The sequence below is a fragment of the Scyliorhinus canicula genome, chromosome 14 (genome assembly GCF_902713615.1).
Source record: "Scyliorhinus canicula chromosome 14, sScyCan1.1, whole genome shotgun sequence".
Taxonomy (NCBI): Eukaryota; Metazoa; Chordata; class Chondrichthyes; order Carcharhiniformes; family Scyliorhinidae; genus Scyliorhinus; species Scyliorhinus canicula.
In genome coordinates, this window is record NC_052159.1 from 80,645,783 (window position 1) to 80,717,871 (window position 72,089).

The window sequence follows — 72,089 nt, forward strand, 5'->3', positions numbered from 1 at the left end:
TGCGTACGTGGAGTATCCCGACGGTCGGCAGGATATGGTCTCGCTTCGGGACCTGGCACCCACCGGCGTGCGGCCTTCTCCCCTTCCATCAACACCCCCCCCAACCCCAATTCCCCCCAGCGCCCCCTGCGCCCCCACGACCCAGCGCACGACCCCCCCCCCTTCCCCAGTCACAGCGTCTCCACCACCGGCTCGGGGTACGGAGACACATCTACGACCGACGCTCCCGGAGGCAAGGACAACCATCGGCCCAACGTCACCGGCTCCACTGCGACGGTCCACCAGAACACCATGGGCACCCGACAGGCTGATCGTGTCCATCTGATGCAACCAAGGGACTTTATTGGACTCTATTGTAATTTTTTTTACATCCTACTGTATTTAGTTTTGTTCATTTTGCCACGAGCCAGTGGGCAGCTCCCATCTTCTTGATTGTCTCTACACAAGTCCTCGCCCCCCCTCTCTCTCTCCTCCCCTTACAGCCCCCCCTCCCCCCCCCGCTTTCTTTCTCTACAAGGGGTGAATGTGGTGGTATGAATGGGAGCACTGCCATTGGTGCAGAGCATTGGTTTCCCATTGGCTCTGGCTGGTCATGTGCCTCTTGTCTGATTGGCTGGGACTAGTCATGTGACTGCTCACCAATTGGTCGAGAGGCAAGTAGACCCCGCCTCCGAGGCGGGGTATAAGTACCCAGAGTTCCCGGCGGTCGGCCTTTCTCTGTAGTCGACCACCGGGCTAACAACTAACTGATTAAAGTTTTGACCTTCATCGTGCCTCGCGTCCAATTGATGGTACATCAGGCCTCATTGCACTTCATGAATTCATTTTTCTCGCTAACTTTTGCTGTCCCGTTAATGAATAACCTGAAGGATGTAGGCCTATAACAGTGCTATTTTCTTCTTCAGCCTCTGAATGTTTAAGATGGGGAAGTGGTAGAGGCCCAAGATCTGTAATGAGGGTTTTTTGAGGCTTTTGTCAATGCCCTCACTCTGTCTCCTTAGGGATCTTTTGTCAGACCTGTGACACCCTTACCTCCCTGGCTCCAAGAATCTTGTGCCACGCCAGCTCCTCCAAATAACCCTGTGGCTAACTAGATTCATAATCGTGGACTTGGAAATATAGCGCCATTCCTTCACTGCCGCTGGGGAAAAATCCTGGAACTCTCTCTCTCTACCAGCACTGTGGATATACCTACACCTCAGGACTGCAGCGATTCAAGAAGGCAACTTACCCCCACCTTCTGAAGGGCAACTAGGGTTGGGAAATAAATGCTGGCCTAACCAGTGACACCCATATCCCATAAATGAATTTTTAAAAAATTGGTGCCATTGTTAGATTCCTCCTCTGATTTTCATCCTTCCAAGTCATCTTCCTCCAATTCCTCACCCCAGGAAATAACAAGAAAATACAACAGCTATCAGTGAACCAGTGGATGCTGCAGAGAGTCTGCAGACTGGTCTAGGCACCAGAATTCACCTTAAGCAGACCAACCATCCTTTCAATGGTGCCTCTCTCCTCAGCAGGGGATTGAGGATACCTAACTGTTCCTCAAATTACATCTGACAACATTGTGTCCCAACCATGCAGTGCATGCACTGACTGTAAAAGCACAGGGCTGCGTAAAATTGCTGCAAACTGCCTGGGTATCCCCATGGGCCTTGTGGAGGTTATTACAGTAAGCCACAAAGGGATATAGACCTGTCAAAAGTAGGTGAAAAGTTCAAGGGTCCAGACTACATAAAGCAACCAACAGAGGACGGCGGCAATACAACGGACATTTTATATACATGGCCTACCTTTCAGTGAACCTATGCACAATTTAGATTGTGTGCCATTAAAAAGTGTTGTTTTAATTATTTTAATCATGGATTGCATAGCTTTCATGTGAGAAATAGAAATGTGATCTAGCATGCAATTCAGCAGACAAAAGTCTGCTTTTGGGCGCATTTGACGGGACTTTTCTCGGTGGCTGAAATGTCGAGAGTCACCCCGTTATTCAAGGGCACTTTGCCGGTTCTTTTGTCCTCGGGGAGTTTCTTGCAGCTCAGAACACAGACCCTTGAAGAGGAAGGGTTCCTCACAGATCAAGGTGCCATTTTAGACTACAGCCGCGATCACCCCCCTCTCCTCAGCTTAATTGACTGCCTCTTTTTACCCCCAACCTTGTCAAGGCCCCTGTGAACCCCCCTCACCCCCCTCCAATGTGCAAGGCTCCCCCGGGCCTGAACACTGGCACTGCCAGCCTGGTACGCTGGCAGTGTCCCTCACACCCTGGCAGTGCTCTTGGCAACCTGGCAGCATCTCCCTAGTGTCCGGGTGACAATGGCAGGGTGTCAAACTGGCAATGCCAAGGTGCCCAGGTTCCAGTCAGAGTGCCAGAAGGGTACTACCCTTCCCTGTACCGACCACCGGGGGAGGGAGGGGTGTTTCCTATTGACATGAGAGATCTCCCGAGATGCGGTCAGCCTGGTCCATGTTTGTGTAGACCAGTACTAAATGGTGCCCTGGCGAGGTCCCGCAGGCATGGCCGTTGACACCTGGACACCAATGAATATGGTGTATGGGTATTTAAATGAGTCAAATGGCTCAGATAAAAATGCAGATCGGGATCTCATCCAGCAAGAGAAAGATCCAGATCGCGGCTGGCGCAGTGAGTCCACACCCAGCACAGAGCCCGATTTGGGGCTATTGTGCGATTCACCCGTTGCGCCCACATCTACGCCAGGCCACTGAATCACACCCCTCAGCTTTAAAATTTGAGTTTTAAAGTTGCTCAAATCCAATGACCTGGATCAAGGAATTTAATGTTCCTGGCTATGACATATTCAGGACAGTAAGATGTCTTACAACACCAGGTTAAAGTCCAACAGGTTTGTTTCAAACACGAGCTTTCGGAGCACTGCTCCTTCCTCAGTTTGATTCACCTGAGGAACCAGTGCTCTGAAAGCTCGTGTTTGAAACAAACCTGTTGGACTTTAACCTGGTGTTGTAAGACTTATTACTGTGCTCAATCCAGTCCAACGTCGGCATCTCCACATCATATTCAGGACAGGTAAGGAAAGAAGGAAGAATAGGATGGCATAGCAATATTGATCAAATACTCTGTTATAGTACTGAAAAGGAATGATACGCTGAAGGTTCAAAGACAGATTGATTAGAATTAAGGAATAATAGAGGAGCTATTTCATTACTCAGTGTACAATAAAATCCAGCAAAGAGGGAGACGCTGAAAAAGGAGAAAATTTATAGGTAATTTGGCTCATGTGTAACAAGCATCTGAGGGGATTTGATGAGAAACCTTCAAAATTGTATTGCATAGCATCTGTCACTTGGTGGGTCTGACCATTCCATCTCGTGGCTCACATGGTGTGCTCATTGAGAATATTAGAGTCTAAGATATATTTTGTAACGTGTTATCCTTAGAAATCTGTATATATATATGTAAAAGTGTTGTTGGGGTGAAGGAGTAGAGTATTATCGTTAATCTTTTTATGTTCAATAAATGTTTATTTCTTTTGCTATAAGTTATTTGACAGCCCTGTGATTCTGTTCATCCACGTCCTTAAAGAAAAAGGAAAATTAGGATCTATCGAGGAAAGTTCCACTCTGAGACCTGACTTGGCACTCTCCCTGAAACCTGGGCACCAATAGTGACATCAGCTGGGATTGCAATAGGCCCACTTACGAGGTTGCCGATGAGGGTAATACCGAAAGATGTGCTGTTAGGTGAATTGGATATTCTGAATTCTCCCTCGGTATACCCGAACAGGCGCCGGAATGTGGCGACTGGGGGATTTTCACAGTAACCTCATTGCAGTGTTAATTTAAGCCTACTTGTGACACTAATAAAGATTATTATTATAATTTTACATCACATGGAACTACAGGAATCCTGACGTGCATATTAACCAGTGAAGGTAACTTGCAGTGGGCAGTCGTAGAGAATCCACTGGCAAATGTCTCAATTAATATCTGCTCAGATTTAGTTGTTGCAACTCGTCCAACTATTTAACCAATTCAAGCTGTGCAGAACTAATCATAAATAAGATATGGTGTAAAGGGATATAACTTTTGTGCATCTTGGACAGCCCATTCATACAAGGATGCATCTTACCATATATATTGAAAGTCACCATAGTCCCAGAGGACCATAGGCTGCTCTCCCCTTTGAGAGGGAGCTGACTGCTACTGATTTAACCTGAGGAACACCACACCTCAGGTGATGTACAATGTTGAGAAGGTGGGGCATTCATTGTAACCTCTGCCGGTACAGGAATTGAACCCGCACTGTTGGCATCATCTGCATCACAAACTAATCATCCATCCAACTGAGATAACTGACCTCCCATATATATCACCCTGCAGGTCATTATTCTTTCACAAGTCAAACTTATCATAAAAAGTTGCTCCTGCTTATAGATGAAAAAACATTGATCCATATATGATATAGCCTCGGTTATTGAAAGAAGTAAGGGTGGAAATTGTGAACAGTCACGCCAGTTCTCATGGATATGGGACTGGTGCAATCATTAACAGCTCAATTCTTACTGCTAGCTAAGTGCATAAATCATGATAATGAGCAGGCAACACATAAAAGCTGGGGACGCCCTGTGGTGCAGGGGGTAGCATTCCCAACTCTGTCTGGAAGCTCCAGGTTCAAGTTCCCATCAAGGCTTGTTCACCATGGAAGGAGTGTGCATGGCATGGTTCAATGGACTGATAATCAGCCCAATCCTTTGATCATTTCTCCATTCTTCCCCAGAAGGGAAAAAATGCTATGTGTGAAGATATGATTTAAAAAGATCCCCCTCTCGCCATAGTCGTACGGGGTTAATTGGATGGGAGCAGAGAGTTTGTAAGGGATATTATAAAGAGTTAGAAGCCATGCTGTTTGAAATACATTTAATAGACATAGTGTAATCCCATATTACCATCCATATTTTTGAGGGATATCCAATCTAGCCCCCATTAATTCAGGACAATATTTAGTGGCATTTGGAAACAAAAACTTGATTAAATCATTTGATGATGTAACAGAGAGGTAGTACAGTTGATGATATACCTGGATTCTCACCTGGCCTGGGACAACTTGCAAAAGGGCAGGACGATCACCCCTGAGGTCTCAAATTACACTCTTAACGTAGTATCACTTTATTAACCTTTGTTGTCCCCCATGAAATTTAGGTATATTCTTCCAAAACTGTACAAACTATTCCAGGTGTGGTCTCAGCAAAGTCCGAAATAATTGCAACTTCCATAAGCATATTCCAACTCCTTTTAATAAAGGCTAACATAGCGTTTTCTTTCCAAATTGCTTGCTGTTCATGCACATTAACTTTCAGTTATTAGTGTTGAATGTCCCCCAAATAACTCTGAATACCATTTAGTTTGACCTTTTAAAAGACATTCTGTTCTTTTGTTCTTCCTCCCAAAGTGGTAATTTTATATTTTCACATATTATACTCCAATTGACACTTTCTCACCCAATCTTCGACAATTTATATTCCTTTGCAATTTCTTTGCATTCTCCTGACAGCTTAATTTCCCAAACACTTTTCTATTGTCAGCAAACCTGCCCTCATCTAAGTCATTGATACAGGCTGTTACTGGTGAGGGTCAAGCATTGACTCTTCTGGCATTTATAATCCAAAAAATTACCTGTTTGTTCTCACTCTTTCACCCGCAAATTCCTGGCTCCTCAGTGTCGGATTTGGGAGGTATCCCAATGAAGTGCTGGGGAATCCCTCTCAGAGGTTCCCAGGTAAGGGTTCACATGGCAATTGTCCAGAAGCACTAACTTGCCCTGGACAATTGTGTTGTGCTGGGAACCATCCGACAAAATTATTTAATAGCTTTAAATTGAGGGGTGGTAGATATAGGACAGATGTCAGAGGCAGTTTCTTCACTCAGAGAGTAGTAGGGGTGTAGAACGCCCTGCCTGCAACAGTAATAGACTCGCCAAATTTAAGGGCATTTAAGTGGTCACTGGATAGACATATGGATGAAAATGGAATAGTGTAGGTCAGATAGGCTTCAGATGGTTTCACGGGTCGGCGCAACATCGAGGGCCGAAGGGCCCGTACTGCGCTGAAATGTTCTATGTTCTATGTTCTATCAGATGGTTCTTCTGGTTTTACCCTCATAGTTACTGTGCAAGAATTATTTTTTAAAAAGCACTTCTAACATCAGAGTAACTGCTTTAAAGACCCTGACAATATCTCGCGCAGGACATCCCTCCACATCCCTGTCTCCGCAAGGGACCTCAAATCCCCCTCCCCCAACTAAGTACTCCACCCCACAAAGAATTCCCCACCCGCATGGGATTCCATAAACCAGCCCCCTCGACCTTACCTGACCAGGGCCGATCCCACATTGGACCGACCACCTCCCTGACAGGAATGACAAGCCCCGCCCCTGATTGGACTCCCTCCATGACCCAACCTGGCCCCATGCCCCTCAGTCACACCACCCGAAGTCGGCTAACTCCCACTATAGTCTGACTCACTTCCGAGATGTGCAACTCTCCATCCCTAATGTTTGAATCCCCCCCCCCCAGATATTCAAATCCCCAGCACCCACGTGCCCAAACCTTCAACCTCCTTGATGTCTGTACCCCTAACCCTGAGGTACAAAGTGCCTACCCACCCCCCCATGTTTGAACCCCCCGACCACCCCGATGCCCAACTCCTCAAACTGCAATGTTCAAATACCCTGCACTCGGAAGTCTGAACCCCTCACCCCTCGATGTACAACCCCTCATGACCCCACCGACATCCAGCTTCACCCCATGTTCGACACCCGCAATCTCCAAACCATCCAGGTTCCCCAAATATCTTAAATTCCCAGCCTCATGGCTCAATCCCTACCCTCACCTGCCGATATCTGAATCCCCAACCCCGACATCCCATTCACTTAGCTTTGAAACACACCTTCGAAACTTGTCTTCTCCCTTTCAATGGGATCTTTGAACTCACCTGTTTTACAGTAGCTGCTGCTGTAAAAAGGTGTGTCCTCCTTCACTTTGCTCCTTTTATACTTGGCTGCTGGAGCCAAGGACATGGTTCACTGCCTATCTCACTCAGCCTGAGTCAGGAAGGTCGGGCGAGACAAGCACTTTGTAATTTAAGTGCAGGTAAGTCAGTATGTAGTGGCAGTCTGTCGCTGATTCCCATTCCAAGGATGTTATGGCCCTTTAATTTCTGTGATTAACCCAAACCTCAATCCATGAGAGTAAATAACCCCAAGAGCTGGATTCTCTGGACACCCAGCAGCATATTTCCCGGTGGCGTGCCATTCGCTGGCGGTGGGATTCTCTGTTCACGATGCTGACAATGGGATTTCCCATTGAAGCCTCCCCACGTTGCCGGGAACCCCGCATAAAAGATCCAGATCTCAATATTTAAATTAATCATATTGTTCTTTAAAGTCCCCGGAAGTCGGATTTATGTGGCGCCCAGGACACATCAGCTGTGCCTGGGAGACTTTGCCGGGGCACTGTAAAGTACTGGTCCAGAAAAATGTTGATAAGTCGTAACGTTACCTGGAGAGGGAGGGTCTCCCAGGTCATTGGAGACCCCTGGGTTGTCGGGACAGGACTGCGTGGTATCCTAGCACTCCCTGGCAGCTAGGCATCTTGGCACTGCCGTGGCTTTGTCAAGGTCCCAGGATGACAGTGCTTGGATGCCTGATTGCCAGGTTGGCACTGCCAGGCTGTGGACCCAAGGGGGCCTTGCCAGGTAGATTGGGGTTCCAAGGGACCTCCCCAAAGTTGGGGGTTGAGGGCGGGTCACAAAATGGGGGGAACCCTCAAGGAGCTGGGAGGGTGGAATCAGGGCTGCCTTCCAAAGTGGAGGCCAATTTCTGAGGAGCCTTTCCTTTAACTTGAGTCTTCAGAATCTCCCCCCCACCACTCCAACCCATTTTTTTTTCATAAACCATAATTACTTTACCTATTCATTTTGACCCACGTTTCCTGGTCAGCGGTGAAGCAGAGACAAATGCTACTGACCATGTTTGAAGATGCGTTTTTACCTTTTTTGTGCTAGAGTAGCCAGTATTTCCTTTCCCAGCTGCAGCACAGAGCAATTGACAAAGGAACTCTGCAAGAGATACTGATGTGGCAAGGCCATACCCTCTTTGTTGTTCTTGGTGAAATCTGCGTCCATTGAGTTCTAGCATTGTTCCAGTATTCTGGTTCGGAGTGTTTACAAGCGTTTCAGTGTTTTAAATGTTTACAGGGGAAGTGTTCTCATGTGTTCACAAGTGCCATTAAGGGAGTTAAGTGCTTTCCAATTTTGTTAAAATGTTTAAAACCTTTTCAGGGATTTTCAGTGTACTCAGCTGAGAACAAATGCTATTAAGGATTTTGAAGTGCTTTCATTATTTCCTTTTTCACTTGTAATTCTCACACCCTTGGCCCTGCTCAACCTGTTACCCTTCTCCATCCCTGTACACCAGTTTCTCAAAGGAAAAATCCAGCCCAACTATTTGTTGAATGTCTTGCCCGTTACCTTATTTTCCAATATAATTTCTCCTGTATCTGCATTCAAGGGACCCCCATTTACCTTCACTAATGTCTTTTATTTTACATGCTTATAAAATCTAACACAATCTATTTCTTCTGAGCTTACACATATGTTCTACTTTCTCTCTCTTTAATAATAACCTTTATTGTCACAAGTAGGCTTACATTAGCACTGCAATGAAGTTACTGTGAAAAGCCCCTATTCGCCACATTGCGGAACCTGTTTGGGTACACGGAGGGAGAATTCAGAATGTCCAAATTACCTAACAAGCACGTCTTTTGGGACTTGTGGGAGGAAACCGGAGCACCCGGAGGAAACCCACGCAGACACGGAGAGAACGCGCAGATTCCGCACTCAGAGTGACCCAAGCTGGGAATCGAACCTGGGACCCTGTCGCTGTGAAGCAACAGTACTAACCACTGTGCTCCCATGCCGCCCGACCTTTATCAATTCCTCAGCCATCTTTTGCTGATTTTTAAAAAAGCTTTAGATCCTCACTAGTCTTACACATTGTAAACTTTCTTCAATCTAATACTGATTAGGTTATCATTAACTGCTCTCATTTGCTGTAGCTGTACCAATTCATGCCTTTGCAATTAGCTTTGTTCAAATTTAAAACTCTAGTTTCAGATTAACCACATCACTCTTAAACTGAACATTAAATGCTTGTTAGTGTATGATGCTCATTCCTGTGCAGCGGTTTCTTTTTAACTATGTTTAACAATTGACAGTGTCTAATTACATAATGCTAGATTGGAAATAATGCGTTTCCTTGTTAGTTCTTTGAAATATTGGGCGAAATTCTTAGCCCCACGACGCTGCAAACACAAACTGTGATCAGGTGGAGAATTGGGCGTCTGGCCAAAATCGAGCTTGGCAACCAGTGCCAATTTGGGCACCCTGCTCCGGTCAATCGCTGGTGGTGATAACAAAGTTTATGCCCCGTGTCAGCAGTGACAGGCAAAACCGGCATTTGCATGTATTTAAATACGATGAGTGGGTTAGACGCAGTATGCTCCGCCCTTCCATGAAGCTCCACTCCTCGCAGGCGGAATTCAAACAGGCGTGAATTACTACAAGTATTTACAAATGTGGACTGGGCACCATGAAATGAAATGAAATGAAATGAAAATCGCTTATTGTCACGAGTAGGCTTCAATGAAGTTACTGTTAAAAGCCCCTAGCCGCCACGTTCCGGCGCCTGTTTGGGGAGACTGGTATAGGAATTGAACCGTGCTGCTGGTCTGCCTTGGTCTGCTTTAAAAGCCAGCAATTTAGCCTAGTGTGCTAAACCAGCCCATGGCTGGACATGGGGAGCGGGAGGCTAAAAGAACACTGAAAAGCCATCAAAAACATTTGGGCCTGCTAGGGGATGGCGGCCCAGGTCAGGGGCAGCAGTGGGTACTGATTTGGTGCTAAGTACATCGACTTAAGGTGTCCCCTTGTGCTTAGGGTGGCCTGGCTCAGACTGACATTGCTGCAGTCTTTCTTTTAAATACATCCTTTTGGTACAATGTACAAGCCCCTGACTGCCCACACTGCTGAGTGCTGCTGTGTCCTTTAAAATGTTCAGAAAGCCTCTGGTCATCTGGGAGCCCAACCAGGCCACCCATCTGGACACCCTCATACCCCAGCTGTATCTTCAAGGGCCAAGCTCAATCAAGAATCCACCAGGTGTTGGCACTCCTCATGAAGCGCTGCCCCCTCTCCCCAGGGCGGCATGATGGCACCGTGGGTAGCACTGCTGTCTAACGGCACTGAAAAGTCAGGTTTGACCCCGGCCCCCGGGTCACTGTCCGTGTGGAGTTTGCACATTCTCCCCCTGTCTGCATGGGACTCACCCTCACAACCTAATATATTACTAATTCTGATAGTAATGTTATATTGCTTTGTGAAATACATGTTACTCATTTGCTTCTTGCCAGGATGATCTTTAACTCGATATTGATTAACACTCGTAGTCTTCCAATTAGAGCAAATACTTTATTGAGTAATGTTGACAAATTAACTGTGAGTTTGTTCTCTCTCCAATGCTTAAACTAGATGTTACATGTACTGGATGAAATATAAAATATTTATGATTAGCTGCCTCTATGCTGTCTTTGTCTACCTATGGTCACTAGTCCCTGTCCTTGTGAAGAGGCGGGTCTTGGCTTGAGTCTGTCTTTTATACCCATCTCTAGTGCTGCCCTCCAGTAACTACTTGGCTGTCATGTCTATGCATTAACCCCTTGTGTACATGCAAATATGCAGATCAGCACATCCCCCCTTTTTTCTTTTACATATTTTCTGTACTGTTTAAGGAAAATTGTACAAAACAGGTAGATAAATGATAATATGAATATCTGTACAAGTTTAAATGATATTGATAATTATACAAAGCCAATTAATATTTCAGAGTCCAATCTTTATAAAGTTTGTCGGTCAAGTTTCTTTCGTCTTCTGTTGGATCTTCTTAACTGTTGAAGTGGTAATGTTTATATTTTAATGTCTTTGAGAACATCGTCAGTGTTGTTGTGTTTAAGTGCCAAAAAGTCATGATGAGGTGTTCGAATGGCTGAATCACTTTTGTTTTTGACGTGGACTTTTTTCTGTGCTTGTGGTATGGATTCTGTATGCTATCTGCCTTGAAAACCGGTTTGCTTGCTTGTTTTGGAGAAAATATGAATTTGTGAGATTCATTATCATGCCATGTTGTGTTTGTACTCTTGCCATTGTTCTGGACTGTGCTGTTACATTGCCCTTCATGTGCAGAGTTGTACCATGTTGTACAGGTTGTTGTCTCATTGTTGTTTCTGGTGTTGTCTTTGTTGTTGTTTTCGTTGTTGTTCTTGTTGTTGTTATTTTTGTTGTGCTCAATGACTGTTCCTTGTGGATAATTTGAGTCATTCTCAAAGTTTTTGGTAGCCGTTTCCTTTGTGGTCTCTGCTGTTTCATTTAGCTTTACAACTTGTGGTTTGTGTGAATGATCTGATGTTGCATTGATCTTGGTGACCTCAGTCATTTCTGGTTGATTTTATTCCTCTTTGCTTCCTTGGTGCTCCTCTTCTGGAGTCATTTTTGGTTGATCTGCTTCACCTTTGATCTCTTTGTGCTCCTTTTCTGGAGTTAACTTTTCAAGATTTCAGTTTCTTGTAGGTTGTCAAGAAGAGATGAGGTTTTAATTGACATGGTCTCACAGGACTTGTGTAGTTTTACTTTGATTGACAAGTTCTTTTGTACAGACGAGTTGAGATCTATTACTCTCGCTGTGATATTGCATATCTTGTATGCTGATTGTGATCACTGTGTCACAATTCTTTCATTTTGTTTTCAAATTTAGCGCACCCAATTATTTTTTTTCCAATTAAGGGGCAATTTAGCGTGGCCAATCCACCTAAACTGCACATCTTTGTGTTGTGGAGGTGAAACCCACACAAGCATGGGGAGAATGTGCAAACTCTACACGGACAGTGACCCAGGGCCAGGATTTGAACCCAGGTCCTCAGCACCGCAGTCCCAGTGCTATCCACTGCTCCACATGCCACCCCCACTATTCTTGCATACATTGGTTGGACAGTCAGTGCCTTCTTGTTGTTCATCAAATAAGGTAGATAGTCCTTCATGGTCTGTTTTAATAATGATTCTTTTAAACGTTCATCACATAGTCCATCAACTAATTGATCCCTTAGAATCTCTTAAAACAGCAAAATTACAGCTTTGTGCCAGTAACTTAAGGTCTGTGACAAAGCTGATGAATGATTCTCCATGGTTTTGCAAACATCTGTTGAACCTGAATCTCCCAAAAATTTAATTTTTCTGCGTTTTGCAATGGTCTTCAAATTTTTTAATTATTACACCAAGTTTGCTTTTGTCCTCCCTTTCAGAGTAAGTGAAAGAGTTGTATATTTCTACAGCCTGCTTTCCTGCCATGGATAAAAGCAGAGCTAGATTTCTAGCTTCAGAAGTGGTGGTCAGTTCCGTAGCTTCCAGAAAGATATGAAATTGCTATAATAAAAATTGCTATAGGGAATAAAAAGTTTCCAATTAGAGTTAAGATTACCTGTAGTTTTGAGTAGACATGGAGCTTGAACTTGGACCATCGCGGCGATTGTTCTTCGAGGGATACGAGTGCTGTGAAGCCTTCGAAAGTCGAATGTCCGGTACAAATTTTCTTTTTTTTTCTTTCTTTCTAGTTTTTATCTAATCTATCTAGTATCTTGAAGTCAATCCTGGCACCATATTATATTACTACTTCTGATAGTAATGTTGTATTGCTTTGTGCAATATATGTTGCTCATTTGCTTCTTGCCAGGATGATCCATAACTCGATGTTGATTAACACTCATAGTCTGCCAATTAGAGCAAATACTTTATTGACTGACGTTGACAAATTAACTGTGAGTTTGTTCTCTCCAATGTTTAAACTAGATGTAACATGGACAAGATTAAATAAGAAATACTTATGATTAGTTGCCTCTGTGCTGAGCTTCTTTGTCTACCTGTGGTTACAAGTCCCTGCCCTTGCAAAGAGGTGCACCTTGGCTTGAGCCTGTCTTTTATACCCATCTCTAGTGCTGCCCTCTAGTGCCACTTGGCTGTTATGTCTATACATTAACCCCTTTGTGTACACACAGATATGCAGATCACTACACAACCCACAGATATGCAGGGTAGGTGGATTGGTGACAGATTCCACTTATCTCTCGCTCATGGATAAGATATTCAGTGCAGTTGAAGAGGTGTATAAAGCACTCTTTATTCCTTGAAGAATTCATTTGGTACATTTGCACAAATTTAAATAGACAAACATTCTGTGAGTACATTGAAATGTCCATGAGACACTGAAGAGTGAAAGCAAAAAACTTTAAAATAATAATGACTCCAGATTTGCAAATTAAAAGTCATTTCAGCAAAAGGCCTTTTTAAAAGTAATTTTCACAATTGCTTCAAGGATCTTGGACGGCTAGAATTTTTCTTTCTAATCGAATGGTATGTTGCCTCCCGGGTCAGCGATGTCTCAGATCGGCTGCAGGACATACTGAAGGGGGAGGGTGAACAGCCAGTTGTTGTTGTGCATGTAGGCACCAATGATATAGGTAAAATTCGGGATGTGGTCCTACAATCAGAATTTAGGGAGTTAGGAGATAAGTTAAAAAATAGGACCTCAAAGGTAGTAATCTCAGGATTGCTACCAGTGCCACGAGACAGTCAGAGTAGAAATTCAAGAATAGTCAGAATGAATACGTGGCTTGAGAGATGGTGTACGAGGGAGGGGTTCAGATTTTTGGGACATTGGAACCGGTTCTGGGGGAGGTGGGACCATTACAAATCGGATGGTCTACACCTGGAAAGGACTGGAACCAATGTCCTAGGGGGTGCTTTTCCTAACACTGTTGAGGACATTTTAAACTAATGTGGCAGGGGGATGGGAACCAGATTAGGAAGTTAGAGGTCAGTAAAGAGGCAGCAAATTAAGCCAGTAAGGTACTAGATAATAAACTCATTGTGACTAAGGGGAAGAGTAGACAGGGAAAAGCTGATGAACGCAAAGGGACAGGTGGTCTGAGGTGCATTTGTTTTAATGCGAGAAATGTTGCAGGTACGGCAGATGAATTTAGGGCTGGGATTAGTACCTGAAAATATGATGTTATTGGTATTACTGAGACTTGGTTAAGGGAAGGGCAAGATTGACAACTAAATATCCCAGGGTATAGATGCTTCAGGAGGGATAGAGAGGGAGGTAAAAGGGGGGGAGGAGTTGCATTACTGGTCAGAGATGATATCACAGCTGTGATTAAGGAGGGCACTATGGAGGATTCGAGCACTGAGGCAATATGGGTAGAGCTAAGAAATAGGAATGGTGCAGTAAGATTGTTGGGACTTTACTACAGGCCTCCCAAAAGTGAGCGTGAAGTAGAGGTACAAATATGTAGACAGATTATTAAAAAATGTAGGAGCAATAGGGTGGTCGTGATGGGAGATTTTAACTTCCCCAGCATTGAATGGAACCCATGCAGTGTTGGAGGCGTCGATGGAGCAGAATTTGTAAAGAGAATCCAGGAGAGTTTTTTAGAGCAATATGTAAATAGTCCAACTCAGGAAGGGGCCATACTGGACCTGGTATTGGGGAATGATCCCGGCCAGGTGGTTGAAGTTTCAGTCGGTGATTACTTTGGGAATAGCTATCACAATTCCGTAAGTTTTAGAATACTCATGAACAAAGACGAGAGTGGTCCTTAAGGAAGAGTGCTAAATTGGGGAAAGGCCAAGTACAACAAAATTTGGCAGGAGCTAGGGAATGTGGATTGAGAGCAGCTGTTTAAGGGTAAATCCACATTTGAAATGTGGGAGTCTTTTAAGGAAAGGTTGATTAGAGTGCAGGACAGACATGTGCCTGTAAAAATGAGGGATAGAAATGGCAAGATTAGGGAACCATGGATAACGGGTGGAAATGTGAGACTAGCTAAGATGAAAAAGGAAGCATACATAAGATCTAGGCGACTTAAAACTGAAGAAGCTTTGGAGGAATATCGGGAAAGTAGGACAAATCTCAAACGCGCAATAAAGAGGGCTAAAAGGGGTCATGAAATATCTTTGGCTAACAGGGTTAAGGAAAATCCCAAAGCCTTTTATTCGTATATAAGGAGCAAGAGGGTAACTAGAGAAAGGATTGGCCCACTCAAAGACAAAAGAGGGAATTTATGCGTGGAGTCAGAGGAAATGGGTGAGATTCTTAATGAGTACATTGCATCGGTATTCACCAAGGAGAGGGACATGACGGATGTTGAGGTTAGGGATTGATGTTTAAATACTCCAGGTCAAGTTGGCATAAGGAAGAGGGAAGTTTTGGGTATTCTAAAAGGCATTAAGGTCGACAAGTCCCCAGGTCCGGATGGGATCTATCCCAGGTTACTGAGGGAAGCGAGGGCCAAAATAGTTGGGGCCTTAACAGATATCTTTGCAGCATCCTTGAGTACAGGTGAGGTCTCGGAGGACTGGAGAATTGTTAATGTTGTCCCTTTGTTTAAGAAGGGTAGCAGGGATAATTCAGGGAATTATAGACCTGTGAGCTTGACGTCAGTGGTAGGCAAACTTTGAGAAAATACTGAGGGATAGGATCTATTCATATTTGGAAGAAAATAGACTTATCAGTGATAGGCAGCATGGTTTTGTGCAGGGAAGGTCATGTCTTACAAACCTAATAGAATTATTTGAGGAAGTGACAAAGTTAATTGATGAGGGAAGGGCTGTAGATGTCATATACATGGACTTCGGTAAGGCGTTTGATAAAGTTTCCCATGGCAGGTTGATGGAAAAAGTGAAGTCGCATGGTGTTCAGGGTGTACTAGCTAGATGGATAAAGAACTGGCTGGGCAACAGGAGATAGAGAGTAGTGGTGGAAGGGGGTGTCTCAAAATGGAGAACGGTGACTAGTGGTGTTCCACAGGGATCTGTACTCGGACCACTGTTGTTTGAGATATACATAAATGATCTGGATGAAGGTATAGATGGTCTGATGAGCAAGTTTGCAGATTGGTGGAGTTGCAGATAGCGAGGGAAACTGTCAGAGAATACAGCAGAATATAGATAGATTGGAGAGTTGGGCAGAGAAATGGCAGATGGAGTTCAATCCAGGCAAATGCGAGGTGATGCATTTTGAAAGATCCAATTCAAGAGCGGACTATACGGTCGATGGAAGGGTCCTGGGGAACATTAATGTACAGAGAGATCTAGGAGTTCAGGTCCATTGTACCCTGAAGGTGGCAACACAGGTCGATAGAGTGGTCAAGAAGGCATACAGCATGCTTGCCTTCATCGGACGGGGTATTGAGTACAAGAGTCGGCAGGTCACGTTACAGTTGTATAGGACTTTGGTTAGGCCACATTTGGACTGCTGCATGCAGTTCTGGTCGCCAAATTACCAGAAGGATGTGGATGCTTTAGAGAGGGTGCAGAGGAGGTTCACCAAGATGTTGCCTGGTATGGAGGGTGCTAGCTATGAAGAATGGTTGAGTAGATTAGGATTGTTTTTGTTGGAAAGACAGAGGTTGAGGGGGGACCTGATTGAGGTCTACAAAATTATGAGAGGTATGGACAGGGCGGATAGCAACCAGCTTTTTCCAAGAGTGGGGTTGTCAATTACAAGGGGTCATGATTTCAAGGTGAGAGGGGGAAAGTTTAAGGGAGATGTGCGTGGAAAAAATTTTACGCAGAGAGTGGTGGGTGCTTGGAACGCTTTGCCAGTGGAGGTGGTAGAGGCGGGCACGGTAGCATCATTTAAGATGCATCTAGACAGATAAATGAATGGGCGGGGTACAGAGGGAAATACATCCTTGGAAAATAGGCGACAGGTGAAATGAAAATGAAAATCGCTTGTTGTCACAAGTCGGCTTCAAATGAAGTTACTGTGAAAAGCCCCTAGTCACCAGATTCTGGCACCTGTTCGGGGAGGCTGGTACAGGAATTGAACCGTGCTGCTGGCCTGCCTTGGTCTGCTTTAAAAGCCAGCTCTTTAGCCCTGTGCTAAACCAGCCCCGGTTTAGATAAATTATTGGATCGGCGCCGGTTGAGAGGGCCGAAGGGCCTGTTCCTGTGCTGTAGTTTTGTTTGTTCTTTGTTCTAATCAGTTATACAGATCACATTCTTAAGGGAATCCTTATCTGGGTTTAGCCCCTTGCTTAGTTTCATTGGTTCGAATTCTCAGCTGAGACTTTCTGATTTATTCAAACAAATGTCTGTCACTTCGAACATGATTTGATATCTAGGCATTGGTCATTACTTAAAATTCACCACTATCCATCAAATTAATTAAATGTCTATGTGCATCTGCCACGTATCCTGTTTCTACACACATAAGGTGCTGGCACTAACCTTGCTTTTGATACATTTTTATTACTAACGTATTGTGGAACAATGACCTATTCATTATGAAGGCCTTAGGAAAGTGTCTTCTGAAACAATATTGTATAGGGCATTGGTGAGGCCACACCTGGAGTATTGTGTGCAGTTTTGGTGTCCTTTTTTGAGGAAGGATGTTCTTGCTACTGAAGGAGTTCAGCAATGATTTCCAGGTTCATTCCTAGGATGGTGACAATGCCATATGAGGAGAGACTTAATCGGTTAGGATTATATTCATTGGACTTTAGAAGAATGAGAGGGGATCTCGTAGAAACTTACAAACTCCGAAAAGGATTAGACAGGGTAGATTCAGAAAGAATGTTTCCGATGGTGGGGGAGTCCAGAACGAGGGGGTCATAGTTTGAGGATAAGGAGGAAACCTTTTAGGACCGAGGTGAGGAGAAATTTCTTCACCCAGATAGTGATGAAGCTATGGAATTCGCTACCACAGGAAGTAGTTGAGTCAAAAAGTTGTGCAATTTCAAGAAGGAATTAGATACAGCTCTTGGGGCTAAGGTGATCAAGGGAAAGTGGGGGAAGACAGGATCAGGGTATTGAACTTGACGATCAGCCAAGATCATAATGAATGGCAGAGCAGGCTCAAATGGCCTCCACCAGCTTCTATTTTCTATGTTTCTATGGCCGGGTAGGCAGTGCTGATGAGAGTGGACAATCCCCCTGGCCAGACATGGAGTGTCACCAGCTCCGTGCCCCTGGCACCACCCTCGTCCCACTCACCCTGTGGAAGTGGATTACATTTATTGTCTTGTTTTAACCTTGCTGTCTGTACGTAATATTAAGGTTCTGAAATATGTCTGTGATCATCAAGTAAAAAGATGTTAAAGGGTTGAGGGAATGAAATGAGAACAGATCTCTGTATCTGTTAGTGCAGAGATAGCAAAGATGAGTGTGTAAAACCTTGTCAACTGAGACAATGGGCATTGGAATGTGAAAGAGCTGACTCAGGAGCATGAGAGGGAAGGAGATAAGGAAGTTGGAACTGATGGACGGATAGGATAAGAAAACCGTTAGCAGCAGCAGTATTAGTGAACCGTGCTAATGATTATGTCATAGTAACCACCCTACCTCAGGATAATAATTCCATATAAGTACATGTTCTGGATCCTTGCCAAATCATTGGTGTATCTAGGAATTTAAGGGGACCACCTCTAAGCTGTGATTGAATAAAGGGACAGTCCGTACTCTGGGACTTTGGCACTTCTCGAAGGTGGTTCCCCGACTACTTAGAGATTTGTCCCGGCTGTGAATAAACGAATATTCGTTACCAACGTGTTCGAGTGTTTTACTTCTGGACTGACGAACGGCTCTGTGAAAGCGCAATTCACATTTGGTGGCAGCGGTGGGATCTCCAGAGGTGTCTGCGCTACCCAACCGGCGTAATCGACTGAGCTCGTTCAAAGTAGAGGACGAATTTGGCCCCCAACGTGAGTAAAATTTTCGTTTCCACCTTGGTATTCGCCTACTACTAGTTTGATCGTTGCTCAGCCTTGCCGTTGGTTTGTCGAGAAGCCTCTGCGAGATCCAGGTCAGTCCAGCGAACCCGTTTTAAGGAGGGTAAGTGACCCCTGCAGTTATCGTCACTAGGGGCGGTCTGGGACTGCCGCCATAATTCCGGGCTGTGTTCTCTAGAATTTACAGGCGGGGTTCTCGGGACTGCTAGGAGACGATTCCGGGCTGTGTGCTCCAGACGTTGTCGTCACTAGGGGCGGTCTGGGACTGCTGCCATAATTCCGGGCTGTGTTCCCTAGAATTTACAGGCGGGGTTCTCGGGACTGCTAGGAGACGATTCCGGGCTGTGTGCTCCAGACTATTAGGTAATTCTCGGGCAGTGTTCTCTAGACTACTAGGAAACGAGAGTGGAATTAGAATTCCACCATGGGTAATACCGTAGATACTTGTGATGACCCGGGCAGTGCTCTGCGGACTCTCCGTGAACAATACCCCAAACACTCAAAGCAACTCCGACAATTGTCGGGGGCCCTCCATAAAAACCTAGGCAAGGATAAATGGCCTCTGGGGGGACCTAAAGACTTGGGTCCTGTCCTAGAGGCCCAACAGGTGATCTGGAAAAACAATCGCGGTTCCACCGCAAATAAATTAATTGCTTTATGGAGGGAATACTGTCAGTCATTGAAAGATGAATCTACACTGGCTAGCTGGCAGGCTAATGCCTCGAAATTGGGCATTGGCCTCACCGAAGGGGGAATTGTTAAAACAGTAGAGGTCTTAAAAAAGGAATGTAAAGAACAAAAGAATGCTACTCCTACCCCGGCGCCGGTCAGCAATGCGAAGCAAGGTTGGGAGGACGGGGACGATGGGGATGAGGAACATCTGTTCAATTGCGGGGGACGTCGGAAGCCTCCACAGCCACCACAACCACCGCCTCTACCACCCCTCCCTAATGCACCGATCCAATTTATTATACCCCTCCCAAGTCAGAATCCACCACCTTATGCACCACTGCCGCCCCAACCAGCATATTCTAGCCCAGGTTCCTGCAGATGCACTATTTTTCTCCCTTGTAGACCTCCAACATGCCTTTTTCGCTCTGCCACTCGATCAATCATGCCAATATCTTTTTGCATTCACTTATAATGGCCAACAGTATACTTGGACATGTTTGCCTCAAGGTTTTATTCACTCTCCCACTCTTTTCTCCCGCTGTCTCCAACACCAGCTACAATCCCTCTCTTTCTCCCAAGGCTCCACTCTTGTTCAGTACGTCGACGATCTCTTGATCGCTAACCCTACTGAGGAGGGATGTCGTGCCGATACTCAACTTTACTCAATTTTCTGGCCTCCCTTGGTTACATTGTCTCTCCCTTGAAAGTTATGATTGCTCAACCTACTGTTAAGTTCCTTGGTGTTAGGATATCTGCCACCTCTCGTTCCTTAGATCCAGACCGGATCCGCCCTATCTGCGATTTCCCACCCCCAACGACTGCCAAGCAGCTCCGTCAGTGGCTGGGCATGGTCAATTATTGCCGTCAGTGGATCCCGAATATTACTTTGGATTCCCGCCTCCTTACCCCCTACACCAATGAACCCGATACTTTTTCCCTTTCCCCGGAAGCTGCACTGGCCTTTAACCTTCTCAAGACGGCCCTCCTCCAGGCCCCTGCCCTTGGTCAACCCTTATATGATCGCCCTTTTCAGCTCTATTGCACAGTCCTTGCCGACTGCGCCACAGCTGTCCTGACCCAACGCCACGGCGACCGCTGTCGCCCGGTCGCATACTACTCCTCTAAACTCGATCCGGTAGCCCTTGGCTATCTATCTGTACCCAAATTCTTGCAGCTATCTACAACAGCCTGCAATCGGCTGCTAATATTACCCTCCAACAAGATATCACTGTCTATAGTTCCCATTCTGTTACAGCTCTTTTGGGGCAGCTACAAACCCAACATCTCACGATGGCTCGTCAGAATAAATATGAGATTGCTCTCCTTAATAACCCGAAAGTCCAGTTTGCCCACTGCACCACTATCAACCCTGCTAACTTTTTGACGTATCCTCCCACGGACATGCTCGACCCAACTCATGACTGCCTACAACTGTTGCGAGAGGTCTCCTCGGTCCGAGACGACCTCTCCGACATACCCATCCCGGGTTCAGATTGTTCCTTTTTCACCGATGGTAGTTCTTCCATCGGCGAAAGGGGGGATAGACAATCTGGCTATGCAATCATCAATCAAAACGGTGACGTAGTGGAAGCAGCAGCATTTGAAGTTCCCTTTTCTGCCCAACAAGCAGAATTGTTTGCATTAATACGAGCATGCATATTGGCGAAGGGAAGGAAGGTTAATATTTATACAGATTCCCGATACGCCTTCGGGGTAGTACATGATTTCGGGCAATTATGGAAAAACAGAGGATTTCTAACCTCTGCTGGTACACCCATCTCACACCAGCAGTTAGTAACCCAGTTATTGCAGGCCCTTATGCTCCCAGACAAGATAGCGGTGATAAAATGCGCAGCCCATACAAAAGGCACGGGACTGGTGGAAACGGGCAACAGGCAAGCGGACGAGAAGGCAAAAGAAATTTCTAAATCTGGCAAAATAATGGTGCCTAGAATGATGAGGCAGACTAAAACCCCCTCGGAAAAGTCCCCCTCTGAAAAACCAATGCCAACCATTGCTGACATAATCCAAATGCAGGAGGACGCTCCTGCAACTGCCGTAAATATGTGGAAGAACTTAGGATGTATATATGATAACGAAAATAAGCTGTGGGTCACCCCGGTAGGACAAACATGTATGCCCGATGCATTGGCGGCCTGGGTGACCGAATGTGTACACTTTGCAACTCACTGTGGCGCTCGTGCCACAGGGGACATATTGTTAAAAAGCTGGTGGCACCCACGAGTGCAAGAGATGGCCCAACAAATTAGCAGTCGGTGCCTAATCTGTCAACAGCACAACCCCGGTAAGGCCGTCCCCTGTGATCCTGGCACAACCCCCTTACCTGAGGGTCCATTTGAGACCCTACAAATGGATTACATTGAGTTGGAAAGATGTCAATGCTATAAATATGTGTTAGTCATTGTGGATACTTTTAGCAAATGGATCGAGGCCTACCCGACTACGGATAACAAGGCCTCGACAGTAGTTAAGGTGGTGATGCGAGAAATTGTTCCGCGATTTGGAATCCCAGCCCGGCTGAGCTCTGACAATGGTCCCCACTTCATAGGTCAAATCAATAAGGAGTTCTGTGCTCTGCTAGGAATAAAGCAACAGTTCCATTGTGCCTACAGACCACAAGCCGCTGGAGTGGTGGAAAGGGCTAATCAGACTCTAAAGACTAAACTCGCTAAACTACAAGCAGACACTGGGGCCACTTGGCTCAAACTCCTGCCTTTAGCGCTCTTCCAACTACGTGCCACTCCGCAGGAAAAACTCGCCTAAACCCAGCGGAAATACTATATGGAAGACCCTTTCGAACGCCCTGGGACAGCAGTGTTCCACGGAATGTTCAATTTCATTACATGACTACCGAGATGGCTAAGTACATATTAGCACTAACTAGAATTTTGAAAGGATTACATTCCCGGGTCCGTGCCACCCAGGAAGAGATCCCGTCCATTACCCATGACATCTCTATCAACCCTGGGGATTATGTCCTAATCCGAAATTGGACACGTAAAGGTTTGGAACCTCGATGGGATGGTCCCCTACAGGTTCTACTCACTACCCCCACTGCAGTAAAAGTGGAGGGGCGAAACGCATGGGTACATATGCACCATTGTAAGTTAATTAAGTATCCATGATGTTTTAAACTTTTCCTTTAAGTCTTAGGGACACGGACACCAGGATGAAGTTCCTCCTCGTCGCCACAGTACTCGCTACCCTACTCTCTTTCACTGCATCCAGAGGAGGGAGATATCTACCTGGGGGCCGACGTCTACCTCTGTGCCGAGAAGAGACCTCATGATATGGAACGACGCCAGATCTCCGATGGATCACCACCCCTGGCCGCACCTGCACGACCATCGACGACCAGCAGCCTCGATTCCTGACTATGCAAATGTCTCTGATCTACGATCGCCACACTTGCCGGTGGAACTACCGGTGCACCAAGAAAATCAGGCTGCAAGGTCCTGACCGAAGGACTATTCTCACCCACCCGCCTTCCAGGAGGAAGCGGGCAGCGCACCATATAACTGCAAATTCATTTTTGTTTATGTCTTATGTTTATGCTAAGAAAGTGAATGTCTCCTCTTGTTGGGTATGTACACATGTCCCCACCCATGCCCATGGAGGCGTTCCCTTGGTGCCTGTTCCTTTTTCATTAGAGCAGACGGCTGAATGGGTTATATACCAGAACAGGACAGTATCTAATCACTTTGCCTTACCAACCAGGTTCTCCAAGTCCTCCTCTGTTAACCACAGGAAAGCAGCCCAGGACTGGCAAAGCGCCGGTTACCAGTTACGTGCTTTTACTGGTTGGCGACAGCCACCCTACTCATCAGATCACACCCCCCCATTCTTTCATATTCAGAACCCCCAGACCGGATCAGTCTGCTTACTCCAGGAAGTAAAAACCCCCGGAATCCACGTGTTAGGATCTAGTTCATGTAACTACACTCTTGGTTTTTCCAATTGGAAAGGCTTCGCCCTCATTAATAACATTGCTAACCACACAGGGGGTCCTGACTGGACTCAAATATGGACCTCCTCGATGGTAACTAGCCTCACACCCTATAATGGCACCTACTTTATTTGTGGCCATAAGGCCTACCCCTGGCTCCGCACTAATTGGGCAGGGTCTTGCTACCTGGGTTTCGTTGTTCCGGGCATTACGCACAATCCGCAACTCGGACATCATCCCCTCCATCGGGCCCAGAGGTCAATACCACCATGGGAGGTGGTGACTTCCCTCTTCTGGCCCCAGATAGGCGCCATCTGGTCCCTCAAGAAGTACGAGCTCCTCCACGACATATTGGAACAGGTTGCAAATGACACCGCGGAGGGACTTAGTGAACTCAGTGCAGAGTTAGTAGCCATACGAGCGGTAGCCTGACAGAATCGCATGGCCTTGGATTACTTACTGGCCAAGGAAGGGGGCACCTGTGCTGTCATAGGGACCGAATGCTGCACTTACATTCTTGACATTCAGAGAATATCACGCGTCTGGTGACCCATATCAGAGATGGAGTGCAGCGCCTGCGACCCACCAGTAATGATGACTGGTGGAACTGGATGTGGTCCAGTTCTTGGGCCACATACCTGTTCCACGGGCTTATTATCTTCGTTGCCCTCTGTTTGTTGCTCTGTATCATAGCTACCGGTGTGAAATGCCTGTGCAACCGCTTAGGTGCTGTTGCATTACCACAAATGCTTCAGAAATCCGCCCCAGACGAAAAGGAAAAATTGGTTCAACCTGCCCCCGACCTACATGAGGAGATGGCGTCCCGCCAGAACCCAGTAGAGAAGGAATTCCTCCGCCTCGCTCACATTTCCACCTAACATATCTTGAGTGTTATATGATCATGGAATGATCAAAGGGGGGAATGTGGAAGTGGATTACATTTATTGTCTTGTTTTAACCTTGCTGTCTGTACGTAATATTAAGGTTCTGAAATATGTCTGTGATCATCAAGTAAAAAGATGTTAAAGGGTTGAGGGAATGAAATGAGAACAGATCTCTGTATCTGTTAGTGCAGAGACAGCAAAGATGAGTGTGTAAAACCTTGTCAACTGAGACAATGGGCATTGGAATGTGAAAGAGCTGACTCAGGAGCACGAGAGGGAAGGAGATAAGGAAGTTGGACCTGATGGACGGATAGGATAAGAAAACCGTTAGCAGCAGCAGTATTAGTGAACCGTGCTAATGATTATGTCATAGTAACCACCCTACCTCAGGATAATAATTCCATATAAGTACATGTTCTGGATCCTTGCCAAATCATTGGTGTATCTAGGAATTTAAGGGGACCACCTCTAAGCTGTGATTGTATAAAGGGACAGTCCGTACTCTGGGACTTTGGCACTTCTCGAAGGTGGTTCCCCGACTACTTAGAGATTTGTCCCGGCTGTGAATAAACGAATATTCGTTACCAACGTGTTCGAGTGTTTTACTTCTGGACTGACGAACGGCTATGTGAAAGCGCAATTCACAACCCTACCCCACACCCCTCATCCCCCACCTCCGCCCCTACCCCAGTGGGTGACTGCACCCCACCTATGCCGGCAGACCTCTCACACCCCACTCTGTACGACATGACAACAACCGTACCGCCCCACATATACAGACCACCAGCTGCGGACTCCTGCACTGCCCGCGTCTGAGAGTCTCACACTGTGCATTCACATCTGCGATCCAGGAGAAGACGGCTCACAAACGCAGGGAGCGGGAGAAGACTGGAGGGGGCCCGCTGGACCTGTGGCCCCTCACCATCGTGGAGAAGGAGGCATTTCATCTAGTGGCTGGTGTGGATAAGCGGGCAGTAGCAGAGACATCGGGCGGGGCATGTGACAACCAAGTGAGCCTCCAATGCATTGCTACGCTCTGTGGCAGGTGGGTCATGTCACCCTCTAACCCACCATGCCCACCCATGATCTGACCACACATCTTGTCTTGTACTTGCAGGGTCACCACCAGATGATGAGGAATTGGACAGTGTGTCCCCCCCCCCCCCCCCCCACCCACCATTGCAACCTCGCGACAACCCGGAGCCCATGTCCGGGAATAACACCAACATCTTGTTACTGCTATCATCGACTCCCTCCACCATCCCAGAAAGACTCACCTCGGTTTGGCATTTTAGTGAAGAGGCCGCTGGGCCACTCTCTGGTGCGCACCACGCTCATGCAGCGATGCATCAGGTGGAGGTAGGAATCCCTGAGGCAGTTTAGAGTCGGTGGGTGGCCCGACCCAGGGACTGGCTGCCATCCAGACAGGTCTTGTGCTTCTGGAAAGGGCATCAATGTTGGATATGCAGGTGCAGAACTGGGGACTACAGGAGGGGGTGTTTTCAATCATCCAGCGCCTGCCACCCTTGCTTGAACGGCCTTGCTGAGCGGATGGTGCAAACCTTAAAAAGTGGTCTGATGAAGCATACCACGGAATCCATGGATACACAACTGGCTTGGTGTTTATTTTGTTATCGCACCACAGCACATGCCGCAAGCAGTGTAGCACCGGCAGAACTGTTCATGGGCCAGTGACTCAGGACACACCTTAGCCTCATGTTCCCCGATATTGGTGAGAAAGTATGACGGAGCCAGGAACAGCAGAGGCATGACTCAGACAGATGAACGCGGACCAGGCAGTTCCAACCAGGAGATGCAGTTCACATCCGGAAGTTTGGGGATGGCACCAAATGGGTTCTAGGGATGGTGGTGCCACTGAGGGGATCAGTCTCGTACCAAGTACGGGCACAAGAACGTAGAATAGGGAGGCAACTGGACCACCTCTGAGGCAGGGGACCAGCATTTTGTGTTCCAGTCATATCACTTCAACCAATGGGTGCTCTGGGACATCACCTTCTGAGGATCAGCCTCCAGTGGCAGTATCCTCCAGGTGGACATCCAGAAAACTTATTTCTCTGACACGCTACGTGGCCCCTGACCTGATCCCACAGCCGCTGGAAGCACAGCTGTGGGCGAAGAAGAGCAGGCGCCCTCCCGCTCCACCTTTCGCAGAAGGGCCTACGGACTTTGTGAGGGAGGGATGTTATAGCTATCATGAGACCCATTGGCATGAATCGATTCATCTCTCTGTGAGCTTTGTGGAGTACGAGCTCCCCCCACTGAGGGATGAAGACCCATCAGCGGGATATACGACTCGAGACTTAAACGCGACCCAGGTAGGAGCCGTGCGTGCAGTTCCGGCTGGGATTTGAATTGTGCTTATTACTTTGACTAAACACCTTTCCATTGAACTGTCTTAGCAAACTCCTTTGTGACCACCAAACATAGGGAGCAGTTGAAATGAATATGGGTTCAGTATCATTTATTGGATTTTGGATACAGTATGTAGGCCAAGGCCTATTTACATTACAATTGTCAAAGCCTAGGCTAGTTGTAGTCTAAAGTAAATAAAATGGCTAGAAAAGTAAGATAAGCCACTGAATAATAAATACCTGTAATAAGTTGCCACCCATGGTGCCATCTGCCTTTTTGCTTGTAGTGTTGATATGCAAGAAAGCAATTCCCACATTACATGTTGGATGTGGTCAGCGATGTTTGTGTTGGTTCAGATCACAGACTTCCTGTGCTGAAGGCCAATGAGGTTCAAAAAAAGTGCAGTTTTTGGATGTGTTCGGTTTATGGATTTATGGATAAATTATGCTCAATCTGTTGGTACATTTAAGAGGAAGCCAGAGAATCATATGGGGGAGAAAGGGAATAGAGAGTTATGATGATAAATTTAGATAACGAAAGATAGAAGGAGATTTGTGTGGGGCATAAAATCTGGCATGGATTGATTGGGCCAAAGAGTCATGTATCCTGTGTAATCCTATGTATTGAATGTAGCCTCCTGTTTAATGTCCTCCTTTTCCCCTCCTTCTGACAGAAAGCACAGAGTAAGTACAGATTTCTTGCAGGCTGTCCTTGATGTCCAGCATTAAAGAGAACCTCATGATATCCCCCATGCCTGTAACTACATTATTTATAAGACACAGAGAACAGTGTAGGAGCAGACCAACTGTCCTTGTGCAGACATAGTGAACTATGCAGTGATACATCACACAAAACATCCAGGAAGCTAGAAATTCTAAATGAACAACTGTCTTGTCAATACAGTATGGGTCGTCTAAATAACAATTGTGAGGGTGTCTTCCTACAGATTAGCAGGTATAAATGGGGTGGCAGCTGGAAGCAAATCAGCTCCAGAATTTGAGAGAAAATCAATTATGGATATCTATTTTGTATATTTCTTATTTTCCTTTTAAAAATTAATATCAAAACATTGCAGCTACAAAATTATTCAGTAAAATAAATCACACAGATTCAACTGAAATTCAACAATATCAACTAACTATTATACTTATAATGTAATGAGATGCCCAAAGGCCTTTCAGCAGAGCCCTATAAAGTGTAACATTGAGCCACTTTAGGAGACATTAGATCAAATGATCAAAAGATTGGTCAAAGAAGGAAAGTTTTAAGGTATGTCGAGGAAGGCACGTAGAGAGGTGGAGAGATGCAAGGAAGGAATTCCAGAGCTTGGGAGCCAGGCACCTGAAGGCACAGACACTAATGCCTTCTTTTCATGTGATGTGGGGATTTCTGGCTAGGCCACCGTTTATTGCCTGTTCCTAACTACCCTTGAAAAGGTCGTGGTGAGCTGTCTTCTTGAAACTCTGTAGTTACACCCTCAAGGCTGTTCGAATTTTGACCTGAAGCTGGTGTGTTACTCGGAGGCAAACTGGTGTTGTTCCCACATAGATCTGCTGCTCTTGCCCTTCTCGATGGCAGTGGCCATGGGTTTGAAAGGTGTTGTCCAGGGAGCCTTGATGAATTCCTACAATGCATCTTGTCAATGGTTTATTCTGCTGCTGTTGTGCATCAGTACTGGAGGTAGTGGACGTTGAAGGTGCTAGAAGGGGTATCAATCAAACGGGATGTTTTGTACTGGATAGTGTCAAGCTTCTTTCATGTTGTTGGAGCTGTACTCTTCCAAGCAAGTGGAAAGTATTCCTTCACACTCCTGATTTGTGCCTTGTAGATGGTGGTCAGGCTTTGAGGAAACCAGATCACCTCCACAGAATACTCAGCCTCTGACCTGTGCTTGTAGCCACAGTATTTATATGGCTTGTCCATTTCAGCTTCCGATCAATGGTATCCCTCAGGATGTTGACAGAGGAGGATTCAGCGATGATAATCTGATAATCCCAGTGGATGTCAACGGGAGATGGTTATATTCTCTCTTGTTGGAAATGTCATTGCCTGCCACTTGTGTGGCACGAATGTAACTTGCCACTTGTCAGCCCAAACCTGAATGTTTGGGATGCATATGCACACGGTCCGCTTTAATATCTGAGGAGTCGCTAATGGTGCTGAACATTGTGCAGCGAACATCCCTATTTCTGACCTTATGATGGGAGGAAGGTCATTAATGCAACAACTGAAGATGGTTGGGCCTCGGAGATAGTGAAGCAATTCAAATTGGGGATGCAGAAGAGACCAGAATTAGAGGAGTCTATATGTATTGGAGGGTTGTGGGTTTGGAGGTGATTACAAAGATTGGAAGGGGAAAAGCCTTGGAACGATTTGAAAATAAGGATGAGAATTTTTAAATCAAGACATTGCATGATGAGAAGCCATTGTAGCTCAAAGAGAATAGGAATGATAGGGGAATGGGGCTTGCTGTCAGTTACGAAATGGGCAGCAGAGTTTTGGATTACCTCATGTTTACAGAGGGTAGAATGTGGAAATCCAGCCAAGAGTGCATTTAGATGGTTACATTTTGCTGTAACAAAGGTAAGAATGATTCAGAAATCAATACGTTAATAAACAAAGTAAGGTGGAACTCTGTCATTCATTTTTACTGAATATATTGAGGGTCCATTTCTTATAATAGCCTCAAGTTGTACTCATGACAGAATAATACAAAACATTTCCAAGTGCTTGTCTTTCTGTAGTTCGATAGGTACATTTGAAAGATAGTAAGTATTGAGCTGTAAGTTTGCATAATACTTTGGAATTGAAATGTAACAGTCTGATATTACTTAATCTTTTTTGAATAGGGGTCATGTTTGACAGAGTAGATTATAAAAATTGTCTCTTAATTCATTGAACTATGATTATGCTGAACCAAAAACATATTTTTGTAATGTATTACAAAGTGTTCTGTCCTCTGAGGTTAGATTTAAATGAATTTATCTTAAACATTATTTGCTTCTATCACTCAGATTTCATTTTGCAAGTTTGTCCTTGTTGTGTTTTCCCCAATATAATTAACAGTCTGTACCTGAACACTAGATGTTATTAATACATTAGTATGTATACTCAAAGGCTTAATATGTTGATTAGAATCATTAATTATTTTGCAAGACTATGGATAAAGAATAATTTATAAATTATGGTTAAATATGTACAGAATAAAATAATTTGTATTCATAACTGTCACAAAGTTAAAATCCAAACATGATGTTTATCGATTTAAAAAAAATAAAATTATCGGAACCATGGATTGTTATCTGTATAAGTGACCTAGTAGATATCCTACTGGAATAGGCAACTTCATTATTTAAAGTGTTCAGTGTTCATCTCCCATTTTAATTAACTTTGTTCATAATGTAGAATAAATCTCACTGGAACAAAATTTGTATGCATTGGCAAATAATATTAATGTTACAAATTGAGGTATGTTTTGATTTGCTAGTATTTTTGAGTTACCATTTGTTCTTGTTTTTTTATACTTTTGGTCATGTGAAATCTGGCTCTGTTGGTAATGCGCTTGCCTCTAAATGATTCAGTTTGTGTTCAATTCCACTCCAGGGCTTGTGCACAAAACTCACAGCCAACACTCCAATAAAATGCCGAGGGAGTGCTGCAATGTCACTGCCACTTGACTTTTGGCTGAAGTGTTCAACCAACACTTGCATGTTTGAGTCGATGTAAAAAGTCTCTTGGTGCGTTTTTAAACAGGAGCAGAAGGCCCATTCCCAGTGCTTTGATTAGTATTCATCCCTCAATAAACTTTATAAAAACAAATGATCTGGTTATTATCATATTGCCATTTGTGGAAACTTGCTGTGCACAACTTGGCTTCCATGTTTCCAACATTACAACGGTGACTACATTTCAGAAGTAATTCATCGGTTGTAAAGTGCTTTAAGATGTCTGGGGCTCATGAAAAGTGATGTACAAATGCAAAGTTTTCAGTTTTAACGTTAGAAATATTAGTCAATACTCAATTCAAGGTCCACAGACAGATGCAGTCTCACTTTATTCAGTTCCTCATCTCAACTGCCTCAGACATTGAACGTTAGATTGGTGTCTTGTCAGATGGTAGCAGTGGTGACAGTGGAAGGGCAGACAATGAAACCGCTTTCTTGGCAGTAGACTAGATGGATGTAGTGAAGCAGATAAAAATACAAATCAATGGAAAGTTTGAACAAACACCATTCTGACAAATAAATGTGACAAAAGAGACACGTCAAAGCTTTCTGTCTTGCACTCATCAGAATACTTCACAAGAATACCAGTATCAGAAGAAAGCAACAATTTATAGTGTAGGAGAAGAGAATGCTGATTGATTGAAAGTGAAATCTGATTTGTTGAGGCGTTGCCATGGAGAATGCACCAGTTGATCGTGATGTGGCGATGCCGGCATTGGACTGGGGTGAGCACAATAAGAAGTCTTATAACACTAGGTTAAAGTCCAATATGTTTGTTTCAAACACTAGCTTCCTCACCTGAGGAAGGAGCAGTGCTCCAAAAGCTAGTGTTTGAAACAAACATGTTGGACTTTAACCTGGTGCTGTAAGACTTCCAGTTAATCGTGACAGCTAACTGTCAGATTATTGCTGACTAAGTGCCACATGATAGCACTGTTGACGGAACCTTCCATCACTTTGCTGATGATCGGGAGCAGACTGATGAGGGCAGTAATTGGCCAGGTTGGATTTGTCCTTGTTTTTTGTGGATAGGACAAACATGGTCAATATTCCACATTACCAGATAGATGTCAGTGTTGTAGCTGTACAGGGCAGCACGGTGGCGCAGTGGGTTAGCCCTGCTGCCTCACGGCGGCGAGGTCCCAGGTTCGATCCCAGCTCTGGGTCACTGTCCATGTGGAGTTTGCACATTCTCCCCGTATTTGCGTGGGTTTCGCCCCCACAACCCAAAGATGTGCAGGTTAGGTGGATTGGCTACGCTAAATTGCCCCTTAATTGGAAAAAAATAATTGGGTACTCTAAATTTTAAAAAAAGTGTTGTGGATGTACTGGAAAAGCTTGGTTTGGGGCACAACTAGGTTTGGAGCAAAGGTCTTCAATACTATTGAAGAAAGATACCGGAGAGTGCTTTTTCCACAAGTTAACTTTGGAATGAACGTGTATCATTGTGCATCCAATTTAAATTGCTGAATTAATGTCTCCTCAAGTGCCTGATACACTTAAGCAAATCTGGTATCTGCTCTCTGGAAACCTTTCTGGTGGGGCTGAGGTCCGAAACACAGTTTAGCGGCCTAAAGCATTCGGATTTAAATGGTTGGTATGAATGCCTGTGCACATGCAACACACCCGGGTCTCCCCAAAAATATTATCAAGAGAAAATAACAACAAGTCACATTTATAAGGCAGTAAAATGTCACAATGCGCTTATAAGGAAAAATCTGACACTGAGCCACATAAGGAGATATTAGAATCATTGCATGGCATTGCATGGTTACAGCATGCTGGAGGCCATTTGACCTGTCCTTTTTGTATTGGCCACCTGCAAGAGCAACTCAGCTACAGTACTCCCCCGCCCCGTCCCCACCCGCCCGGCTCTTTATCTATTACTCTGTAACTTCTTTGCTCTTCAGGTGTTTACCCAATTCTGTTTTGGAAGCAATGTTTGAATCTTCTCTCAGTACTTTCAGGCAGTGCATTCCAGTTCATAACCACCTCCTAATTAAAATATTTGTCATCGCCAATTCTTTGGTCAACCACCATAAATCAGTGTTCTCTGGTTCTCAACCCACCCACCAATGAAAACAGTCTCTCTCTATCGACTTGTGTCCAGACCTCTCAGTTATGAACCCATCTACAAATCTCTCTACTTTCTTTTTTTCAACTGAGCTTCTCCTATCTACTCATGAGGCACGACGCAAGAGCGAGGTCAGTAATCAAAGGCTTTAATATACAGAGAACAGGACTGCATCCGAGAGAAGTGTGCTCGCAAAATGGAGTCTCATCTTATATCCTGTTTCCAGGGGGCGTAACCAGAGGCGGAGTCCCCCAGGGTTCCAAGCCTCTTAAAGGGGCAAGGTATTAAAGGTAAATACCGATCATCACAACTCACATTACCGAAGTCCTTCATCCCTGGAACCAATCTTGTAAATCTGTTTTGCACACTCCATAAAGCCTTCAGAACCCTCTTAAAATGCAGTGCCTGGAATTGATCACCACTCCATTTGAGACCAAACCAGTTTTTATAAAGTTTCATCATAACTTCTTAAGCTGTTCTTAGCCACTTCTTAATCACTTCTTAGCTGTTAAATGATTGGGGCTGACGGAGTTCCCCTCATGTGGACACACCCACCAATACCCTCACTCAACCTTTTAACTGGGGTGTGGAGGCGGGGGTGGTGATGCAGGATTTAACACCACATACAATTCAGCGCCAAGAGTTGTTTGCAAGGGTGTAGAGTTGCACAGAAACTTTGGAAAGTTTTGTCAGGGCAGAATGTGTATCAAATTCAGAACAAAGATAAATTTATCTCTCATCACTCTAATATCTCAATTGGGAGACAGAATTCACTCTTCCTGCCTGCTTTGTGTGATGTTTTGTTCTTGGCAGCACTTCATCATGATTCCTTTGCCTAAGCTGCAGTCTGAAAGTTATCAGGTACAGAGTAAACTCAAAAAAAGGGAACATTCTGGAATTAAAATAGTATCACAGTGGCAGGGGGGATGATTTTTTTCTCCATGGATACAGACAAGTAAAACAGTAAAATGCAGCAAAAGACACATAGTGGTAGAACACTGTAGTGAAAACCAAAGCAGAATATATTACAGAAGTCAACCAGACTCAAATAATTGAGCCGAATATTTAATGAGAGCTAAGATAGAAGGAAGAATTAAAAGGAATAGGATTCCAATGATTAAAAAGAAACAAATGAATTGGGACATGAGTAGACTGAGTAATACTTCCAAGTAATTGTGTTTTTATTGTAATAATGACCCTGAAATGAACAGGATTCATAATGTAGATATGAATTAATGTCTGTCTGTAATAAATAAAATAATCAAAGAATCTTTTTGAAAGAATAAAGGCATCATTGAAGAAGAATGTTCAGAATTCTCACCAATATAGGAGCACAATTTGTAATTTGTACATTAGTTTCACATTGAAATTGAAGATGGGAAAATAATTGCCACCCAATTCTTGGATGTGTACATTTTGCATGCATGACTCACCAGTAGAGAGAGAGAAGTACAAAAAAACTCCTCCTGCAATTGATGGAAAACGCTTTACGAAAGAAATGAGAAGGAGCTCACCACATTTATGCTGAGATTTAATTTGTTGAGCTGATATAACGCCGAATTTGCAATATTTTATTGACAATATATTGCCAAATTCCAATACTGATGATAATTACTTGTTCAGTAAAATGTTTTTCATGTTACATCATGTAGACCACTCACACCGCCAGGTATCCTGATTCAGTTCCAGCCTTGGGTGATTGTCTGTGTGGAGTTTGCACGTTCTCCCTGTGTCTGCATCGATTTCCTTCAGATGCTCCGGTTTCCTCCTGCAGTCTAATGATGTGCAGGTTAAGTGGATTGGCCATGATTAATACGTGGGGCTATGAGGATAGGCCTAGGTGAAGTGCTCTTTTGGAGGATCGGTATAGACTCAATGAGCTGAGTGGCCTCCTTCTTCACTGTAGAGATTCTATGGATCAATTTTTATGAACAAACACGACAGAATGAGTTGGCAATTAAACTGTTCCTATTAAGCATTAGCACAATTGGGACAGTAGACTTCTCTGTCCTTTCACTCATTCTTCTATTACTGGATCTTTCAGAAGCTCCCTACAGTTTCCATGTCTGTATCCTCCCCTTTGCTAGATTCTGCCTTGACTCTCATTAGCTGTAAACCACTTCAGTACATTAATTTGTTCCACTTTATAATTGCATTGTCTCTTCTGTGATGGATCACAAAACCTTGATGTCTCTGCCCAACCTTCTGCTTGTACTTTCCCAGCTTGATACTATCGACCTACTTTGAACAATTTTAAGTACTAACCTTAAACTAATGTAATATCTCAATACTTACCCATTTCCCCTTAGAATTCAACAAAGAGCAGTGTATGCACATAGTTTCAATTATATTTAAAAGCTCTCGAATTTATCTGAAAGTACAGTAAGATGTACAAAAAAACCTTTATCCCAGTTTCTTTTATCTAACCAAGTTTATACTGAGGATAAAATACTACCCTCCTCACGATTTCTGTACATTTATCTTCGCAAAGTACAACAATAATTATTGCCGAAGACTTGTGCTATTCAGCGAAATAACTGAGAACTTCTTTTAAACTGAAGATCAGGGGTGGGATTCTCCACACGACGGCCTGCACCCGGCTCCAAAAGCGGCGTAAATCACTCCGGCGTTGGGCCTCCCGAAACGTCACGAATTCTCCGGCCCAGAATGGGCTAGCAGCGGTGTGACGCCATTCGCGACGGCGTCACCCGTCACGGATGCGTGCGGCATCGCAGCACAAAAGACGCCCCTCTCCCACGCTCCCTCCCCCGTCGCAGCAGGAAAGTCGGACCTCCCACCCCTCGCGTCGCAGCACAAAAGATGCCCCCCCCCGGAGACCCGTCAAATTGGCTGCCCGCCGTGCAGCACCGAGGTTCCAGGAGTGGGACATCGAGGCACTCCTGGATGCAGTGGAGCAGAGGAGGGATGCCCTGCACCCATGACATGGCCGCAGGGTCACACCGCACCTCAGCCGGTGCCTGTGGAGGGAGGTGGCAGAGGCCGTCAGTGCCATGACCGTGACAGCAAGGACAGGCGTCCAGTGCCACAAGAAGATTGATTGTCTTGTCAGGGCAGCCAGGGTGAGTACCCCCCCTCCACCTCCGATGTGTGGCACAGCCCAAGTGCAACTGACATGGCTGCACCCACCCATGCAGGCTACAGTGGCAGGATGGGTTGTGAACCGTTGCCAACATACACACAACCGCTGGTCCGCATGTACATGTCTGCCTAACACTGTTGCCCTTTATCCCTGCCACCCTCCCCCCACCCCCCCCCCCCCCCCCCCCCCCCCCCAAAGGAGAGGCACGCTCACAACAACTGGGAGCGTGAGAGGACCGGAGGGGGTCCACCTGAACTGCGACCACCCCCCACCGACCATGAGGAGAGGGCCCTGGAATTTGCAGGCGGACCAGAGGATCGGGAGGTTACGGATGCAGAGGTCGGGGGCGCACCATCAAGTGAGAGCCCCCCCTTCCGCCATATCCCCCTTCCCCCATATCCCCTTCCCTATATCTCCCACATCCCCCTTCCCCCATATCCCCCTCCCCATATCCCCCTCCCCCATATCCCATTCCCCATATCCCCCATACCCCCTTCCCCATATCCCCCATATCCCCTTCCTCTTCCCCCATATCCCCCTTCCCCCATATACCCCTTCCTCTTCCCCCATATCTCCCTTCCCCCATATCCCCCTCCCCAGACCAAGGGCGATCGAAGGGGGTGACGGCCGGCTTGCGGCAGCTGCAGACGCAGGTGGAGGAGTCCACCCGCATACAGGAGCAGGGTGTGGTGCCGGTCATGCATACCACCCAGGCCGAAACCGCACGGGTGGAGTTCACGGTGGAGGCAATGGGTGCAACGGTGTCAGACATGCGTTGCACAATGCAAGGCCTCAGGCGTTCCGTGCTGGCGACGTCCATGGCCTAGGACATGGCTGCCCTCTCACAGGAAGCCATGAGCCAAGGGCAGCACGGTGGCCTAGTGGTTAGCACAGCTGCCTCACCGCGCTGAGGTCCCAGGTTCGATCCCGGCTCTGGGTCACTGTCCGTGTGGAGTTTTCACATTCTCCCCGTGTCTGCGTGGGTTTCGCCCCCACAACCCAAAGATGTGCAGAGTAGGTGGATTGGCCACACTAAATTGCCCCTTGATTGGAAAAAATAATTGGGTACTCTAAATTTTAAAAAAAAAGGAAGCCATGAGCCAGAGCCAGCAGCAGATGTCAGAGGCGCTCAACGCTGTGGCCCAGTCTCAGCAGGCCGTGGCCCAGTCTCAGCAGGCCGTGACCCAGTCTCAGCAGGCCGTGGCCCAGTCTCAGAAGGCCGTGGCCCAGTCTCAGCAGGCCGTGGCCCAGTCTCAGCAGGCCGTGGCCCAGTCTCAGCAGGCTGTGGCCCAGTCTCTGTAGGCCATCGCTGAGGTCATCAGCGCCATTGCCCAGGTGCTGGCGAGAGTTGCCCAGACACCAACAGGGATGGCCAACTCCCTGAGCTCCCTGGCTGCAAACCTACAGACCATTGTCGATACCAGCTCGGGCCTCCAGGACTGGCAGCACCAGGTGTCGGGGGGCGTCGGATGGCCGGTCCGTTTGCATCCCCACCCATGTAGAGGCCCGGGGGCCATCGGGCACCCCAAGGGAAGAGAAGGTGCTGGGGCTCGTCCCGGGTCCCCCTGTAGGGGAGGCCCCGGAACACCGCGACACCTCGGACTCCCCCCTCATTCGTCCCAGGTGCATCTGGTGGGCAACGGGCAGGACAGGCTGGCAGCTCGCCATCCCAGTCACCCGAGCCTCAGCCTGGCCCATCTAGGCCAGGCCGCCCCAGGAAACGGCCGCCAAAGGGATCCCGAGTCAGAGGGCAGGAATCACAGGAGTCCACCTCCAGTTCTGCTGTACCGTCTGCGGAACCACCTCACGTAGTCAAAGGCCCGTAAGGCCAAACAATTAGACACTGAGTAAGTTGGCACGGGTGCAGGACACAGATTAGTTATCGGTGCTAGGGCACGTGTATGAACTGTTTGTTATTAAAATCACTTTCACACCTACAGAAGCTGCCTTTGTGCTCTGTCCGATGAGTGCGGGGGTGTGGTGTGAGGTGAGCACCAGTGTGTGTGTGAAGGGTGATAGAACGTCGGCCTCAGGTGAGTGTGCCCCCCATCCTGCCGGGTCGACCTCACCATCCTGCCTGGGCAGACAACGCGATCATGTGCTGCAGTGTCATGGGCCCAATGCAGGGACAGTCCGGGTGGAGGGTGGTACTGTGGCCATGGGTCAGAAATTGTCCAACGATATAGAGCCAGGAGCTCATCGCAGAGCGGGTCGTCATCATCCTCCAATCACTGCAAAGACACGCTTCCACCGGCGATCGTGTGAGCCCGGACCGTTGTGCCGCAGGTAGATGTGCAATGGAGGGGTGGTGCGCATGCAGGTGGGGTGAGGGTGGTAGGCTGGTGCCGTAGTGTGAAGTCTGTGCCCATACTCGGCAATTCCCACGCCCCCCTAGTCCGTGAACCGGGCGGCTATCAGCTTGTCCCCCCGCTGGCCCAGCCGGTAATGGTGGGCAGCCTCCCGTCCATGTCCAGCCAATCTGTCCTGACCATTGCCCACATCCTCCTCATCTCGGGAGGTCTGCGCCTCATCCTGCTGCTCCTCCCCTTCCCCCTCCTCTGCCTGCGGCACATCGCCCCTCTGCTGGGCTATGTTGTGCCGGACGCAGCAGACCACAACGACGCGGCCGACCCTATCTGACGGGTGCTGGAGGGCCCCTCCAGAGCGGTCCAGGCACCTGAAGTGCATCTTTAGCAGCCCAAAGCACCTCTCTATCACATCCTTGGTCGCTGCATGGGCATCGTTGTAGCGGTTCTCCACGTCAGTCTGTGGCCTCCGTATAGGCATCATCAGCCACGACCGCAACGGGTAACCCCTGTCGCCCAGCAACCAGCCCCTCAACCGGGGGGGTGGGGTGGTGGTGGTGGGGGGGGGGGGGGGGGGGGGGGGAGGGGGGGGCGTCCCTCGAACATGGTGCACTGCAGAAAGATTGCATCAATACGATTGAGTCATGTACACTGCCCGGGTACCGGGCGCAGACGTGCAGGATCATCATGCAGAGGTCGAAGACCACCTGAATGTTCATGGAATAGATCCCCTTCCTATTCGTGAACACGGCCCTGTTATCTCCAGGTGGCCGCACAGCGACGTGCATCCCATCGATCGCCCTCTGGACTATGGGCATCCTGGCCGCCGCAGCAAAGCCCGCTGCCCGGGCATCCTGGCTGGCCCGGTCCATAGGGAACTGGATGTAGCAGTCCGCAATGGCATACAGTGCGTCTGTCACTGCCCGGATGCACCGGTCCACCGATGGCTGCGAGATGCCGGACAGGTCCCCACTCGGCGCCTGGAATGACCCCGTGGCATAGATGTTCAGGGGCACCGTAAACTTGACGGCACAGGGAGAAAGTGTCCTCCCCCAGTGCCACACGGTGCCAAGTGTGCCATCAGGTGGCAGATGTGGGCGACGGTTCCCTGGCTCATCCGGAGTCTCCTCCTGCATGCCCGGTCCGTGAGGTTCTGTTACGACGAGCGGGGCTGGTACACACGGGACCTCACCGGGCGTCTCCGTTGCCGTGGCACCACCACCTCCTCCTCCTCCTCCTCGGCTTCTCCTCGTCCTGTCGGGCGGACGGCCCTCCAACCTGGGCGCCTGCCACCTGCCTCCCTGCAGCACGCTCCTCTGCGACAGCCTCCGCCGCCTCCCTGGCATGCTCCAGCTCCAGCTCCCCCAGGGCAACATGCAGAAGTGGGGCTCCCGCCACGGCGGCCAACATCGCTGAGTGATGACCAAACATAACGGCCGGCAGGGGATAGGGGGATGGACGACATGTCAACATTCCCCGTACCCCCTCCCCCCACCCCGCAGGGCTGCATGGTCATGACTGTTAGAAGCTGGCCCCTGGCCAGGCGGACAACCTCCCCAAACCCACCCCCCCCCCCCCAGCACTCGCCCTCTTCCCCCCCCCCCCGCCCCCCTCTGTGGCACTCGACCCCCCCTCTCAGGCACGCACACACCAGCGGGTCTTGTGCGCCCCCCACCAACTGTGGCTCTGCCGTCACTTCTGCTGCGGCCGCCCCACGCCGACCCCTACCTCCGCACTGGTTGACGGCAAACATCATGACTGGTTGACGCCATTAAATAGGTGGTTTGATTTACCCGTGGTCACGTCAGCAGGACTTCGGTCCTCGCCATTCTCCGAGGCGGGTGGCGTGATTCAAGTTTGGGGGGATTTTTGGGGGGCCGGAGAATTCGGCAGCCGGCTGGGCGGGTTCACGCCAAACCCCGGTGATTCTCTGACCCGCTGGGGGTCGGAGAATCCTGCCCTTCAATTTAGTATTTGTTCACGTAGTCTTATGAACGATGAGAGAAAATGTTAATTCTGTGTGTCAGCGTAACTTTGGTAATATCAAGTTGACATCCTGTTTCACATCTCACCTGATTATCATCATCACCGAAGTAAATGTGAATAAAAATTGGGAGAGATGTAAAATGGGTTGCTGACTCGCAATCACCCAATCACCAATCACACGTAAGCAAAAGCACAGCAATACATTCAATTCTTTAAATTACCCAAGGGAATTTAAAGGTCCAACAGTTCCTTGACCATTTGTACCCATTTTTAAATTGTGTGCAAAACATTGTAAATTTTTTTATGAAAGACCAATCTTTCATTTGGAACTGGTTTAGATTTTTTAGGTTTTAATCAGTTACTGAGATAGATTTTGACTTTTGGAAATAAAATTGGGAGAGATCTGGCTGTTGCCTCACTTCTTTCTATTTGACACTATTGCGGTCACAATCTACTCCACTGTCTCAGCATTACATTAAGTGTGGTGATGAGAATCTTACTAATTTTTATTTGTCGTTGAAAACAGACACAGAAACTGTAGGGAGTTTCTGTAAGATCCAGTAATAAAAGAATTATTGTGAAAGGACAGAGAAGCAAGTTGCCCCAGCTGTGCTAATGTTTAATAGGAACAGTTTAATTGACAACTCATTCCATTGTGTTGTGTCATCAGAAATGATGTAAAATGAAAAACATTTTACTGATCAAATAATTACCTTTACCCTAACAGGCGGCGGAATGTGACGACTAGGGGCTTTTCACAGGAACTTCATTGCAGTGTTAATGTAAGCCAACTTGTGACAATAAAGATTATTTACATTTCATTATTGGAATTTGGCAATATATTGTCAATAAAAGATGCTAAATTTGCCATTATTTCAGCTAAATTAGACAAGTTTTATATTTGTACGTTAACTTTTCAAATCTCAGGCTATCATTTCAGCATAAATATGGTGACCTGCTTGTTATTTCTTTCCAAAGCTATATTCCATCCATTGCAGGAGGAGTTTTTTTGTACTTCTCTCTCTAAAGGTGACAGACAGTACATATCCAAGAATTGGGTGGCAATTATTTTCTCACCTTCAATTTCAATGTGAAACTAATGTACAAATTACAAATTGTGCTCTGAACATCCTTCTTCAATTATGCCTTTATTCTTTCAAAAAGATTCTTTGATTATTTTATTTGCTCCAGACAGACGTTAATCCGTATCTAGCTCATGTCGGCTGTTCATTTTCAGGGTCATTATGAAAATAAAAAATCCAATTACATGGAAGTATTTTTCAGACCACTAATGCCCAATTCATTCATTTCTGTTTAATCATTGCAATCCTATTCCTTTTAATTCTTCCTTTATTCTCAACTCTCATTTAATTTTCGGCTCAATATTACTGCTATCTTTACAATATTACCAACCCATAGCAGTCAGAGGCATTTTTTTTCTTATGATGTTGTTTCCTTCAGGAAGAGATTTTCCACCAAGGCAAAACAGTAAACACAAACAGTTAAACTGTGTCCCACCTGCCTGAATAGCATCTGCTCAAAACCTCCAATCCACTTTTATGAGCTGACAACTCCAAGTATTCTGCTCCATAATTTTAAATTAATGTACAGCATGACTTTCAACTTAATGGCCCATACCATTAAAATATAGTTAGAAATGCATTTATGGAGTAGCTCGTTCAGCTGTAAACTTGATGACATCTTTGTCCTTCATGGAAATATGAGAATTTTGTAATTCTGTACAATAATGTGCCTTCAGCTTTATTTCACATCCATTGTCTACTTTTAATCAAAACCTTTTTTTGCAAAGGAGCTCTTAAGAATGCCTTCGCTAGACACCCTGTATTCAATGGAAAAATGGATCTTTCCAAGACAAAATACTTGTGTTATTTTTCCAACCTTGTGTAGCATCAAGTGAGGAAAACCCTTTCTTATGAGAGGTGGGAAAATACTTTTATTTCCATCTGACCGACCTTTTTCCACACATAAAGAACATACGAACTAGGAGCAGGAGGCCCCTCGAGCTTGTTCTGCCTTTCAATAAGATGGGCAGCATGGTAGCATTGTGGATAGCACAATGGCTTCACAGCTCCAAGGTCCCAGGTTCGATTCCGGCTTGGGTCACTGTCTGTGCGGAGTCTGCACATCCTCCCCGTGTGTGCGTGGGTTTCCTCCGGGTGCTCCGGTTTCCTCCCACAGTCCAAAGATGTGCAGGTTAGGTGGATTGGCCATGATAAATTGCCCTTAGTGTCCAAAATTGCCCTTAGTGTTGGGTGGGGTTACTGGGATATTGGGATAGGGTGGAGGTGTTGAACTTGGGCAGGGTGCTCTTTCCAAGAGCCGGTGCAGACTCGATGGGCCGAATGGCCTCCTTCTGCACTGTAAATTCTATGATCTGTAAGATCATGGCTGATCTTTTTGTGGAATCAGCTCCACTTACCCACCCGCTCACCGTAACCCTTAATTATTTCACTGTTCAAAAATCTATCTATTTTTGCCTTAAAAACATTCAACGAGGCACCTTCAACTGCTTCACTGGGCTGGGAATTCCCCAGATTCACAACCCTTTACGTGAAGAAGTTCTTCCTCAACTCAGTCCTAAATCTGCTCCCCCTTATTTTGAGGCTATGCCCCCTAGTTCTAGTTTCACCCACCAGAGGAAATAATCCCACTGCTTCTATCTTAATTATTCCCTTCATAATTTCAGATGTTTCTATAAGATCCCCCCTCCTTCTTCTAAATTCCAATATAGTTCCAGTATACTCAGTCTGTCCTCGTAAGCCAATCCTCTCACCTCCGGAATCCTCTCACCTCTGAGAAGGTAAGTGAATGTTATTTTTATTACCTTTTCAAATTGTGTGTGTGTGTGCATGTGGGGGGGGGGGGGGGGTCTGTAAGTGACATCACAGTAAAGCTGTGACCTGATTGGCTGCTTGGGAATCTGTTAAATTTGAAAACAATAATATTGCAAAAAAAATCGAATTGATTAACTAGATAGTGGAGTAATTAAACCTGAGGGCAAAGATCGGTATTTAGCATTTAATTTGACAGTAAAAAGCATCTAGAGTCAGGGCCATATAGTTAGTTGTAACTAAATCTAACAATAATTCAAGTGTTTATTTTAAATGAATTAATTAGTGCTTAAATGTCACTCAGCAGGATGCAGTGCTCCAACTGTGAGATGTAGCAGATCTGTGATGCTTCCAGCGTTCGGGTCGACTGCATCTGCACCAATGGCAGCTCCTCACAGACCGCATGGTTCGGTTGGACCAGCAATTGGATGCACTTAGGAGCATCCAGGTGGCGGAAAGCGTCATAGATAGGAGTTATGGAGATGTGGTCACACCCAAGGTGCAGGCAGAGAGATGGGTGACCACCAGAAGGGGCAGGCAGTCAGTGCAGGAATCCCCTGTGGTTGTCCCCCTCTCGAACAGGTATACTTCTTTTGGGGGGAATAGCCTATAAGCGGAAAACAGCAGCAGCCAGAGCAGCGGCACCTCTGCTGCCTCTGATGTTCAGCAGGGTGGGTCAAAGCGCAGAAGAGCAATAGTCATAGGGGACTCTATAGTCAGGGGCACAGATAGGCGCTTCTGTGGACGTGAAAGAGACTCCAGGATGGTATGTTGTCTCCCTGGTGCCAGCGTCCAGGATGTCTCCGAACAGGTAGTGGGCATCCTGAAGGGGGAGGGCAAACAGGCAAAGGTCATTGTATATATTGGTACTAACGACATAAGCAGGAAGGGGCATGAGATCCTGCAGGAGGAGTTCAGGAAGCTAGGCAGAAAGTTAAAAGACAGGACCTCTAAGGTTGTAATTTCGGGATTACTCCCTGTGCCGCGTGCCAGTGAGACTAGAAATAGGAAGATCGAGCAGCTAAACGCGTGGCTACATAGCTGGTGTAGGAGGGAGGGTTTCCGTTATCTGGACCACTGAGAACTCTTCCAGGGCAGGTGTGACCTGTATAAGAAGGACGGGTTGCATCTAAACTGGAGAGGCATAAATATCCTGGCCGCGAGGTTTGCTAGTGTCACACGGGAGGGTTTAAACTAGTATGGCAGGGGGATGGGTACTGGAGAAACAGGTCAGAAGGTGAAAGCATTGAGGGAGAACTAGGGAATAGGGCCAGTATGGCTCTGAAGAAGAGCAGACAGGGAGATGTTGCTGAAAACAGCGTGACTGGTGGCCTGAAGTGCATATGTTTTAATGTTTTAAGGTCCTGATATGACTGCTGCTGCCTGTAAGTATGGGGCCTGATGTGATGCCTCCTTCCCACCTCCTCCTCAGCATGTTGGGTGGCCGGCTCTCCATCCTCACTGGCTCCAGCTCCTCTGAAGCAAGGTACTGTTGTGGAGTGTCTTCCCCGAGCAGCTGCTGCTCATGCAGCCTAAATGTATCTTCCAGGGCTGCGGCCTCTCGAAGAGGTCTGGAATCATCACGTGTGCTAGGATGAAGGCATTGTGCACACTGCCTGGGCGCAGATGTGCATGGTGTGTATCTGATGGTCACATATCAGCTGCACGTTCATCGAGTGGAACCCCGTTCCGTTTGTGTAGAGTGGCCTGTCATCTACAGGTGCCCATAGGCATAGAGCGATATGCATCCTGTCGATCTCCCCCTGGACCCTGGCCATCTTGCCGATGGTGGCGAACCCTGCTGAACAGGCAACCTGGTGGGCTCGGTCCACATTGAAATGGTTGTATTGTGCTGACTGAGCATACAGGGCCTCCATGACGGAGGGAATGTATCTGTGCACCGAGCTCCGTGAGATCCCAGACAGGTTCCCACTCGGCACCTGGAAGGAATCTGTGGATAAACGTCTAGGGCAACCATCAGCTTGATGGCCACTGGGACTAGGTGTCCTCCCTGATTCTCTCCTGGTGCCAGATGCACTGTGATCCTGCAGATAGAACATAGAACATACAGTGCAGAAGGAGGCCATTCGGCCTATCAAGTCTGCACTGACCCACTTACGCCCTCACCTCCACCCTATACCTGTAACCTAATAACCCCTCCTAACCCTTTTGGACACTAAGGGCAATTTAGCATATCCAATCCACCTAACCTGCACGTCTTTGGGCTGTGGGAGGAAACCAGAGCATCCGGAGGAAACCCACGCAGCCACGGGGAGGAAGCGCAGATTCCAAACAGACAGTGACACAGCAGGGAATTGAACCTGGGACCCGGGCGTGTGAAGCCACAATGCTAACCACTGTGCTACTATGCTTCCCGCACTGTCGCCCTACTCAGCCAGACTTGTCAACGGCATGAACAGTCTGGTGAATGACAGGCGCTGGCGGTACACACGAGGCTTCATGCGGAGCCTCTTTTGCTCCTCCTCAGACTGTTGAGTGGCCAGCACTCCATCCTGAGTGGCTGCCTCCTGTCCGCTTATCGAATGTCATCTAGAAATCCAAGTACAGTATATTAGCTGGTTCCCTGTTATCCACAGCATGTGGCTCATTCAAAGAACATCAATACATTGGTTAAATATGATTTCCCTATTACAAAAGCAGGTTGACTGCCTGATCGCCTTAAACTTTATTAAGTGCCCTGGTATAACTTCTTTAATTATAGGTTGTAACCTTATCCCTCTGATAGATGTTAAGCTAATAGGCCTGCTTTCTGTCTCCTCGCCATTTTGAATAAAAGAGTTACATTTGCTACTTTCCAATCTCATGGCACCATACCTGAATTTGGGGAATTTTGGAAAATTAAAACCAGTGCTTCAACTATTTCACTAGTCATCTCTTTAAAGTCCCGAAAGGTGAAGTCAGTCAGAACCCGAGCACTTTTCAGCCCAACAATTTGCACAATACCACTTCTCTGGTGATTGTAATTTTCTTCCCTCCCTTCCATTTCCTGAATTCATCTATTTCTTCGATGTTACTTGTTTCCTCCATAGTGAAGACTGATACAAAATACCTGTTCAATTTATCAGCATCTCCCTACTTTTCATTATTAATTCCCATAACTCACATTATTAAATCTTTTCTTATTTAAATATCTATAGAAACTCTTACTATCCATCTTTACATTTCTAATTAGCTTTCACTCACACACTAATGTTTCCTTCCTTGTTAATCATTTTGTCACTCTTTGCTGTTTTTATACTTTTCCAATCTTCTGCCCGGCCACCTAATTTTTGTGTAATTATATGCTTTTCCTTTAAGTTTGATATGTCTTCGGTGACAGGGTAGCACAGTGATCAGCATTGTTGCCTCACAGCACCAAGGACCCGGGGCCGGGATCGAACCCGGGTCACTGTCCGTGTGGAGTTTGCACATTCTCTCTGTCTGTGTGGGTCTCACCCCCACAACTCAAAGATATGCAGTGAGGTGGACTGGCCTATTCTGGGCATTCTGAAATACCACTTTAAATGTTGACCACTGAGTCCCCATGGACTTCTTCCCAAACCTAATTTCCTAGTTCACTTTAGATAGGCCTGCTTCAATGCCTTCATTATTTAGGTTTAAAACACAAGTCTTGGATCTACTTCGCTCACCCTCAAACTGAATGTAAAATTCAATCATATTATGATCACTGCTACCTTGGGACACCTTCACTATTAGGTTATCAATTAATCCTATCTCAGTGCACAATACAATGAGCGGGATTCTCCGACCCCCCCGGCGGGTCGGAGAATCGCCGGGGGGAGGGGGGGGGGGGGGGGTGGGGGACGGCATAAATCCCGGGTGGCCGCCCCGTGATATTCTCCAGCCCCCAAAAAATCCTGTCGACGTGAATTGCAGCGCGCACCTCGGAGAATGTCGAGAACCGGCGCGACGCCTGCCCCAATTCTCCGGGCCGGATGGGCCAAAGTCCTGCCGACGTGACCAAGGGTAACTCCGGCCAGCGCGGAGGTAGGGGTTGGCGTGGGGCGGCCGCTGGAGAAGTGACGGCACGGCCGCAGGTGATGGGGGGTGTCGCAGGAGCCGCTGGTCATGATATTCAAACATGCAACCAATGAACACTCAGAATAGGACACAACCAATGGGCAGTCAGGACACTCAGGTGGCAGCACCACAAGGGGGCATGACATAAACACTATAAAAAGGATGAGGCACTCACACCCTGCCTCTTTCCACAGACAGACACCGAGAGAGTTAGACAGGGTTGATCAGCAGCATCACACCCCAGCACGTGGCTCAGAGCAAAGCTGGTACAGTTAGACTGAGTTACTACAGTTAGATTAGGAGAGAATCAAACTCATTTGAGAACTGTGTTAACAGTTCAATAAACACGTTGAACTGATTTCAGAGTTTGGAGCATCAGGTAGCAGCCTGTGTTTTCCAAAGCAGCTCAACACAACACCGTTGGAGTGTGCGTGCCCGGGGGGGTGGGGGGGGGGGGGGGGGGGGGGTGAGATTGGGGGAGAATGGAGCTAGGGAACGAAGGAGCTGGGGGAGGAAGGAGCGGGGGGATGAAGGAGCGGGGGGGAGGAGAGGGGGGAGGAGTTGGAGGGGAAGAGCTGGGGGGTGGAGCTGGGAGAGGAGGAGCTGGGGGGAGGAGCTGGGGGAGGAGTGGGGGAGGAGGTGCGAGGGCGGTGGAGCGGGAGAGGGAGTGGGGGAGAAGGAGCAGGGGGGTAGGTCCGGGGGGGGGGGGGGGGGGGAGACCAGTGAGGGCAAGTGATGGAGAGGGTGTGTGCCGGGGAGGGGGCGGGGGTCCACCTGGCCATGTGCCAGCTGGCAACAATCGCGACCATGCAGCCCATGGCACCTGGCTGCAGGGGGGGGGGGGGGTGGACAATGATGACATAACGGCGATCCCCCCACAGCCCCACCCCCCACCCCCTGCAGGCCGTTATGTTTGGTCATCACCAGCGATGTTGGCCGCCGTGGCTGGCGCCGCACTTGTACATGTTGCCCTGGGGGAGCTGGAGCAGGAGCGTGCCAGGGAGGCGGCGGAGGCTGCCGCAGAGGAGCGTGCCACAGGGAGGCAGTTGGCAGCTGCCCAAGCTGGAGGGCCGCCCGCACGACAGGACGAGGAGGAGGTGGTGGTGGTGTCACGGCGAGGGAGACGCCCGATGAGGCCCCGTGTGTACCGACCCCGCTCGTCGTAACAGGACCTCACAGACCGGGCATGCAGGAGGGGAGACTGGATGAGCCAGGAAACGGCGCCCATATCTGCCACCTGGTGGCACACCTGGCACTGTGTGGCACTGGGGGGGACACCCTCTCCCCGTGGCCGTCAAGGTTACGGCGACCCTGAACTTTTATGCTACCGGGTCATTCGAGGCGCCGAGTGAGGACCTGTCCGACATCTCGCTGGCGTTAGTGCATCGGGGCATCTGTGCAGTGCTGGACGCCCTGTAGACATAGAACAGTACAGCACAGAACAGGCCCTTCGGCCCTCAATGTTGTGCCGAGCCATGATCACCCTACTCAAACCCACGTATCCACCCTATACCCGTAACCCAACAACCCCCCCCTTAACCTTACTTTTATTAGGACACTACGGGCAATTTAGCATGGCCAATCCACCTAACCCGCACATCTTTGGACTGTGGGAGGAAACCGGAGCACCCGGAGGAAACCCACGCACACAGGGGGAGGACGTGCAGACTCCACACAGACAGTGACCCAGCCGGGAATCGAACCTGGGACCCTGGAGCTGTGAAGCATTTATGCTAACCACCATGCTACCCTGCTGCCCCTGTATGCCATTGTGGACCACTACATCCATTTCCCTCTGGAATGGGCCAGCCAGCATGCCCAGGCAGTGGTCTTCGCTGCCGTGGCCAGGATGGCCATAGTCCAGGGGGCGATTGATGGGATGCACGTCGCCTTACGGCCACCTGCGGATAACAGGGCTCTGTTCACGAATAGGAAGGAGATCTATTCCATGAACGTGCAGGTGGTCTGTGACCACCGAATGAGGATCCTGCATGTCTGTGCCCGGTACCCGGGCAGTGTACATGAATCATCCGTATTGGCACACTCTTTCATCCCCACCATGTTCAAGGGACGCCCCCCTCCAGCTGAGGGACTGTTTGCTGGGCGACAGGGGTTACCCGTTGCGGTCGTGGCTGATGATGCCTATACGGGGGCCACAGACTGACGTGGAGAATCGCTACAACGATGCCCATGCAGCGACCGGGGGTGTGATAGAGAGGTGCTTTGGGCTGCTGAAGATGCGCTTCAAGTGCCTGGACCACTCTGGAGGGGCCCTCCAGTACCTGTCAGATAGGGTCGGCTGCATCGTTGTGGTCTGCTACGTCCTGTGCAACATAGCCCAACAGAGGGGAGATGTGCTGCAGGCAGAGGAGAGGAAAGGGGAGGAGCAGCGAGATGAGATGTAGTCCTCCCCTGATGAGGAGGATGGGAGCAATGGTCAGGACAGAAGGGCTGGACATGGACGCGAATCTGCCCACCATTAGCGGCTGGGCAAGCGGGCACGGGACATGCTGATAGCCACCCGGTTCATGGTCTAGGGAGGCGTGGGAATTGCCGAGCATGGGCACAGACTGCACACTACGGCACCAGCCTACCACCCTCACCCCACCCACATTGTTATGGGTCAGGGTTTAGAGAACCCCAAAGTTTATCATGGAGTTCACCTGACCCACAACTTTTAATAGATTGTGGTATTGTGGCACACGGCCCATTCCGCAGGTGTGGTTCAGCAGAAATGGAAAAGTATTTTTTAAAGTAAAACAATGTTTATTCTATGAACTCACGTTAACCTTTTTGAAAGGCACACTCACCTGAGGCCTACGTCCTATCACCCCTCACACACACACTGGCGCTCATCTCACACCAGACCCCCCCACGCATCGGACAGAACACAAAGGCAGCTTCTGTAGGTGTGAAAGTGATTTTAATAACAAACAGTTCATACACGTGCCCTAGCCCCAGAACTAATCTGTGCTCTGCACCCGTGCCAACTTACTCGGTGTCTGATTTTTTTTGGCCTTACGGGCCCTATGACTATGTCTAGGTGGTTCCCCAGACGGTACAGCAGAACAGAAGGTGGACTCCTGTGATTCCTGCCCTGTCACACGGGATCCCTTTGGCGGCCGTTTCCTGGGACGGCCCGGCCTAGATGGGCCAGACTGCGGCTCAGATGACTGGGATGGCGAGCTGCCATGAGGCATCACAGCTATAATACCCAACCTCTATCAGTGCAGAGACACACAGATCGGAGGGCGACATCAATGGACTGGCTCTGGGGCACGATCCTTTTTTAAAAATAAATTTAGGGTACCCAATTATTTATTTATTTATTTCCAATTACGGGGCAAATCAGCGTGACCAATCCACCTAACCTGCACATCTTTGGGTTGTGGGGGTGAAACCCACGCAGACATGGGGAGAATGTGCAAACTCCACACGGACAGTGACCCAGGGCTGGGATTGATCCGGGTCCTCAGCACCGCAGTCCCAGTGCTAACTACTGCGCCACATGCCGCCCTCTGGGGCACAATTCTGATGAGCACCACATAGTTGCTGATACAGATCTGGTGGAGGCAGGAGGTCTGCTGAATTCCAGGACTCAGCTGGGTGCCAGTCAGAGTCCGAGCCTCTGGGCAAGGTTATCCTGGAGCTAATGCGGATGCTAGGGCATGGCCATGGCATTCAGGAGGGGATATCAGCGACACTCTGGCGAGTGCATAGCCGATTGAAGGAGTCCCAAAGGCTGCGGGTGCAGGAGATGACACCGGCAATGCTTGGCACTGAGGCCAACACTGCAGTGATAAACCTGCAGCAAGAAGTCAGCATCCTGAGTGGTGGTGTCCAAGGTATGGCTCAGTCAGTGATGGCCATGCCTGAAGGCCTTGGCATCATGTCCCAGTCACTGAGGAGCATTGCCGTGGGCATCAACACTATGGTGCAGACAACGGGGAGGCGCCGGATGATGCAGCGGCCATTGGAACTCACTCCAGCTGCTTGTCCATCCCATTAAGATCACCAGGGCCCACGGGCACTGTCTAGAAAAAGGTAGCTCTGGAGGCCAATCTGGGGTCTGCAACCAGGGGGATGATGGCGGTCTCTCCCTCACTCGACTCCCCCCCCCTTCCTGACACCGGTACGTCTCAAGGGCAGCGGACAGAACAGCGATGCAAGTGACACTGGTAAATCAGCCAGGGCCTTCCAGCTCCAGGCTCACCAGAGGACGCCCATCAAGGGCATCAAAGGCCACAAGGTGCGAGAAGCAGCAAGCTGCCTCCACCTCTGATGTGCATCCTGGGGATACACTTAGACATTTCGGTGGAGCACGAAAGATGAAGAAGATTGAGGATTACTGAGCAGGAACTGAGGGCACTGGAGGTATGAGGGCACATCTGTAGTTAGGGACAATGGGACTTTCGAATGTTCATTATGAAAACATGTCACACCTGATATATGTGAAGCCACTGTCACGTTGTTCTTCAAATCATGGCTGCCCGCACTCCACCTCCAGCAGCCCTCCACTGCCCCTACCCCTGCTCCCCTGCACAGTGGTCCGACAGCAAGAGTCCCTGATGCAGACACCGTGCAGGTGTGTGTGAGCAAGTTGTCAGCAGAAAGACATGAGTCAGACTTTGGCATAAACTGAGGATCACTGGAGCTTACCTCACAGTGAGTTATCATCACTCTCCTGCCTTGTTAGTGGCCTGCTGACAGTGCCAACACAGGCCTATCTCCGTGGAGTAATGTTATACAGATACTGGGAGATTACAGGGTAGTCAGGGATGTGGGGATGTGTGGGACTGTCGGCGAATAGGGGGGTTGGGAGTGGTTGGGGCATGGGAAGAAGGGGAGAATGATCTGGAGATGGTGGTCACACGTGAGTTGAACATTCAGGGAGTGGAATCCCATCCTGTTTAAGAAGGAAACTCCTTGATGCCCGGCGCATGCAAATGAAATAAGTACCCTGAACTTGGGGCACCACGGCGATGGCGGACACTCCTGCTGCCTGGGCATTTTGATGTGCTTGGTCCAGCTCAAAGTTAATATCATCAGCAGCGGGTGGCATGGTGGCACAGTGGTTAGCACTGCTGTCCCGCCACCAAGGACCTGGATTCGATCCCGGCACCGGTTCACTGTCCGTGTGGTGTTTGCACATTCTCCCTGTGTCTCCTTAGGTCTCACCCCACAACCAAAAAGATAGATGGGTTGGTCATGGTAAATTGTCCCTTAATTGGGAAACAAAATATCGGCAACTGCCCGGGCATACGGGGCACCCGTGACACCACAAATGTATTTGTGCGCTATGGCTTGGGAACCGCCTAGAATGAACTAGTTGCATAAAGGTTCAGGGCTGCGATGACATTCACGGCCACCGGGAGCAGGCGTCCCCTTCCTCCATGGGGTGCCAGTCAGCATGGACATGGCACAGGTGCCGCACCATCTCCTAGTTGAGACAGAGCTTCCAGCGGCACACGCTGTCCGTCATCTCCTTGAATGACCAACGATACCTGTACTGCTCGAGTCTCCGCTGATGTCCGCCTCTGGATCCCTCCTCAGCCTGATGGGTGGCTGGGTCTGCAGGGTGTTCGGCGACTCTCTGCACAAAGAGTGCCTCTTCCAACCTGCGCTGACGCTGCTGTTGCCTCTTTCAGCATCTGGCCTTCTGCGTTGCCACCAGCACTGCGAGGGCTGCCACTGAGGGGTCAACCACAACATCCACCTTGGTGGCTGTAAGGAATTGGAGAAGCAGAGAGACTGACAATCAATTAGGATTTCTGCACCGGGACACTAGTATCCATGGGCCTCCTCCACCCTTACATGTCACGCTTTCTCTCAGAGTGCCATCCACTGAACCAGTAGTACTGGATGACCCCGCTCTGCACACTCATTCCCGGCCACAGGAGGAGCCCCCCCCCAGACTCTAGACCCCGGACCCCTGCCGGGAACATCTGGGGGACCGTGCTCGGGTGCCCTCCGCTGGTCCACTCACTCACCCTTTTGTTGCGATGATATCCCCTGGTGCTGAAGCCCAGCTCCAGAATTTTTGTTTGATGGCTGCTGTCAATGTGATGCTGATGCGTCAAATGTTTAGTACTCACAATTTGACTGAAATGCTGGGCGGAAGACTCGTCTGAGACATGGCATATGTACCCACAACAACGCACTTGGGAATATTTTGTTTATTGAATGGTCAACATTCACAAAGATTTGAAAATCAACTACGAAACATACCACATATCACACTGACCATTAAACATCAAGGAAATGTCACCGTTCCATATTGGTACCAATACAAAGTAATATCAGCTGATTTTCACAACAAAACTAAACACACGGTATTACCCCTCACAAGTTCCTGAACAGAAACGGAGGATAAGCCTGAGAATGTGTTATCATGTACGGAACTTTGTCAGAATCTCTCCATCAATATATGATGTATCAGTGCCATTCTCCGTCCAGGAGTGCAGCTGTGCAGGCCCTCCCACAGAGTCCAGTTTCACTGGAACCAAATCCTGGCATCCACATGTTTCACTGGCACTCATGGTGCAGTTGAACATCCTTGGCTTCCAGCGTGTTTAACGCACGGTGACATGCCTGTTACACGCAGCACTCACCACACCAGCAACAAAAGCATCAGCAATCTGCAAAATCAGGTGGCCCATTTGGATCAATGTTGTGCACCAGGTCCTGCAGTGTCTACTTGTTCAAACCTGATTGTCTTCTGGACTCATACGTCTCCCTGAGCCCAGTGTTCCAGAACCTAGGTATCTGAGAAATAATTGTCCTACTTGCCAGCTTCAACAGCCTCCAGGAATTGGCATCCACAAGCAGGAGCAAGCAGCAAACACAACCTGCAGCTGAGAAGCTCACATAACTAACAAGACCAATTCCTTATGAGCAATAGCCTTCAGCTCTGCAGCCAGAGGCTGATCACAGCCGAAGGAAGTTAAAGTGACCATGCCGCTCCAGTGCCCCTGGGCTGCATGTCAGGGAATGGAAATAGCTACTCACCTCCTCAACAGAGATTGTATCAACTTCCCGTTTTTAAATAGGAATGCTGAATGGTGCCCGCACAATCTCTCGCTGGGGAGGTGGGTGGTTCCCGGGAGGCCGTTAGATCTCGTTAATGAGATGCAGATTGCTCTTAATTGGTTTCAATTGCTGTCCCACCACGCCTGGGTGCATTCCGGAGCCCGCCAACAGGAACAGGCCTGTTAGATCGTGGAATGATTCACGTCCCGCACGGAGCCTGATTTTGTTTTCTCCCGTGGTATAAGCGGCGCCTGCTGGTTAATTTACCAGTGGGTAAATTACGCCCAGGGTGTTTAATTTTGTTGTGTATTATTTTTGTAATGTCTGGCCTTGTCTGCTGATTTAGTCTTAGACTTGTGCTCTCTGTCCCTTCCTGTCAGGTTCTCTTTTCATTATCCTTATTAATATCTTTCTCTCTTGCCTTGAGTCTACTCTTTGGTTTACCATGTCTTCCCAAATAATCTCAAGTGGCACTTGTTCAGCAATAACGTGCTCATTGTGCACAGTTTGTGTTTCAATAGGGTCACTGGGCTCCTGACCTCATTACAGTCTTGGTTTAAAAATGGACAAAAGATCAGAATTCCTGAGGTAATGTGAAATGGCTACTCTTGACTTGAAGGCAGCATTTGACCGAGAATGGCATCAAGGAGCTCCTACCAAAACTGGAGTCAATGGGAATCAGGGGAAAACTCTCTACTGGTTGGAGACACACTTGGCACAAAGAAAGATGGTTGTGGTTGTTGGCAGTCAATCATCTCCGCTCCAGGACATCACTGCAGGAATTCCTCAACATAAGTTCAGAACTGGAGATGTTCGCTGATGATTGCAGAATGTTCAACATCATTCGGGACTCCTCATATATTGAAGCAGTCCATGTCCAAATGCAACACAATCTTAACAATATCCAAGCTTGGGCAAGTGCCAGGCAATGACCATCTCCAACAAGAGAGAATCTAACCATCGCCCCTTAACACTCAGTGGCATTATAATTGCTGAATCCCCTCACTATCAACATTCTGTTGGTTTTGATTGAGCAGAAACTGAACTGGACTAACCATATAAATATTGTGGCTGCAACAGCTGTTCAGAGGCCAGGAATCCTGAGGTAAGTAACTCACCTACTAACTCCCCAAAGCGTATCCACCATTTACACGTCACAAGGCAGGAATGTGATGGAACATTCCCCACTTCCTGGGTGAATGCAGCTCCAACAACATTCAAGAAGCTCAGCACCATCCAGGACAAAGGAGCCTGCTTGATTTTCATCACATGCACAAACATTCACTCCTTCAAACATACTGGCAGCAGTGTGCGCTATCTACAAGAAGCACTGAGGCTCCTCAGACAACGCCTTCCAAAGCCACAGCCACTATCTTCTGGAAGGACAAGAACAGCAGATACCTGGTAATATCACCACCAAGAAATTGCCCTCCAAACCACTCACTGTCCTGATCTCGAAATATATCGCTGTTCCTTTGCTGCCTTTGGGCCAAAATCCTAGAACTCCCTCTCTAATAGCATAGTGGGTGTACCTAACAACATGGACGGCAACGGTTAAGGAAGACAGCTCATCACAACCTTCTTAAGAGCAATTATGGATGGGCAATAAAATGCGGGCTTAGCCAAGCAATGCTCAATCCCAGGAAAGAGTTTAAAAAACTTAATCAATTCTTTATTTTTTCCATTCCAATTCTCTTTGCCTCCCCTTCTGTCCTAACAGAACAAGCTCATGTGGAGTTCAGTTACAGAAGTGTGAATTGTCATTGGATACTTTGCCCAAATGCTATCATGTATATAATATATATGTATAACTATATATATAATATGTGATGATTGATTGTGGGTGTTGGCAAACTAGTCAACAGCAGCTGCATCAAGGACAAGTGAAAAACTGCTGTCTCACACCAACAAACACATTTATGCTTGAGGAATTTCTGTTTGGGGTTGAGACCCCGACATCGGAATTAAATATGGTCCCAAAGTGTGTTGGAAATAGTCACTCGATTCGATTTCTAGCAAGCTGGCCTATTAGTGGCCAAAGGGACGTTTCTCATTCTTGCAAGCTCATAAGCATGGCGGGCCAATAGGCGGCCATCCAGCGATGACACATCAGCAGCCCCACCATCTGAGGTTAGAGCAGCCATTGCCTGCAGCTAGAGAACCCACCTCTTCATTCACCTGAGGAGGGAATAGTGCTCCGAAACCTAGTGATTCAAAACAAACCTGTTGGACTTTAACCTGGTGTTGTAAGACTTCTTACTGTGCTCACCCCAGTCCAACGCTGGCACCTCCACATCATTGCAGCTAGAGAAAGAGGGAGGGTACCTCCCAATGAGCTGCTCTCTGGAGAGCAGGCAAAAAAAATTAATTTGAAAACAGCCACAGCTGCCAAGCAGTGATCGTAGACCCCTTCACTCAGCCAGTCCATGGCTATTGTGAGTATTCGGGTTCCCCATGAAGCCTTGCCTCTCCTCTGAATCACAGCTCCGCCTCTCACTGCCTGTGTTCCTGCAGCAGGGTGGGGCCCACCTGCTGACTGAATAATTCCAGTTGGTGTGGATCATGGGTCTTAATAGGTCCCTTTATTACTTAATTTGGTTTCCTGCACTTGTTAGCAGACAGCCTTTCCACCCCGATCCATCCTTCCCAAAAACGGCTCAGGGATGGGGTGATCATGGCAAATGTCAGTTGGCAGTGTGAAACTCCAAACTGTCTTCCTCCAGTCCCATCCCAATCAAAATTCAAAAATCCTGCCTGTAGATTCAAGAGGGCTGGATGGTAACCAGGAACTGGATTTCTGCCGGACTTTTCATTTGCTTATTGATTAGCGTGACGGCCAATTGGAACAGCCAGATTGTCTCTGCAGTTGAGATAGTTAATTCAGCACAGACTCGGAATGAGCCAGAGACATTTCTAATCTGTCTGAGTCAGCTACTTGATAAATAAACATATTAATTTAAGTCTAATATTTCCATATAAATTTCAATGTTAGTAAATGTATGGACAAAGTATATGAAATAGATAATATTTTGCACTGTTCAACATCTTGCAAATTAGTCAGACTTGGTACACACATGCTGTACTTCTCTACACTGGCCAAGAAAATTCTGGAAAAATAATAGCAATTTCACAGCGTATGTCATTCTTGACCAGAAATCTCAGTATTTTGTGCTGATGTGATCCTCCATAGCTTCTCATTTCCCTCAAATTACCGCATGATTTGTGCCTCTCCACAGTCAGTGTCATCAAAACCAAAGAAAATTACCATCTTGCCCTGAGTCGCTCCATTAAAATTAATTTCCTGCCATGAAATTGTTGAATCTGCAGCGTAAATGAGATTTAATTGTGCTTCTGCCATTTAACGCTGGTAATTAATGTTGTCAATACCCTGGGTGTGATCTGCACGAATAGGAACAGAGCCCTATAGTGTGCGCGATTAGCCAGGCGTTTCCAAGTGCTTGGAGCGCCAAGAAACGCTACGCAATTGCATAGCCAGTCGGGGAGATTGGGGGGGCCACAGCGGGGAACTTGAGGCCGAGACCACAGTTAGTTCCGCTTTCTGTACTGAGAAACTCCGCTCGCCGGAACTCCAGTTCAGGGAGAGATCGGGAAGTCATTTTTAAATGGCATCCCAATCTCTCAACCACCCGACACAACCCACGAGCCCCCCCCTCTCCCCCCCCCCCCCCCGCCAGCCCCAATTCACCAGCAAGAGGTCCTCAGGTACTCACCTACACACACACACACAGGGCACCCCTGCACTCAATTCATTGCACAGGGAAAATGCCAGCCTGGCATCATGGCAGTGTTCCTGCCAACTGGCAGAGCCAGGCTGTCCTACTGTCCCGAGGGCACGCACCTGGGAGCCTCAAATCCCCAGGGAGACCCCCACAAGTGCTGTTTCATCTGGTCCCCGTTTGCAGGGACCAGCACTGAACAGGGCTCTCGCACAGTTTCCAAGGCAAGGGGGTTAAATCCCACACCTTGGGTAGATTGTGGGAATGCATATTTGTGTGAGGCCAGCTGTCTCACTCTAATATGCAAATTTACCAAAAGGTGATCCCGCCCACAATGGGCCAGATTCACATCATGACTTCTCGAGAGATCGCATTAGATCTCACAAGGTGTGGTGAGCCAGTTGATCCCGGAAGAGGGATCTCCTGGCATCTCGCGGCCGCGTTGTACTATGCCGTGCTGCCTTTCGGGCCGAATGTGGCTGGTAGATCTCACCCCCTGTTCAGGTTGTGATTTATGGTACTGACCTGGAAAGGTTAGAAGGGCCAGAAATGAAAGAAATTAAGCTGTGGAGTCTCAGTCCAGCAGGTGGCGAATTGTTCTTCGATGCTTTCTGAACATCCTTTTAAAAATATGCCTTGGCAGTATCTTTGTGCCAGTTTTGCCATTCACACGACTGTCAGTGCTACAATGCAATTATTTTCAGAATGCAAAGCTGTTTTGACACTCAGTAATGCACATTAGATGGCTTTCTTTCAGAAAACACTTTTGGATATAATACAGGAGCAAGGATATTTGTATATGTTTGCCCTTATAGCCTGTCATTTATTCATTATTAACTTCTCAATGATCCTGCTGCTCCTCTGTCAGGCAGCATGCTCTAAGGTGGCATTGGCAATCATGAATTTCCACTAGATTGCTCCTTGATTATGCTTGGAAAAGGACTGCAGTGACTTGCCTTCTGCAGTGTGGCTGACCAGGAAACTCTCCCACTCTTTACCACCTGTCATCAGGCATATTGGAAGGATTTACAAGCTGACAATCAACCTGGTTGGCCATATTATGCCTGCACCTTCCATGGTCATCAAGTCCATAATGGGGGTGGGTCTTGAACCCAGAGTTTCTTACCCAGAGATATAGGCCGCGATATCCCGTCTGCATTGTGCCCACGCCGATCCGGACATACTGGGAACATCACGGGAGAGGCCCAAATTGGGCTTCGCGGTAATCAACCGACCCCTGGCACCTGGCACAATCTAGATCATGCCCTCGCTTGGCATGATCCGAATAATTATATTTAAATGAGGAATTAGTGCTGGTTCCTGTGTCTGAGCCAGCAGGTGTATTGCCCAGGGGAGTGTTAAGCCAGTCATTTTTTTTCACTGTCTCGGTCTGGACTGCTCTCTTGCTTCCAATAAGGGGTCTCTTTATGGGGGCTTCCTGACAAGGGTCTCTTTTCTGAGTGGTTTCCTAACTGGCGTCACTTTTCAGGGGGGACTGTGGGGGGTCTCCTTATTTTGGGGGTCACTGTGGGAGGTCTCAGTGTTTAGGGGTCTCTGTGGGGGAGGCGGTGGGGGGGGGGGCCTGGTGGGGCTTGTATTGTGGGGGGAGGGTGGTCATCGGATGGACTTTGGGGACTGCTCCCTTAAAGAGTTACCCCCTTTGCCCACCGCATCAGGCCCACGCTTGTCAAGACCTGTCGTAATTCTTGCCCACCTGATACCCGGGTCAGAGGACCAGAAAATCACGTGGGCCTGGAGAATATGGTACCGGACCTGCTAATGGGTCATTTACATCCCTGCTGGTGCGTGTCGCAAGCCTCAATCCCGACGCCAGCGCGGGGGAAGCACGGAAATGGATCAGCTGTTTTCTTCACATCTGCTGGATTCTCCGCCTCACCAGGAACTCTACTACTGGCGACGCGAGGCAGAGAATTTCACCAGAAACTGGTTCCACAGGGTGTCTCCCTGATACAAAGGCAACGTAACATATTTTTATATTTCAGTTATTACATTTCACTGCACTGCCTTACATGCCGAATGAACACAATTATACAGGCTGCTGATGTTCCCTATTATCGCACTGGGTGACTAGGAATCCTCCCAGTCTCTGCTCCTTACCATCTTTACATTTGTTTATGTATCCCATGAAGGCCGTGAAGTTTTATGCCTTGTGATTGTTAGTTCGGTTCCCATTGTCCTATACCTATCATGCCGATATGTTGGCTATATTTCCTTTCAGTTAGAGCTCTTGTCTATTTTTAAAACTGTTAATGCTTATAACCACATTTGTCTACATCAAAGCTGTTAATGCTCATCTTTGTATAATCTTAAAATCAAACTATTTAAATTACCCTACTTCACACATAGCCAGAGGTATAGAGCCAACAGCTAGTATTCTTCATTTGGGAAACTATGGGCGGGATTCTCCGTCAGCCGACGACAGAATCGGGAAATGCAATTGGGTGGAGAATCGGCTGTCAGGCGAAATTCGAGGCTGGCGTTGGGCACCCGATGTGATGCCATGCTCCGAGAGAGCCTCGACATCGACGTGAATGCATTCGACATTGCACGTACAGTAAATGCCATTGGCATGTAATTAACTGGCCTGCCCGCTATTCTCCGGACCTCCTCGAAGCTCCGCCTCCACCAGGAGAATTATCGGCCGTGAGGTTCATTCAAGGTTTTAAAAATGGGGAAACAGGTGCAGTGGGTAATGAGGGTGAGAGCAGTGATAGGTCATGTTCCCAGAGGCACAACTGTGGGCTGCCAGTTCTGCTGGTTCTGCTGCTGTCACGGCTGAAGTGGCTGGCTTGGGGGGGCATCTGCCAGGGCTGGAAGGGTAGTGGGCGGGTGAGCAGGGGATGAGCCGTGGGGTTGGGGTGTTCCCCAGAGACCACAGTGTCCAGGCACGGACCACCATTGATGCAGCCTGCAAGGCAGCCACCCTACTGCACCCTACTGTCTGCCCACCATGGCCTGTGGTTGTGTAGAGTGACACCGGACGTTTGGGTGCACCCCAACCCTCCCTGCCCCCCACTTCCACCGCACCAACCATCACCGCCACACCCACAACCGAGAACCAGCCGCAGGCTCGGCATCAAGTGGCTCACCCAATGCCAACTCCCACGATAGCCCCTACAGGAGGGCACCAGTCAGGGGCGGCATATACCGCTGGCATAGATAGTAGCAGCCACTGGCACCCCTCACATATGGAGGGGTGCTGGGGCCAGGTGTGCAGTGTGGATTGCAGAGTGCTAGGGTATCGGCTGGGGTGGGGTGTGGCTGGGGGAGGTGGGGGGGGAGGGGAACATGCCCGTTGGATCTGGTTGGGCACAGGGCACACACCATGCTAACATGTCTGCCTTCGACCCCCTGCAGACAATGGGTTTCGGAATCCAACCCGGGATGGTTGCCATCTGCCTTGCCGCCACAGCCCTGGGGGACACACTGCGGCTGTACGAGCAGGAGCTGCTCGGGGAGGATCCTGGAGCAGCGGAACCTGCCCCAGAGGAACAGGGACCAGCTGGTGAGGATGGAGAACCAGCCACCCAACAGGCTAAGGGGAAGGGGGAATGAGGCGCTGCATCAGGCTGCGTCTGTCATTCGAGGGCCTGCCGATCCGAGCATGCAATTGAAGACTCCGGCTGAGCAGGGTGACCGTATAGTATATCTGCCGGATCATGACGCACATGGAACCCGGGGGGTATGGGGGAGGACAACCGCCGTCAAGGTGGCGGTTGCCCTGAACTTTTTTGCCACAGGGTCCTTCCAGATGCCAAGTGGGGACCTGTCAGGAATCTCGCATACCCTGGTGCACAGGTGCATCCTTATCCTCACGGAAGCCCTATATACCCGGTTGGCACAATGTATCAGCTTCAATGTGGATTGAACCCGCCAGGATGCCCAGGCAGTGGGGTTCGCCGCCATTGCCCCAGGTTCAGGGGGTGATCGGCAGGATGCATGTCCCTCTATGGTCACCAGCACATGGAGGGGTGGGCTTCAGAAACTGAAAGGGTTCCACTCCATGAGCATGCAGCTGATGTGTGACCACGAGATGCACATCATGCAGATCTACGCCCGATACCCGGGCAGTGTGCACAACGCCTTCAACCTGGCTCACTCGGTAGCTCCTGATATCAGGGGTGGCTCCAGGGCAACATGGGTTATCCATGCAGTTATCATGGCTGATGACGCCAATCTTGGAATCCGCAGACCGGCATGGAGAACTGTTACAATGATCCCCATGCTGCGAGCAGGGCCATGAAAGAGTGATGCATCGGCATCCTGAAGATGAGGTCCAGGTGCCTGTACCGCTCCAGAGAGGCCCTCCAGTATAGCGATAGGAGAGTCTCCCACATCAAGGGATGGGCCAGCATGGACAGGGCATGGGGCCCGGACGGACACATGAGGTCGTACAACATGTGTGCCAGGGCCAGCGTACAGGGGACGCTCAAATCACCTCCAGGTTCACCGACTCGAGGCTTTGCCAACGGTGGTCGAACATCCCCTCCCAGCCCGACACCCAGCTGACACCACGACCATGCTTCCTACCTGCCACCCCCTCCATGCTTCCTACCTGCCACCCCCTCCTTGCTTCCTAACTGCCACCCCCTCCATGCTTCCTACCTGCCTTACTACAAAGGCCTTGGGTTGGCAGTGGGTCTGGACCATGGGATGGAGGATGATAAGAACCTACTCTATGATGAGCTCTGGTGCTCTGAATCGTTTGACAATGTCTGACTCCTACCCATGGTAACACTTTCCATGTTGGCCCAACCAGTGGTGCCCCTATCCCATGAACACATTTTTTAAAAGTCTCTTGGGTGTCCCAGGTGATGTGGAGCTATCCTGTTCTGCCTGCTGCCCATCCGATGCACCAGAGACAGTGGAGGTGGTGGTTTGGGGGGGGGGGGGGGGGAGAGAGAGAGAGAGAGAGAGAGAGAGAGAGCGGGGGAAGGGTTTTGAGGCATTGTGCTGTTCCAGCACCTTCCCTGTGGCTCACTAGCATGGGCCCCATCACCTCCTCCTCCCTCGGGGTGTCCGATGACTCCAGGACTAGCCCTGGGGATGGGTGTGTTTATCCGGAATAAGTGCAGGTGGCTCCCCCGCCACCTGCCACTTCCAGTCCTCGAAGCCAGTCCTAATCTCGACCAGGGTTTCAATGCTCATGGCGCTGGAGCACAGTGACTGGTCCACCTCCCTCTGGAACAGTGCCATGGCCCTCTGTGACTGGCTCAGGTCAGCCAATGCCTAGGCATGCTGTCGGAACCCACAGCCATGACCCGCTGTGACTGGGCCAAGCTCTGGAGTGCAGCTGCAATGTCCAGGTGGTCCTGGTACATAGCTGCCTATGACAGGGCAGGACTGTTCTGTTCCTCAACCACAGCCCGCACAGCGTGTTCCATGCCTTGGCCTCCTGACCCATGGCCAACACCTTCGCCCCCCCCCAAGGCCTCCACCACGGCCGCCACTCACGCACTATTGGCCTGGGTGGCACGCATGGTCGGCACCACCTCCTGTTCCTGCACGCGGTTGGACCCCTCCAATTGTACCTGCAGGTGCTGGATAACTGCTGACATCACCTTATTTAGTCCCAGCTGCTGTGTCTGCATCCTCAGTATCGATGGGACTGCCCTTTCCAGAAGCCCGAGATCCATCTGGACAGCAGCTGGTCCCTGGGGTCGGGCCGCCCTCCAACCATCCGCCACCTTGGGGGTTCTTCCACCTGATGTACCACTGCATGTGTGCGGTACATACCAGATAGTACCCCAGGAGCCTCTTCACTAAAGTGCCCAACTGAGCTGAACATTACTGGGATGGTGGCGGGTGTTGGAGAAGCTGTGATGGAATGTTGGTGTCGTCCCTGGGCTGCTGCTCCGGGGTTGTCGTGGGTTGGCGTTTGGGGGCTTGCATCACTGTCCGGTGTCGCCTCCATGATGGACGTGTCCTGGGGTTGTGGCAGGGGGTCGTTGGACACCAGAAGATCCTGCCCCGTTGCATGGTTGGATGATGGGTTGGGGTGGTGGAAGCGTGTTGTGGTGGTGTGGAGGAGGTGGGATGATGTGGGAGTAATGGGGTGGTGTGAGGGTGGTGGGTTGGTGTGAGGGGTGGTGTGGGGGTTGCGTGCCATAGGGACACCACATCCTAGCGGGGAATCACTTGGTTGCCCAATGCCGATCTCTGCCTCGATGACTGCCCTCTCTCTGGGTCCATCGACCACGTCCAGTGATCAGTGCTCCACGGGGGATGGGCAGCTGATGGCCTTTATGACCAGGGCACACAGCCATGGCGGGTGGTGTGGGTGCTGGCATGTGGTGCAGGGTGCAGTGCAAGCAGACTGCCAATGTGTGGGGTTCAGCCGCCCTCCGATGGGGTGGGTTACGGGTGTGCTGGACAGTCATTGGTTCCGGGGTATGGGGCTGGCTACTCACTCTTGCCACCCTGAGGAGGTCATGTAGATTTTTTTGGCACTGCTGGCCAGTCCTGGCAGTGGAGCCCACGACGTTCACAGCCTCTGCCACCTGCTCCCAGGCCTGGTGTACGGTGGTGGGTGGCAGCCTCTTTCTCATCCCGGGGTCTGCAAAGCATGGTGTCGCTCTTCGGGGTGCCACCTTCTTGGTTAAAATGAGTGCGTGTGGGTAATGGAGTGATTATATGTGGCTGCAGCTTGTCAGCCTCTCGAGTGCCAATCCTGACCCAGGCAAATCAATTTTCATTGGATTTAGAACATAGAACATAGAACATAGAACAGTACAGCACAGAACAGGCCCTTCGGCCCTCAATGTTGTGCCGAGCCATGATCACCCTACTCAAACCCACGTATCCACCCTATATACCCGTAACCCAACAACCCCCCCCCCCCCCTTAACCTTACTTTTTTTTATTAGGACACTACGGGCAATTTAGCATGGCCAATCCACCTAACCCGCACATCTTTGGACTGTGGGAGGAAACCGGAGCACCCGGAGGAAACCCACGCACACAGGGGGAGGACGTGCAGACTCCACACAGACAGTGACCCAGCCGGGAATCGAACCTGGGACCCTGGAGCTGTGAAGCAATTATGCTAACCACTATGCTACCCTGCTGCCCTAGTTCCATGTGGCGTTGGTGCTAGCCCATTGACGGTTGTTGAATTGCTCTGGGAAGACCGCAGCTTTCATGGTGGTAGAACACCACCGATTCATCCCGGCATTAGCAAGGATTAGGACCCATTTGCATCCATTAGCATCTTCCCGCTTGCACGTGGGAGCGAACCCCAATCCCACTGCCAGCAGGGGGGGCCGGAGCAGAGTGGTCGGTTCGACGCCCGGAGTAAATCTCGATTTCGGCCTGACGCCTGATCCACAGGGCAGAGAATCCAGCCAAACAGTTTCTGGTCATTGATTCTGTTCACTCCGGGCGCGATTCTCCCGAGTAACGGAAAATCGGGAAGCTGGCGTCAAAAACAGGCGCGTTTGACGCCAGCCTCCGCCCCCCCCCCCCCCCGACCGGGAACCGATTCTGCTCCCCGGTCGGGGCTAGCATCGCGCGGCCGTGAACTTCGGCATCACGGGCGTAACGAATTTCGTTAAGCCCGCTAGCCAAAGTTAGCGACGACTGACGCGTCAGATGACATCAGCCGCGCATGCGCGGATTGGACGACTCCAACCCGCATATGCGCGGGCTGGTATGCCCCTCAGCCGCCCCGCGAATGGATCCAGCGGGGCGGCGGAGGGAGAAAGAGTGCGCGGGTTAAGTACCCGCTGCCCGCAATCGGTGGGTACCGATCGCGGGCCCATGGCACCCTTGGCACGGCCGTACCACGGCCGTGCCAATCGGTGCCATGGTTCCCCAGATCGGGACTTTACGGCCGTTTTTACGAACGGTCAGACCAGGTGTGTTTTACGTTCATAAAAACGGCCGTAAAGGCCTTGGAAATCGCCCCATCGGCCAGGGGTGAATCGCTGCTCGCCGTAAAAAAACGGCGAGCAGCGATTCGTGTCGGGGGGCGGGTGTGGGGGGGGGGGGAGAATAGCGGGAGGGCGTCGGACCAGCGTGTCCGTAAAAATTTACGACGCCCGCTATTCTCCGATTTTTCGTAAGTCCGGGAATTGCGCCCTCCATTTCTCTCTCTCCACAGATTGTGCCTGTCTGGCTGATTATTTCCAGCATTTTCTGTTTCCATTTCAGATTTCCAATTGCAGGTTTTGCAGTTGTGTTAGTGGATTGGTGGCTAGACTTACAGTACAGTGGGAATTAAATTAATTAATCAGTGATAAAGTTTTAATAGTGTTTTGTACTTCATTCAGCTCCATGCCTGGACTTTTCTCTCTAAATTCTATCCAAATAGCTGTTAAATCTTTCTCTTCCTCATATTATCTCACACTAAACAGCAGAGTACAGATTGCTGTCCCCATTAAATTTTAAACATGCACCTTCAACCTGTTAATGGTTTATTAAATCAAACACCTGTTAATGTATTTTCAAATCCAACACCTTCCACCTGCTAATGGATATTTAAATTTTAAATAGCCCATATGTCCCAGTTTTACAGATTGCAAGTCAAAGAGAACTGAGACGGCACCTTAATCTCTTAAATTTGTGGTGGAAGTAATGCCAATCTAGGCTGAGTGATCAAGCATGAGGGAACAATTGGAGCTTTATAATAGAAATACCGGGTAATCCATTGTGACAACCAATGGTTAGTACCAAATCAAAAGCAAAATATTGCAAAATACCTCCACAAGTCAACAAAAGCCCCAGGGTGGAATTTTCCCATATTTTGTCAGTGTCAGGCTATGACTGAAAGCTGGCATGTAGCAGCACGGTAGCATGGTGGTTAGCATAAATGCTTCACAGCTCCAGGGTCCCAGGTTTGATTCCCGGCTGGGTCACTGTCTGTGCGGAGTCTGCACGTCCTCCCCGTGTGTGCGTGGGTTTCCTCCGGGTGCTCCGGTTTCCTCACACAGTCCAAAGATGTGCGGGTTAGGTAGATTGGCCATGCTAAATTGCCCGTAGTGTCCTTAAAAGTAAGGTTAAAGGGAGGGTTGTTGGGTTACGGGTATCGGGTGGATACGTGGATTTGAGTAGGGTGATCATTGCTCGGCACAACATCGAGGGCCGAAGGGCCTGTTCTGTGCTGTACTGTTCTATGTTCTATGTTCTATGTAACCCTCTAACTGTGCAGCCGAGGTTTTAGTCCAGAGTTTGAGCTACTCTGAAAAAGAAAGTCAGGGGTTGCAGTTTACACCATCACTGTGATGCGACAGACCTCAAGGCAGGCTCCACAGAGATCGGGGCGGCGATCAGCACAGAAATAAACCTCCCCCCAGCCCGCCTTCCGCACTGACATCAGACACCCTACCACAAACAAGCATCGGGGCTCTCCATCCCCCTATCACAAGCATCAGCATCGGGGTCTCTTCCTCCCCAATGGAACTCTCCAGCAGTCCCACCTCAGGCACTGCGCCCGGCACAGGTTGGCACTGCCAGGTTAGCAGTACCATCCTGGCAGTCCCAGCCTGGCAATGCCAACCTGTGCCAGATGTAGTGCCAGGCATGTCCCTCTCCCCCTGGGGGCTATACTTACCTTTGTGCCCCTGGTGTATCTCCTGTTTCCAAGCTTGTTGTAAACCTTACTGATGTGACATCACACCGGCAATATTCAGTGAGGAAGGATAGATCATAGAATCCCTACAAAATACAAGGAGACCATTTGGCCCATCGGGCCAGCACGGATCCTCCGATGGAGCACCCTACCCATCCCACGCCCTATCCCCGGAACCTAATCTTTTTGGACATGAAGGGCAATTTAGCATGGCCAACCCACCTAACCTGCACATAGAACATACAGTGCAGAAGGAGACCATTCGGCCCATCGAGTCTGCAGCGACCCACTTAAACCCTCACTTCCACCCTATCCCCGTAACCCAATAACCCCTCCTAACCTTTATTTTGGTCACTAAGGGCAATTTATCATGTCCAATCCACCTAACCTGCACATCTTTGGACTGTGGAGAAAACCGGAGTACTTGGGGGAAACTCACGCAGACACAGAGAGGACGTGCAAACTCCCCACAGCACATCGCCAAAGACCAGAATTGAACCCAGATCCCTGGCGCTGTGAGGCAGCAGTGTAACCACTGTGCCACCCTGGCCAGGGGGTTCATGTGGTGGGGGGGGTTCAATAATGAGATTAAAATGTATGTAAATCTATCAAACTTAGGTCCTTGCCCTTCATGGGCATGAACCTTGTTATGTCACGGGCAAGGGGTGTGAAAAATCGGCAAATGTGATCTCGCCAGCAACCACGTTTCCTGATTCTCGCGAGATTTTGCACCTGCGTCGCCAACCTCGCTGATGACGGATACAGTTGCCAAATCGTCCGGCCTAGTGTACAGAGCAGTTGTCGTCACGGCACTCCTGTACATCACTCCTGTACTACTATAAGACCTGGACTGCATATCTTTTTTAAAATAAATTTTGAATACGCAAATCTTTTTTTTTCCCAGTTATGGGGCAATTTAGTGTGGCCAATCCACCTCGCCTACACATCTGTTTGTGCTGTGGGGGTGAGACCCATGCAGACAGGGGGAGAATTGCAAATTCCACAAGGACAGTGACCCGAGGGCAGAGATCGAACCCGAGTCCTCAGCGCCTTGAGGCAGCAGTGCTAACCACTGTGCCACCGTGCTGCCCCCTGTACTGCGTATCAACGGCACATAAGGCTGTGAGAGAAATTCCATCAGCAATACTTCTGCCACATCCTCCAGACTCAATGGGAGGACTGTCAAATAAATGATGGTATCTTTATTGATGCAAGCTCCACAAATATTCAGGTAAAACGCTTGAAAAATCAGCTATGGTGGACTGGACACTGTGTCTGGGTAACCAGAAGGTGACTACCCACTGGGTACTGTTTTCGCAGCTCATAAATGGAAAACCTGTCAGTCGAGGACCAAGAAAATGCTTCAATGATATTCTGAAGTTCTCTTTGAAGCATGGCAATATTGGAGAGTTAACATTTGGGAGGAGCTTGCTACCAATCTTTCAAAATGGTGTTTACTTATCCATCAAGCTGCATCATGTTTTGAGTCCAAACATCTTAATAATGAGGCAGAGCAGTGGCAGAGAAAGAAGTAGAGGGAAGCTAATTCTACACCCTGGATTCCACTACCTCATTGGATGTCCTGCCCCAAGTGCCCAGGGACCTGTGGTTTGGGAATTGGCCTGTTAGTCACATGAATATCCACAGCAAAAACTAATGAACCTGAAGAGATGTCATCCTTGAATCAAGGGACAGCCGACGACAACTGCTACGCCAGATTATTTCCAAATATTTGAGACAATGTTAATCTGAATGGCAATTAAAGTTGTTCCAACATGAGTGAACTTTCAAGAAACGTTGTGCTGACAATATGTAACTCATGACCAGATCATAACTACCAAGCATAATGAAGGTGCAGTATTCTCTTTTCAGCCTGACTGTAGCAGCTTAAGTGAATAATGACTAGGAGAAACTCCCGTCTCTTCCACCGTTTCCACAGGAAGTAGAGATAGTGACGTACCCCATGATATCTCGAGGAGACAAATTGGGTAATTTTGAGTAGTGAGTAAAACATGGCAATGTTGATCATTTTCCTGATTTTCATTTCCATAATGATGGTACCAATCTGGAATAAGATCACAAGACGTAGGAGCAGAAGTAGGCACTCAGTCCATCGAGTCTGCTCCGCCATTCAATGAGATCATGACTTATCTGATATTATCCTCAACTCCACTTTTCTGCCTTATCCCCATGACCCTTGATTCCCTTACTGATTGGCACGTTAGAAAAGGATCTCTGAAAATAATAAGAACATGAGCAATAGAAGCTGGAATAGACCATTCAGTTCTTCAAGTCTGTCTGTCTCAGCCTGAAACATAGTTAATGACCCAACCTCTACAGCCCTCTGTGGTGAAGAATTCCACAGATTAACTACCCTCTGAGAGAAGAAATTCCTCCTCATCCCTGTCTTAAAAGGGCAACCATTTACTGTTTGATTATGCCCTCTGGTCCGAGACAAGAGGAACATCATCTCAGCATCTATCCTGACCAAGTTTACTGAAGATAGAATGTAGGAGACTAACCAGGAAAGCATTGTAATCGTCAAGACCAGAAGTAACAAATGGATGAATGAGAGTTTTAGGAACAGATGAGCTGTGACAGAGTCTGAGCTGGGTGCTGTCGCAGAGATGGAAATAGGCAGTCTAAGCGATGGCATAGACATGCGGTTGGAAGTTCTTCTCAGGGTTAAATATGGCAACACGATTATGAACAGCCTGGTTCACAGCAGGGCCCAAAGACAATTGTTTTAGTCTTCCGATTGTTTAATTGGTGAAAATTGCTGCTAATTCAGTTCTGGACTTTGAATGGCACGTCTGAAAAGGATCTCTGAAAATAATAAGAACATGAGAAATAGAAATTGCAATGGACCATTCAGCTCCATAGTCAGAGTCAGAGACTTTTTCCCAGCATAGAGGGTCAATTACTAGGGGGCATCGGTTTAAGGTGCGAGGGCCAAGGTTTAGAGGAAATGTACGAGGCAAGTATTTTTTACAAAGAGGGTAGTGGGCGCCTGGAACTCGCTGCCGGAGGAGGTAGTGGAAGCAGGGACGATAGTGACGTTTAAGGGGCATCTCGACAAATACATGAATAGGATGGGAATAGAGGGATACGGACCCCGGAAGTGTAGAAGATTTTAGTTTAGACCAGCATCATGGTCGGCGCAGGCTTGGAGGGCCGAAGGGCCTGTTCCTGTGCTGTACTTTTCTTTGTTCTTTGTTCAAATTCTGCCTTGACATTAAATAAGGTCATAGTTAATCTTCACCTCAACTCCAACTTTCCGCATTATCCCCAAATCCCTGAATACCCTTAATATCCAAAGTGTTATCAATCCCTTTCTTGAATATAATAATTTCTTGTCACAAGTGGGCATACATTAACACTGCAATGAAGTTACTGTGAAAAGCCCCTAGTTGCCACATTCCAGCGCCTGTTCAGGTATACTGAGGGAGAAATCAGAAAGTCCAAATTACCTAATAACATGTCTTTCGGGACCTGTGGGAGGAAACTGGAGCACCCGGAGGAAACCCACGCAGACACGGGCAGAACGTGCAGACTCCGCACAGACAGTGACCCAAGCCGGGAATCAAACCTGGTACCCTGGTGCTGTGAAGCCATGGTGCTAACCACTGTGCTACCATGCTACGCACTCAACAACTGAGCATCCAGAGGTCTCTGAGACAGATAATTCCAAAGATTCACAATCCTTTGACTGAACAAACTTGTTGTGATCTTAGTCCTTAATAGTCAGCCCTCTTTGTCTGAGACTGACTCCTAGCTTCAACCTCTCTGGCCAGTGAAAAACATCCTCCCAGCATTAAGCTCATCAAACCCCTTAAGATGTTTATATAATTCAATTAGATCACTTCACATTCTTCTAGATTCAAGGAATTATAGGTCTAGTCTACTTAATCTCTCACCATAAAATAGTCCTCTCACCCCAGGAACCAGTCTTGTGAACTTGCAATCACACATTCCAGTCCTTGGCAGCTAACTAAACTTGTACCACTTCTTGATTGCAATGAAAATGGAAGGAGAGAGAACAGAACCCCATCTCAAGAAATGCTACTCCTCCGCAGGGTAACTCTTCTTCTCTGTTCAAGGATTTTCCTACAGAGTAAGGTGAGGATACTCAAATGATGAAGTCTGGCAGACATCCTTATCGTTTGGAGGGACTGACAATGACGATGCCTTATTTGCCATTGTACTCCGAGATTTTGTTATGGGCCAGGGTTTAAAAACTCCAAAGTGTATTCTGGAGTTCATCTGATCGATAACTTTTTGTTGAATTTGGCTAGGATAAGCACATGAGCCTTCACTTGAGGTGTGATTCAACAATCTTCCCAGACACATTAATCAAACAAGCTTTATTCTAAGAACTTAGCTAACATTTATCTAAACACACAGCAGGAATTTTATCAATTACAAACTTAAAGACACACCACAGCTACAGTAATCTATGTTTAACACTTAATGAATTCGCCCTAAAATGTTCCAATTCAAAACCAAAATCCCAAACCCAAAACCCCCTTTTCATGGGCGTGGCCCAGCACTCTGCATTCTCACTTGAATAAGACTGGCTTTTCCTGAGATTCTGGCCCCTTCTCATCAGCAGGTTTAAACCCTTCCAGAAAGCAAACTATATCTTTTAAGTTACCAAAACAGGTAACTATAATCAATGGGTTTTTTACTGGAACAGATATTTAAAATGAAAATAGAGAGACAGGACAAAACACTTCTGTTCTCTGTCTGAGTCCACAGCAGTCAAATTGTTAAACAAAACCAAAAACAGCTCACAGAGCCACAGCCCAGCTCCACCCACGCAATTACATCACTGAAGCCATGTGATAAGACAAAAAAACTTTCTTCAAGGGACACGC